Here is a 60,948-nt window from a genome sequence, read left to right on the forward strand (position 1 = left end):
AGGGATTCGAATGGTAATGTTTCGCGATATAAGGCTCGTCTAGTGGCTAAAGGTTATACTCAGAAAGAGGGGATTGACTATAAAGAAACCTTCTCTCCGGTATCTTCAAAGGATTCTTTTAGGACAATCATGGCTCTTGTTGCACATTATGATTTAGAGCTTCATCAGATGGATGTTAAGACAGCGTTTCTCAATGGAGACATTGAAGAGACGATTTATATGGTGCAACCAGAACATTTTACCTTAGGTGATGCAAAAGATATGGTTTGCAAATTAAAGAAATCCATCTATGGGCTAAAACAAGCTTCCCGTCAATGGTACCATAAATTTCATATGATTATCACCTCCTTTGGTTTTGAGGTGAATTTGGTTGATGATTGTGTGTATCAAAAGTTCAGTGGGAGTAAATATATTTTCCTGGTTTTGTATGTCGATGACATACTTCTGGCCACTAACGATATTAGCATGCTGGTTCAAACCAAGAGATTTCTTAAGAAAAATTTTGAGATGAAAGATCTTGGTGAGGCATCTTTTGTATTAGGGATCGAGATTCATCGAGATCGCCCTCGAGGAATTCTTGGATTGTCACAAAAGAGCTATATTGATAAAGTTCTTAAAAGATTTGGCATGCATGATTGCAAACCAGGAGATACCCCAATCGCTAAGGGAGACAAGTTTTGTCTCGAACAATGCCCTAAAGGAAAACTGGAAATTGAGGAGATGCAAAAGATCCCTTATGCATCAGCAGTAGGGAGTCTTATGTATGCTCAAGTTTGTACGCGTCCAGATATAGCGTACATAGTTGGAGTGTTGGGCAGATACTTAAGTAATCCGGGCATGGACCATTGGAAAGCAACCAAAAGGGTCATGAGGTACTTGCAGAGAACAAAAGACCGTATGCTCACGTACCAGAGATCGGATAATATGGAGATCATTGGGTATTCTGACTCTGATTTTGCGGGATGCCAAGACAGTAGAAAGTCTACATTAGGTTATGTTTTTCTGTTAGCCGGTGGAGCGATCTCTTGGCGTAGTGCTAAGCAATCACTCGTAACATCATCCACAATGGCAGCAGAATTAGTAGCAGTCTACGAGGCATCACTTCAGGGAATTTGGCTAAGGAATTTTGTCACATGTTTAAGGATTCTTGAAGGAATAGAAAGACCCCTCAAGTTGTATTGTGACAATAAGGCGGCCGTTATGTATTCCAACAACAATAGAAGTTCGGTAAAGTCTAAGTTTGTAGACATCAAGTACCGAATTGTTAAGGAATGGGTACAAAGTGGAAAGTTTACCATAGAACACTTAGGGACAAACTCTATGATTGCGGATCCTCTTACAAAAGGAATTGTACCTAAGGTCTTTCATGAGCATACTGCTCATATGGGTATTTTAGTGTTTGGGGATCATTCGGTTTAGTGGGAGTTTGTAATTTGTTTTTTTTTTGTTCCATGTTTTGGTTGTATTATACACACTTTCTGATCAGAAATAAAGTTTAAAGTCTTCGGCATATACACTTTGTACCATAAGGGTTAAGTTGATCTCACTAAAGTAGGACCAGTTGAAAATCGACATATACAGACCACACTTCATGTGATTTTCATGCCACATGTTTCATAATTGATCTATGTCATTTGGCTGTATTGATATTGTGACCATGGAAAGTTTAGTTACGAAAGTAATGTAACGAAAGCCACCATGATCCTATGTTGATATAATCAATGGACAAGATTGCTTATGCTCCCAGAATTAATGGCATAAAGAGCGCTCATAAAGTTTATCACATTCTAAAGCACATATATGACCCAGTGGGAGATTGTAAGATCATTTTGGTTGGGTCACATATGTTAAGGAATAAATGTGATATGACCATTAATAAGTTTGGGCATAAAATGTTATGAAATATTATATGTGGATGCCTTATGTGATTTCTAGTTTAGTGAAGGGTTGAACAAGAAATTACTTCTACATCATGGGTTATGGTCCCCAATGCAACCTAACTTGACAATAAGTAAAAAACTCCATATCCCATCAATGGAGAGCTAAGGTCAACAAGGGGTTTGTATTGGAAGATCCATTCTCTTGCCATAGATCATTGAGTCATGGATTCACAAGGTATGTTTTCCCCTTTGTCTATTCAAATAGAGAATTATATGGTTATGAGATTCAAATTGATGAATCATAAAGAGATTATATATGGCGTGGTCATGATCCTACTTCTGTTGCTGTTATGACTGAGGTATTAGTTTTCTAACTCTTGTATCAGTTTTTTGAACGCACTGCTAAATTGTTTTATGACCTTAATTGTTGTAAATGAACAGGACGGCGCTGCAGTGGCAGGTTTGGCAATAGCTGCGGCTTCTCTGGTTGCTGTTAAGATGACAGGAAATGCTATTTATGATCCTATAGGATCCATTGTAGTTGGAAATTTACTTGGAATGGTATATTCTTCCAGTTCTACTTAAATTTGTAATATTACATTTTTCTAAGACCAAAGAATATGGATTTTTACTAGGTTGCTATATTTCTCATACAACGGAACCGACATGCCTTGATTGGAAGAGCAATGGATGATCAAGACATGCGTAAAATTCTTCATTTTCTAAAGAACGACTCGGTACATTTTTTTTTTTTTTTTTTGAAACACGAACCACTCGGTACATATTTCTTCTTTTCTTTTTTTTTTGAAACACTTCGAATTGGTACATATTTCTTCTTTTCAGAACTCAGAAATATTATATTTAAAGCATTTAAATAAGAAATTTTGGGGTGTAGGTTGTAGATGCTCTATATGATTGCAAAAGTGAAGTGATTGGTCCTGGATCCTTCAGATTTAAAGCTGAAATAGGTTAGTCTCTTCAACTGTTCAGAGGATTGGATTGTTCCCTTGGTTGTGAAAATAAGAAGGAAAAAGGCATAGCCTTAGAGATTAAAGATAGTTTTCTGGAGTGATTCATTGGTCATTGTGTTTAACTGCTGTATGTGCAAACAGATTTCAATGGGCAGGTTGTTGTCCAAAACTATTTGAAGAGAACTAAGCATGAAGAGTGGGCAAAACTGGTAACTATATTTGCAGCCTTTTATCTCACTATGTGTGAACAATACCATTAGTTAAATATGTGGTTAGTTACTTTAAAAATATCTGAAAAAGTGTGGTGTTTTTGATAAGTTTCGCGAGGCTGCAAAGAAAGGAGATGATTCTGCAATGCTTAATATTATGTCAAACTACGGTATGCAACGCACCTAGTTCTTCTACTTGTGGATATAATTTTATGTTCCAAGCTTGAAACAAAATCTGAGTAAGGCATGATGTTGCAGGTGAGGAAGTAGTAACGGCTTTAGGAAGTGAAGTAATCCGGTTAGAGAAACAGATCCGAGAGCTTGTCCCTGGAATCCAGCACGTTGACATCGAAGCACACAATCCCATGGACCAATCTCTATGATCTGAAAAAAAAAAAGTTGCTCTTCTTCAAGGTCTGAGTAGTTATGGATAATTCTCTTTTGGCCTAAATAATGGAAACCAAAGCTATGGCTGTAGTAAGAAGCCTGGCGCTCTTGGAGAAATTGAAAGAGTTGATGGATTCTTCTATATCTTCGTTTCTGATACAAGTAGAAGACTTAAAAGTCTCATGAGTGACTTTGAAATTCTATGTGTACAAGAGCTGAGTTGTGATTCTGATCTATATTATTTTTTATGTACACAACTATGTTTTTGGTACTTTCTGACCGCAACAAGAACAGAATCACATTAAAATCACAGGTATGTGAGTGTTATGTCTCTATACTCGTGTAGGTTCGACTCTTTTTTGCTCTACGTTTACTCGAAAGACAAAGGATCTAGGTTTTGTTTTGTAATAGCGATGCAAAGTGATTTTTCTTGATCAGCAAGTAAACTTCATGCACAAACTAGAGAAAATTGAGCTGCTTGGTACTAGCGCATTAGGCAAGTGTGATTTTTCTTGATCAGCAAGTAAACTTCATGCACAAACTAGAAAAAATTGAGCTGCTTGGTACTAGCGCATTAGGCAAGTACGTAATAACATAAACCACTCTATTACTACAAAGACACGAAAAATTGATCTTTCAGAAACCCCACTCTCATCAAATTGTCTTTGGTTTTGCTTTTGCACCACCACAATCACACCTTATGTTTATACTTCTGGTTTTAATTACGGTACCAACGGTGGTTACACAATTATATAAGAAAAAGAAAAACCAATATTATACAACCGGTTGTGTTTTTTGGTTTAATCTGATACAGTTTTAATTTAGAGAAAATAACTAGGATATCACTAAAAAAGTTTTCGTCACAAATATAGCCTCTAAAAATAAAAATGACCAATAACACTTAATGTTTTATCAAAAGAGATAAATATACACTTATATTCCAATGGTAAATTAATTTAGACATTAGAGTTTAGAGTTAAGGAGTGGGGTTTAGGATTTAGGATTTAAGGTTTAGGGTTTAGAGTTTAGGGTGTAGGGTTTCGAGTTTAGGAGTGGGGTTTAGGGTTTAGGGTTTAGAGTTAAGGGGTGGGGTTTAGGATTTAGTATTTAGGGTTTAGGGTTTAGAGTTTAAGGTTTAGAGTTAGGGAGTGGGGTTTTGGGATAAGATTTCAAATTTTGAAAAATAAAAAAAAATTTAAATTTTCAAAAAATAAAATGTTATTTTAGTCATTTTAGCTTTTGAGTGCTATTTTGTAATATAAACTTAGAAAAATGCTATTTTGGAGATTTGCCCTTTAATTTAAGTCTAATTTATTACAAAAATCAAAGTCTCACATCGGACAAAACAAGTTTTTACGTCATGTATATATAAGTTTAGTGCACAAGTACTTAATGTCGAGTTTAGTAACGCAAGCTTGTGATCCGAGTGGAGACAACAAGGTGATGGGATATTGTCCAGATTTGCCCGGTACTGGTTAGGTGAGGTCGAGTTACTGGTCCCAAGTGGAGTTCGGCGCTCGGATCAGCTTAGGCTAGTAGTTCCGTTAGTCTCCTAGAGCGGAAAGAATATTGGACCAGTGACTTCTGAACCACCAACTAGACCGCTGGTAAGCCGGTTCCAATGGACCATCGCTTTTGGGAAGAGTGTGGGTTTTACTAAAATCCCTCACATTTCCCGGTGGGTCGACCTAAAAATTGCGAAAGGCGATGCTGTAGAGATTGTTGATCCCAACAGTGACCTTGCAGCTAGAAGAAAACCAAACATGAGCCAGCTTGTTATGGAACTCAACGAGTGTCTGGCTTTGGAGATGGCTCGTGCTCGCTGAAGAACTGGGGAGAGACAACACAAGAGACTCAGTGGTCGAGATGTCCATTAGAGATTCAGTAATCTCAACATTTCATCTCTCCTGGCTCATCTTAATTTACGTTCTTGCAAAATCTCATCTTCATATTGTGTGTCTAAATAGTAAATATCTTTATCTTTGATGCTTATATCTCAGATAGATCATACATTGCATTGTTCTAGTACAGTTGTTATGTCTGGTCGTATCCTCCGTAGTTACCAAAAGACTGGAATATAACTTACAGAAGTTTTTCTTCCCTAAACAAGACAACCCCAATGATAATAATACTTTTAACTAAAATTGGAACCGGTATAGAGCTAAACTTTGTCAATAAACAACCTGAAAAATCCCCTGGTAACTAGTTGGCTTACACTTTGATGAGCTATACCCTTTCGTGTACTTTCAAGATCACTCGTTGTTTCCCTTCATAGAGAAGTTCAGCAAAAGCATGAATACGCCAAGTGGTTCTTCTTTGAGATATAGGGAGAGATGCAATCAGTAGAAAGACCAGACGTTCCTGAGATATCCGCAGGAACAAGAACTTGAGGCTTCCCTAACGCTATCCTTTTTCCAACCGTATTTGCGTAAAACAGACCAGGAATGGCTGGCACAAACACATCACTCCTCGAACTTATGTAGAAGTCAATAACATTCTCATACTCTGAGTTTTCCAACTCAAGATACTTCGATTTCTTGCTTGCTGGCATTATCACCTCCTGCCACCCACAATCAACATCAGCAAAAAGGTAATCAAGAACTTCAGAGACTAAAAGAATGAAATGATCTGATCTCACACACACCTTAGTAAAAGTTTTGGGGAAAATGTCCTTAAGTATATTGAGTCTGCTCTCCCATCTAGGCTGAGTCAGGTATATAGTTGTATCACTCTCAAACCCAAGCTTCCTCAAGAACAACGCGATCTCTTGTGCGTTGTAACAGGTTTTGGACCCCACCGCACCTGTTTCACGGCAATTCTTCTTCTCAAGTACCTCAAGTCTCAAGTCTATGGCTACGAAACGGCCACCTGATTTCTTCAGCCGCTGAATCATCGACTCCACCAAGTCACTCACTCCTGGCTGCAACTCCAAGGAGCCAAACATTGCCAAACAAGAAACAGGATCTGTCTCGCCATCCAGCGAAGACTTCCTCAGATTCACGGAAGGGAAGTAGGTCGTGACTCTAATGTTCCCTTTTGATTTGAAGATGGGATCAATATGCTCCTTGATGTAGTCTTCTGCAACTCGAGTGGGGATCTTAACGATGGCGATGTCTCTTAGAGATACGTGGCTTGGCAGTTTCTTCACAACCTTGACAACGCTTTCCAGGCTTTTAACGAATTTATCTACATCATAGATGTCTTCAAAGTTCCTGGTCAAGCAATTAAAACTTGTTCATAAACCTCACGGAGAAACATCAAAAACTTTTGTGAAGACACAAAGAAAACACTAACATTTCATCACCAGGTTTGCTTCCTCTTATGTCAGGAAGCACAAGAGTTGCTCCAAGATGCTTCGCCACCATCACAGCATCAGTAATCTAAACAAGAAGATAAAAGTTAAAAACAACAAAAGATATTAGAGAGGAAAGAAGAGAACATCTCTTTATAGTCAAGATGAAGAGTACCTGAGAGATATGGTATTCAGGGCCATTAGTTAAGGAGAATGTAACATAACCCTTTGACGATACTGCTTCATCTACAACACCAGAAACATTGAAGCAAACCAATTTCAAAAATAGTAGAGAAGACTTAAAAAGCAGAACTGATCTGAGGAAGAAAACAAATACCAGATGAAGAGATTGACCAACAAGGTTTAAGCTCATGGCTATCCCGCATCCAAGGTCCTTTAATCCCTTCACTTACTCTAACAAGTCCATCTTCCACAACAGCTACTTTTGATCCATGGAACTCAATATCATGTGCATCTCCTTCAACTTTTTCCTGTTAAAACCACAAACACGCAAAGAAGAGAAGCATTTGGAGTTTTTAGCTATTGAAAAAGACAAAAAGCTTGAAGCTTTCACAATCATTCTCTACAAAGTCTGAGTCTTTATGATCCACATTCGATACAAAACGATATGAAATTGGGTTTTTAATAAACCCTAAACAAGATCTGTCATCCACAAATTACAGACAAAAAACAATTCGATCAGAACCCCACTTGAATTGTGCTCAGTCACTAACAGGGACATGGTGGGTTTTAAGTACCTGAACAGCATCAAAGTAGTCTCTGTGAAGCATTTGTCCGAGCATGACAAACATGGTGATGGTGAGGATTCCAGCCACAATTTGTCTCAAATCCACGCCCATTTTCTTCTTCTTCTCCTTCTTCTTACACTCTCTCTCTCTCTCTCTCTTTCGAAATGGGTTTTGAAGGGTTTCACGGAAATTGAGGAGAACTAGTGGAATGGTTAGGAAAATGCAAAAGAAGAAAGAAAAAGAGACAAGGACTTCACGAATCTGCGAGTTTCTTTTGATGATTTTGTCAAAAAGATACTTTGTTTTTATATAATTCTTTGGGTGTTAATTGTCAGTGTGACTGACGCTGTAGCACCAGCCACCGACACTCTCGCCGTGAATTCTGGTAGTTAACTCTCAACTAGTTGATTTTGATTAAACCGGATACGTACCGACTTTTGATTTTGATTGATCCGGGTTTGTTCCATTACATTCCCAAATTGCAAACAAAGCACCTATGTTTTTATGTCTAACTGTTACTTACCAAGTGTTGGTGTTGATAACAAAGAAAATCTGCAGAAGTCTTTTTCTGTTATATAGATCATTTAAAATATATAATTCAAAAATAGTAAATAAACTTTTAAATAATATATATATATATATATATAATGAATCATTGAATACTATTGTATATTTCTCAATTTACTAATAGAATCTTTCATTGTTGGTATGTACAAAATTGACAAGTGACTCACTGTATGTATTACTATTAAGCAATAATAATTTTAGTAGGTAGTCATCTGCGCCATGCGCGTAGCGAAATAATTGATTAGATTATTTATTTTACATTGTAATAAGAAATTTGTCATATAGCTTTTTAAGGTATGTGCATTCAGATATCTATTCGGATTCAGTTGATCTATTCGGATTTCGTATTTTGGAGTTAGAAATTTAAATATGATTCAAATATTTAAAAATTTTTGTTTGAGTTTGGCTCGAATCATTGCAGGTTCGGTTTGGGTTCGAGTTCGGATATCCATTTTAATTATGTTTTTAACAAAAATCCAAATATACTTAATCCTCAAAATCTAAAAATAAAAATAATATAAAACATAAAATTTTGAGTAATGTAAGACTAAATACTTAAATTTACATAAAAATAGTTCAGTTTAAATATTTAGATAGAGAAAAATATATATATTTCAGTGTTTGAACATGTTTTGTTATTTTAGATATTTTCATACGATTGAATATCTAATAGATATAAAATTTAAAATTATTGATATATTTAAGTATATAATTTTGTTTTAGATATTTTCGGTATCCAAAATATTTCAATTTGGATAAGATTCGGGTCTGGTTATTCGGATATTAAACTTTTAGACTCATTTGAGTACTTAGCCAGTTTTAGTTTGTGTTTAGTATTATTTTAAAATCAAGTTCCGTTTAGTTTTTTTGGATCCAAATATTTTACTCAAACTTACTTTCTTCTACTAATATAAAGAAACATAAATAAATGTAAAACAAATATGATGGGTTTATTTTACGTACAAAGTTATTGGGAAATACTTTAAGAATACCAATAAAAATGACTGGGCGTCGTGTCAATATTGTTGGCATGTTCTAAAATTGACGTAATCTATACCAATAACATGTACTTTCGTATAATAAATTCTTGGTAAATATAATAAAAACACGATACAATCGAGTGAAATGGGTTAGAGTTGCGTCGAAAATAATGTGATCTCTTCACACGGTACATGAATTATGTTTTCAATCGATTTCCTGAGTTTTTCTTTTCTTTTAAAACTTTTCTGATTTCTGATTTTTTTTTAAACAATTTGATTATGTTTCTAATTTTTGATATGAAAACTCTGTAAAGAAAAATAATACTTGAATAAACTAAAGATCAAACTTTGTGTGTGGCGTTTTTCACATCAATTTCCTTAATTCATAACCAATCACCATTATTTGTTGTTTTTGTATGCATAAACCTCAACCATGGCCAAGTTCGACAAAATACGAAACTTTTAATTTCTAAAAATAAAATTATTCCAGCATTTTAATTGATGTGAATCTTAATGATTTTGTAATTTATTTATTTCAACAATGGTATTATTCAGTACTTGCCCGGATAGAACTTTAATTCACTAATACAAATGTTAAAAATAAGAAAACTATAAATGATCTGACTAAACAAATTAATGTGTGAACACATTAAATTGTTTATGATATAGTTAAAAAAATTAGTATGTGAACACATTAATTGCTAAATGACTGTAAAGCTGACACATAAGTATTGTAAAATTGAAATGATTGTGAGGCTGATAAATGTCAATACGTGTATGAACACAATTATTACAAATGCTTTTATTTTAATATATAGGGATGCTGCGTAAATATTTATGTCATGCTATGGCATTTATTACATACCAATAATATATATGTAATGCATAAAGTCTGCAAAAATGTGAATTCTAAGTTGGATATATTTAATTTGTCTTTTGACATATAGTAAATTGGTTTTGTATTTTTTGATATAAATAAGATACGTTCGAACTAAAAAAAATCTACAAACGTGCGACGTAGGTCTCAGTGTTCGGTTTTCAAGTTCGGTTTTGGTTTGGATATGTTTTTTTGGTTTGATAGTTCTAGAGATTTATGAACTGTTCGGTTATTTGCAAAATTCAGTTTGGTTTTCGGCTATTTCAGTTTTGGTTCGGTCGGAGCAAAGTTAGAAATCGGCTAGATAACCAAATATTTCCAGATCTAATTTGGTTCTAGTTTTTGGGTAATTTAGATAATATGAATAAAAACGTTGGATAATTTGGTTTTTTCAAGTTAAATATTGGACAATTTGGGTTATTCATATAAAATTTTGAGTAATTCGTTTAATTATAAATATTTTCAGATCAAGAAAATATTTGGGTAATTAAGTTTATAGACAGTATTTTTAGAATATTTGGTTATTTAGAAACTAAATATAATTGATATTTTTAAGTATATAACCAACATCTTAAAAGTTTATGTACTATTTGGATTTCGGTTCGATTTCGATTTTTTATGTCAGAAATATAGGATTTGTCTAGATATTTATGAACAGTTTGATTTTAATTTCGGTTATTTTGGTTCGGTACGGTTTGGTTTCGGATAAATGTACCTACACCTAGTGCGACGTGTTCAAAGTCTTTACTATTTTCCTTTTCTAATCTGAAATGACTGTACCGTTTATTCCACCAAATTATCACATTAATCATGTCTCATGTGCCCTAAAGAATAAGCTTGAAATGGACGTCTTTTCTTAGAAAAATAATAGAAGAAATTAAACTTGTAAGGAAATTTTTTCTCAGAAAAATAAAAGCTAAAGATAAATTTGAAATGCGCATTTAAATTAGCCAAGTGTAGACCTTTTGTATGTCACATGCATATACAGTACACACCTATTCAAGTAAAGCTAATCTGTTTTCACCAAATACTCTTATGTAAGTATCATCATATAGCTTCAAATGTCAAGTGAGAATTCTGAGTAACTTCCAAATCCATCACTTTGTTCACAAAATGAGAACACTTGTATGTCTTCTCTGTCTCTTCTTTGCTCTGAAACATTGTCTTCAGCTTCATCTCCAAACCCTTTGGAGTATAACTCAAGTCGTTACCAGGTCTCATAGGATCTTCTTCAACAAGAAGCATTATGTAACTCTGCAGGTAACTCTTGTACCTCGGCACAACCGTCTTACCATGGCTTGACATATCTTCCATCTCAGTCTTTCATCCTCCACAACCCAATCTGATTGCTTTGTGTATATCTCATCAAAGCCATTAGCAAAGTCTTGTAACGTTCGTTTAATGGACTCACGGGCTCGCTTTCTTCTCGCAGGTTGAGATTTGATGGTGAGTAGAGACAATAGCTTTCCCCAGCTTTCTTTGACATATAACGCTGCGTAATAGTCTCTGTACTGCTCATGTGCGTTCAGCCAAGACTCTCCCATCATTTTCCCGAGATGAGTGTCCCTCAAGCCACAGAAGTGGCTGTGGTTGTTCATCATAAAGATGTAAGAAAGAGCTGTTTCTTTGTTGGAACTCGACCAAGCATCCAAGTTCAAAGCAATCTCTCTAAGTATGTTGTAGATGTGACCTATGAGAATCTCTTCTTGGTACTTTTCCTTCTTCCACCCCAAATCTATCTCAAGAATCTTGGACAAGACCGGCTTGTTCTTGTCTCCAAGCAGCTTGTTGCAGTACTCAGTCACAACACTCACAAGCTTAGGGACACCACCATCAAGAGGAGGGTTGTTCGGTCTTTGAAGCTCCACCTGACAAGGTAACTCCCAGAAGATCTCGCAGACACCATTAACGAGATTACTAATCAGCTCCCGTGTTTCTCTGCGTATGTCTGAGCATAGCTCCCCTTTAAACAGCCGGTTAAACTCGGTTCGAATGTTGTCCATTGTTGAGAAACAATCTAAGAGCTTTAGTAGCTTTGGTGGACTTTTCTTGCATTTGCTGATTCTTGAACCGAACCTGAGGAGCTGAAGGAGTCCTGAGTTTGAAGCTATTGCTCCAAAGCAACGCAATGGAACATCATGTTCTTCTCCAACGTCTTCAAACACTTCATAGCAGAGCTTACTCTCAAACTCGTAGATCTCTTTCAGAGCTTTCTCCATGTCAAGTCTCCATTGATCTATATCTCCTTCAGTGTCCTGCACATTGTCATCTTCTGTGATTGTTTTGTGTAGATACCCATTCTCAAACCGTTTCTGGATGACCCTTGTGCGGATCTTGATGTAAGAAGGTACACAGTGAGCATCTAATCTCTTGATGATTGTCTTCAACTTTCTCATGTTGGATTCAGACAAAACCTCCTCATCTTCGAGTATCCTCTCGAACTCTGTTTCAAGATTCTCCAATGCTATGTAGAGACTACCTCCTCTGAGATAAGCACGAGCCTCGGTCATTTGCAGCTCCTCTAGAAGCTTTATCGAAGTCTTGAACCGCAAACCACAAGGGTGATCTTCAGGCATTCCGTGTTCGGACAGGAACTGGATTGTGTCTTTAAGCCAGTCAAGAGCAAGAACACAGCTACTCGACAGAAGCTTTAACGCTTCTTCAAGACGTTTAACATCCGAAACATAACCAAGAACATCCTTACATGACAGAAGAGATCTCTCGAGTTCTTGAACCGTGACAAAAACTCTCAGAACAGCTGAGATAGGTGCAATGGTGTGACGGATATGATCAGAGAAAGGAGAAGATCTCCATCTCTCTACTTTAACATCAGCTTCTAAAGACAACAAATTGGTGTTGATCTCTTCAAGCTTGGTTCCTATCTTTTCAAGAACCAATGAGAATGTCTCTGATTTCTCCATCTCACTCTTCAATAAACTTCTCATTGCTTTAAGTCTCTCAAGGCTCATTGTTTGTTTGTTACTTAACTCACTAACATGATTCAACAACTTCACATGGATTTATAACAATCTTCTGGTAGATAAACCAAATGTCTTACCAAACCCCACCAAACCAAGCAATTACCAGTGTTATTCCGATAAGCCACAACATCAAAGATTTGGTCTTATTTTAAAAGACTTGTTGACATTTTTTTAATCATTAACTTAAAGCAAAATCTAAGTCTTGTTTTATTTGTTACAGTCAGCTCAACCATCTTTATCTATTGCTTCAACCGTTTATTCTTAGTTTCTACAGTTTGATCATCTGATCAACTTTGGCCTAAAAAGTCAAATGAAATTGTCTTCTCTTTGTCGCATTTATGTGCTTAAAGCCAAAAAAAACTACAAAATAACAACGGAGACTTATACACGAAATTCCTTACACTGGAAAATTATTAAATTTCAGTAATTTCGTGAGGAAGTAAATGAGCTGTTGTTTTCTTCAGTTTAGATTTCAATTAACCAATCAAGAAAAACAAGCCAGCAAAGCTTAGGTTTAGCTCAGTCTTAGCTTAATCTCTAAGAAACTATGGTAAAAGGTAGACGTGTACATTTGTAACTAAATGATAAAATGAACTCTAAGCAAAAAAACTAAAATTTGTATCCCATTTGTTATAATTAGAAGATTGAATACTGAATAGTTATGTGTTTTATTAATCATAACATGGGTTCCTTTATATAAGGATTACAAATCATAGAAAAAGAAAGTATCCAAAAACCTAAACCAACAAGGATTAGGAAAACTACTAATACATAATAATGGAAAGATAACAATTACAAGAAAAAAGAAATAGAGTTTCTTTTTCTCCAAATCATAAGCCGTCTTTCTCTCTCTCTCCTAAGGTCATGGCCGTCCGGTTATGGACCGGGCCGGTTATGGACATCCATCAATTGATTTATAACGCTCCCCCTTGGATGCCATAACCATCCCCCTTGGATGCCATAACCATTCAGGGATTGTAATACGCTTAATGTTGCCTCATTAAAACCTTATCAGGAAAACCCAGTGGGACAAAACCATGATGAAGTAAAAAAAGTACAACACGTACTGCTCCCCCTGATGTGAACCTCAGTGTAGGTTCTTTAGTCTACGCATCTGATGCGTGATCTTTCCTGGACGTGCAGGAAGGGAGTAATCAAATCGGCCAAGTTTATTATTGAACCGTAGTTGGACCATTTTGATCTTTCCGGTCTTTTCTCATGTCTTCTGACATCGTGTGTATATGGTCAAGAAGTGAACCTTTGCTGTCGACCACTCTATACTTTGGTCAGACATGTAGGACTATGGTCCTCGACCAAAACATCCTCACGGATACTCTCTTTGGCTATTAGCCGCCTATGACGATGTTAAAATGCTGATTGATAGGTAACAGACTGTATGAGTTTTCTCTATACTACCATCGACTATGCACTAATCTGATCGATCCATGTTGAGTCATAGACTTCTTTTATACATGTTCATAACTTGTCTCATGAGTGTCCAAGATCATGACTTGATCAATGATCATTGTTGTAATGAATTTTAAAATCTTATCTAACTATGGCACTGTGGCCAAATACACTCATGAATCTCACATGTGGTCATCGATCTCTATTGCCTTAAGCAATGCCATGTTCGTTTTTCATTGCAGTCCTATCCTTATATTGATGTCGTCTCATGACCTATGTTGCTGTAGATCATATCACACAATGAATATATATTATTAGGCCATGGACCTCGACTACACGAGCTTATGGACTAGAACACATTTGTATCCGATTGAGAAGAATAGATTAAACATCTCCTCTCAGCCTCATGACAGAGTCTTGTGGAAGTAGATGCCTTATACAGCAGCAGCAAACTGTTCTGCTATACCGGATCCTTACTTAAGGGATCTGATGTCGGATTGCAACCTGATGGCTGATCTTTCGTTTCTACTAGCATGTACTACAATCTAGTCGGTCCATGCTAGTGTTACAGATTTAATAGATAACATGTATCAGTCTACTAACCTCTTTTAGGTTTAGTATAGTTTAAACGCAAGGAAATTTCGAATTTCTTTTGTAAATGTGAACTGAATTGGATTGTCCTTATACAATTCCTTTATATAATATATATGCAGCTGCTTTGTTTCAGTCCATGAACAACTTAGGAACAATGTTGTTCTTTATCCAGTGATCCATATGCTGCTTACTACATCATTATATGTCAATCTAATTTCTTTCTTATGACCAGACCTTTGTCAATTTTGAAATTGTGTAGCAGCATCCACCACATAGGAGTTTATCTCCTTATAATCTGTTCCATGGTCTCTGTGAGTATCCTTGTGTAACAAGCTATGATCGAATGCTGTTAGTAGGAAACATGAACACCTTTAGACCTCGTGATCATGTACCATATCTCACGGTTTCTTTTCCTTCACAAGACCCATCTATTTCACTGGTTTATATCAGATGGCGTTTCTGTATATATGTATGTGGCCAATACGCCTATCTTTCTCTATAGATACTTTAAACCCCACATTTATCTTTTCAATCTAATCTTTATTCTTTATGAGTACTCTTTCGTGGGTTCTGATCCTCGTTTATATCTTTATGTTCAAGTGCTACTCTCTTATGTACAAATATATCTTTATGTATCGACACTTATATATGGTTCCATTGTGTTCTAGACATGATTTAATCGATTTGAGATTTCATTATCCAGGACCTTTGTTACCTAGTAACTTGGCGTCCCAAACTACATGGTTTGGTACCTTAGATGTTTAGCTGCGCAGCCTTTTCTCAATGTCTGGTCTGGTTTCCTTATGACCTCGGATTTGTATTCTATGCACCTTTCTCTTTTCCTTTCGAGGTTCCTTATCTTATGGAACACTTTGGTCTATCTTGTATAGACTCTGTAGCAACTTGACTGTGTCTCTTTCTAGGACATCAGATTTCGTTTGGTGCTAAGCTGGTTATGACTTAGTCATTCTTTTCTTTTCTTTTTTCGGGTCAGTGTCTGGCATCTCGATTAGCTTGCTATGTATAATCTTTTCTTTTTTTGGACGTCTATAATTCTAATCCGAGGATCTTTGCCAAGACAATGATGGTTGATACCATTCTGTTTCTTATCATTCTTTACTCTTTACCAGCTTATAGCTTTCTCCTTTTAATGTTGGATTGTCGAATTCATTGATCATACAATCCGTGTACCTGGCCACTTTCTGATCACCAATATTTGGCTCAAGGTCTCTTAGAAGTCGTGGGAGAAAGTCATAATCTTATCCAACATATATTCTCAATCCTCTTCTGAGGTTCCATCTTAGATGACACATATGTCTATGGTGGTTTATTTAAAGTCTCTTAAGATGGTGTATGTCTGGTTTATGACCCGTATTCAATCTGAGATGGGAATATCTATGCTCACTTATATGGCCTGATATATTTTTACTTTATATACATGTAAATCCATGATGTCCCTAAGCTTTAGGATGGATGTCCGATCCTTATAGGTAATGGACTGCACGGCCAAGCCGTTTATATCATGGTCATAGACCATGGTTCACGAATTTGTAGTATTGATCATGTATCACAGGTTTATCCTCTCTCCCCCTCATGAACATACTATAATTTCGTGATGCTTAGGACAATAAAGCCTAATGAGTTTCCCTTTGTGTACATGTTTCACAACGTGAGATCTTATGGTTTAACTCTTTGTGCCTTCTCAATATCAATCTTTGCATCAAGTTTAGACTAGGATGGCTAATCCGGTCTTGCCATAAAGTGTATAATTTTTGTGGGATATATCAGTATGATCACCACGGCTCTTGCCTCTTATCATACTGATCTGTAGCATAGTTTTGATCAGTAGATTACATAGGTATAGTCTTGACCACTTTCTTAAAGGGTCTTAGGCGTTTTCTTTCTTTCTTAAATCTGAAGGAACTTATTTCCTTTTGCCCATTGTTTCTATTTGGAAACCATATTAACTCAATGGGTCATATATTCTTGGGTGTATATAATGCCCTTTAGGCAATGCCTTAGCCATAGATTTCTTACTAGGCTACTATACCGTACCATCGATTTCTTTATCAATCATTCACATTATCAAGTAAGATCAGGCAAGATATAATAGTAATGAACTCAAATCAATTCTATTATTATATATAAAATCATGAATGACAATTAGGTTTAAAGCAAAACACAAATAAAAGACTTAAAACACAATTAGCATGTCGAGAACTTTCTTTAGTCAATAGACATGCCGGCCGCACCATCAGTTACATTGGACACGGCTGCCTTGGATTCATCCTGATCCATATCATTCTTATTTGCTTCAGGATATCTCATCTCACTATTTCTTTTTAGCAACTGATTACTCTGCTCAGTTAGGCATGAGAGCACATCATTATAGGTGGTGAAACCTTTTTCTCTATAGATATGTTGTAACAATAGATCTCTTGGATCGGCTGTGAGGAAGGTCTTTTCCAGTAAATCCTCCTCTGTTACCACTTCACCACATAGTCTCAGTTTGTAAACGATTTTGGACAAAGCAAAATGATATTCATCCACAGACTCAAAGTCCTGGAATCTGAGACTCATCCATTCATGTCTGACCTTTGGTAATAACACCATTGTGTATCTGATTTTGTTTTTGTCCAAAGGTCACGAGGATTCTCAATATTTAGGTACTGATTTCTTAGATCCTCAGTGAGATGATGGCGCATAATTGTTATGGCCCTATACTTTACACTTTCAGTTGCATAATTACCCTGAATGATACTCCTTCCGAGTCCTCTTGATTTCAGGACTGAAGTGTTCATTGCCCATTCTAGATAATTTTCTCCAGAGGGATTTAGAATGGCATAATCCAAAGGCTCAAATCTCAGCATCTGAAACGATATTATCAATCAATTCATGATTTAGGATGCAACCAATTCAAAATAATCAGTGCATATGATTTCATAAGTCTCTCGACCAAAACACTTTACTACTCGATCATGGTGCGAAACAAGTCGAGAATGCTAGGTCTATATGTGATGCTTAGGCCACACGGCCATGTAATGTGATACAACGATCCTAGAGATCGGTTCATGAGATATGCAAGCAAGGTCACACGACCATTCAGATATGGTGTCTCTCTAGGCCACTCGGCCAAGCTATGATGCATTAAGCCACACGGCTTTCAATCACATGATGCAAACAATGTGATCTATCAAGGGCACAAGGCCGCGAGTATGAACAATGCATCAGAATGGTTAGGCCACACGGCCGTTCGGTATGGTTCATAGCAAAATCACACGGCCACAACAGAATATAATGCAAATAAGGATAATCAATTTAGATGCATTCAATCTTATCATTCAGTTGCATATCAATTAGGGTTTTACCAATTTCAAGGCTGGTAATATGCGGCTAGGATTTAGAGTTTCAGAATCAAATAATTTAGCAACCTAACTCTCATGCAATATGTAATTAATCCTAAACCTCAAATCAATCACTCAAATTTTAAGCAATATGAGATTTAAGGTTTCAAGGCCTTTAGGAATTTAAAACGAGATTTAGGGTTTTAAACATTTAAGTGGCCAATTTTATCAACATGAGGTTAAGGGTTTCAAGGCCTTAAGATTTTAGTTTCGAGATTCAATCAATCTATTAATCTTAAAACTCAGATCATCAATCATTCAATCAAGCAAGAACAATTTAAAATCGATTTCAAGCTTTAGGGTTTTAGGGTTTTCGATTCCAAGATTTAGGGTTTTCATAATTCAGATCAGAACAATCAATCAACATGTTCTAATGGAATCGATTTCAATCTAGTGATTATAAAATGATCAGTTTTAGGTTATACCATTTTTTAGGGTTTATCAAGAACATTGGATTTCCATAATAATGGATTAGGGTTTTAGGGTTTGATCATTATGTTCTTAGATTAATCGGTATACCTTTGTTTGTAGGGTTGAAAACCGGACCACCAAAGAGAACGGATGAACCTCGAGCTGCACACGAACGGACGCGAGCTGGCTGTCGTCGGATGCGAGCTGAACGGGACGGGACGCGTTTGCTTCCTATCGGGTTCGCGAGCTGCTTCCTATCGGGTTTGCAAGCTGCTGGTCAGGATTGCGAGCTGGAGATGTCCGAGATGCAAGCTGAGGACGGATGGGATCATCTTAAGCTGAGATCGGTAATGCTTGCTGGAACGGACGGTATGCGATCGGGTTAGGGTTTAGGTGCGATCGTCGGCAAGGTTAGGTTTTAGGTGGTTGGCGATTTAGGCTCAGGGAGTTTAGAGAATGTTTGTGCTGATAACGTGTTATAATTAGAAGATTGAAGACTGAATAGTTCTGTGTTTTATTAATCATAACATGAGTTCCTTTATATAAGGATTACAAGTCATAGAAAAGAAAAGTATCCAAAAACCTAAACCAACAAGGATTAGGAAAACTACTAATACATAATAATGAAAAGATAACAATTACAAGGAAAAGGAAATAGAGTTTCCTTTTCTCCAAAGCATAAGCCGCCTCTCTCTCTCTCCTAAGGTCATGGACGTGTCTCTCTCTAAGTGTATGGACCGGTTATGGACCGGACCGGTTATGGACATCAATCAATTGATTTATAACACGATTCAAGTTATAAAGATCCATAGTGTTTGTTTTTTCCGAATGAATGTTAAATTTTATTTATAAAAAAAACTATTTACAACAAGTGCACCTTTGTGTAATGAGCAACTCCCTTACCTACTGATACTCCTAATAATTTTTGAAATATTTACAATCTTGTTCCAAACCAAAATTACATCACTCCTTTTATACTCATTCCATCCTTTGTTCTCATCAGACTAAGCTTGTTTCTGACTCTTTTTTCAATCATTTTTTTTCAATGCTAGCAAAGATAATGGCTTGTCATCATGCTTTATCTTATTTCTCTCTCTCTTCATAATGCATATACCACTGCCTGAAAAGCATAACGGATACATAAGAGCCTCTTCCTTTCCATTGACACATCAGTAAGCAAATGCTATACTTTTCCATTGACACATCAGTAAGCAAATGCATTATAGCATTCCAGCCATTTCTATAAGAACTCCGCAGGATACCTTTTACTAGATGTTCCCATATCTGAGAGGAAAAGGAGCACTCAAAGAAAGGTGGTTTTTCGTTTCGGGAGCACTCTTACATAGTACACAAACATAGAGTAGAGTGTTATTTCAAGTATCAAGTGTTATTCAAACATGACCGTATATATATACCGGATGTAGTAGTAGATCAGTTGGTTTAATCAAAGGTGTTGGTGTTGAGGTTCTAGTTCGAAAATCGGGTGGAAAAAATGCTTTACACCATGTTATTGGTATCATCAAAGGCTGGCTTCAGACCATGCGGGTGACTAACTCTTCCTAGTTAAAAAGAAAACATATTTTCAAAAAACTCAAAAAGAGAAAATATATTGCACTTGTTATAAACCATATGATGGATGTCCATAACCGGCCCGGTCCATAAGCCGGCCCAATACCTAGAGAGAGAGAGAGAGGGCGGCCGCAGCAAGAGGAGAGAGAGAGAGGCGGCTAGGAGAGACAGCAAACCCTAGTTTCCTTTTACTTGTATTTGTATACTTTCCATATTTGTATATTTCTATTTATCTCTTTGTAATTCTCATATATAAGGGCACCTTATGTTATGAATAATAATAAGAACTTACAGATTCTAAATCCTTAAGTTTACAACACGTTATCAGCACGAAACTCTAAACACCCTGAGCCAAAACCAAAATCGCAAAACCCTAAACCTAGCCGCGACCCGACGAACCCTAATCATCCGATCGCGTCTCTTGTTCCAGCTCACGTCCCCGATCAGCTCCAGCCCAAGGCGTTCCTGATCCTAGAAAAATTCAGCCTCAGCTACAATCCAGGAAAGCTCGCGTTGCCGGACAGCAAGCGTCCCATTCACACCAGACGATCAAGCCGTTCGCGATCCGACAGCAAACAGCTCGCGTCCCCGATCAGCCGCTCGCGACCTCAGCCTCAATCCATTCGCAGTCAGCTCGCGTCCAGTCCAGCTCGAGGTTCATTCTTTGGTGGTCCGGTTTCAACAATCAACTAAGCTAAAAGGTAATTCGAAATCTAAGAACATATGAATCGAATTTGGATTGTTTGATAAAGAATGAAACCATAAAACCTAATCTTTATGATAAAAGCCATAGGATAATAGATCAAACCCTAATGAGTAAATCGAAGCTCTAAAGTTCGATACCCTAAACCCTAAATCATGTTCCTACATGATTAAAACCCCAAATCGGATTTTCCAAGTTAAAATCCGATAAACCCTAACCCTATATCTATAAACCTTAAATAATATAAGTATCAGAATTAATTATACTATAATTATCAAATCACATATTAAAACCCTAATCGAATATTTTTGAAATCAAAACTGTTTTCGGTTTTGATCATTGAGGTTTTAAATCTGATTGAATCTGATGCTATGTTGCTAGAATTGTATGACAGTTAAGTTGCTAGATTTATTATTCTCATCCTGCTAGTTTAACAATTCTGATATGTTTAAGTCTTGATTAAATCTGACATGCTTGTTTTTATTAATGCTTTGATCACAGTCAGGATTGATAGATTTATTTTTTCATCATGTTTGGTTAATTGTTCATCTGATTTAAAATTGATTAAACCTACCAACCTGTTAAAGCATTGATTGAATCCGATAGGTTGCTATCTTGCTTTGCTTATATAATCCGATAGGTTGATATATTCATGATAAAATCTAATGTCTTGAGGTTTAAGATTGTATGCTAGGTTCGATTTTATTGATTCATCTGATTAGAAATCATGAAACCCTAATTCTAGTCCTAACCTTAATCCTCATATCTGAAACTTGAAACCCTAAATTCATTATGCTTATGAGTTCTATTAAATTGATTGATCTGATTATATGTTTTTGAGGTTTAATAAATTTGAATACTAGATAGATTATTTACACACGGTTTATGCTTAATACCAATCAGCCTTGAAACTGATTCATTGAAATTCATGCTTGAAATCTATATTCTAGTATTGCTAAAATCAGCCTTGAAACTGATTGAGTGATTAATTGAATCCGTTTTTCCTAGTCTTAATAAACCATAATATTATGAGCACATAGAAATAGTATTGCTCAGACTTGGTAGAAATTGATTGATTGATTAAATGCTTTTAAGATTGATAGTTTCATTGTCCTCACAAGATTGAAATCCGAATTGATTGTTTTTAAGAATAAGGCCGCATGAAAAATTATACCTAAATATTGAGTGATATATGATTTGAGATGTCGAAAATCAACCTGGATTTTGCGGCCCTAAATCTCTCAGAATCCAGGACTACAAGTCTGTGGATGAGTCTATTGCTAGCTAAGCCTCCAATACTGATGAGAAACAATGAATTGAGACTTCCTGGATCAACCCCATTACCTGAAGCCAATAAGACCGCAAAGGAAAAGAAAGAATCCAAAGAATCTAACCACGTCCAAGATGATAGACCACACGGCCATGGCTGTGGAGGGTAAAAAGGACGTGGCCATGGCCACTATTATACATTTGGCCGTGGGAACCACTATGGCAAAGGTCGTGGTTATCAACCTAATTTGATACCATGGTCGAGGCAGAGACCGTGGTATATCCTTTAAACCACAAAGCTCGACCAAATCAGTGTGCCATAGATGTGGATAGGGAACCATTGGAATAAGATATGTAGGACTCCCAAACATCTTTGTGACCTCTATCAAGAGGGTCTGAAAGGGAAGAATCCTGAAACCCACTTGGAATATAAAGATGGTAAAGATGATTTTGATCATAAAAGAGATGATCCTACGGAATATGAAATTTCTGATTGCCTAAAAGAATAATGTTGATTTCGACTTCTGTGTTTGTTTTGCTTTTATACTTGCTTTGTTTTATCACTTTGAATTTATTCTATTGCTTTGTTTGCTCCGAACTTAATAAAAGGAATGAATGATTTTTTCAAATATATAAGTTTATAAGAAATATAGTTGCGGGTATAGCCATTCTCATGATAAGCTACGACCAGACTAATTTAATGATTTATATTCACTCATAGAAGCCCATTGAGTTTAAAAGATATAAGAGTGGTTTCCATATTGAAACAATGCGCAAAGGAAATAAAAAGTTCCTTTTAGATATATAAAATTCTCCCAAGACCATAGAAAAATGGTCGAAACTATACATGCATTCTCTACTGGTCTTTACTATGCCAAGATCAGGATGATAGAGGCTAAATGCCTGCGAAAAATATTCACTTTATGGCATAACCGGATTGGCCATCCTGGTTCAAACATGATGCGAAATTGATATACAAATGGGCACACATTGAAAGAAAGAAAGAGTTATCCCAAAGAATCTCACGTGTGTAGCATGTACACAAGGAAAACTCATTGATAGGCCATCACCAGTCAAATAGACTAAGTAAATAATAAACTGGTGAATACATGTCTCAAGCGTTTAAATGATTATGGTATGTCTATGGGGGTAAGTGTGGACAGTTCCGTGATACATGTCCATACCAAGTACGGCTTGGCCGAAATCTTTTATTAAACGCATACAGCTGATTGCTAGACCATTACTTGTGAGGTCAAAACTCCCAGTCACAGCTTGGGCCACACAAAATTTACATGCATCTAAGTTAATACGCATCATGCCATTTAGTGAGCATAGATATTCCCCATCGATTAGATAACGGGTCAAGAGCCAGACATATCCCATCGTAAGACATTTGGATGTGCCGTCTATATACAAATTACTCCACCACAAAGAACTAAGATGGGACATCAAAGGAGGATGGGGATATATGTTGGATATGTTTTTCCCACGATTATTAAGTACCTTGAGCCAAATATGGGTGATCAATTTGAGGCCAGGTACACGGATTAGGGGGGAGAAAGTAATTAGCTAGTTAAAGAGTAAAAGAAATTACATGGAATCATACATCATTATATTGGCAAGATCCTCGGACTCAAGAATGAGATTTAGAAGTCCAAAAGATTATACAAAAGCTAGCTTAAACAATTGCCAGATTCCGTTACTGACCCAAATAGAATGACTAAGTCATATATACCAGCTGTAAATGCACCAAATTCGAATTGATGTTCAAGAAGGACACAATCAAGTTGCTACTGAGTCTAAGGCACGTTTGAAACGTGGTAGACCAATAAAGTTCCAAAGATAAGATCCCTCGGATACTAAAGAAAGGTGCTAATGAATCCGTGGACGAGGGAATCCTAGACATGGTCGATCCTAAGATGGACAAACTTTAAAGCCACGGCCGTGGATGAGGAAACCATAAACATTGTTGTACCTAAGGTGCCTAACAATGAGGCTTGGGACGCCAAGCTTCAGGGTACTGAAGGTCATAATGAAACCTCAATAAGTTATGTCATGTCCGGGACACAAATGGAACAAGAGAAAGAATGTCGACATTGATGATATATTTGCATGCAGTGTAGCACTTGAGATTATGAAATGAATGAGGATCATGAACCCACGTCCATACATGAGTGCACTCAACAAATTAGATTAGATCAAATGGAAACGGGACGTGGAGTTAAGTTCATTAAGAAAAGAGAGGTTTTGGTCCCATAGTTCAGACACCTCTAGATGTGAAACCAGTTGGACAAAAATGAGTCTTTGTGAAAGAAATGATACATGGCGAGATAGCAAGATATAAGGCACGGCCATATGCACAAGGATTCCACAAAGACCAGGAATCAATTATGAGGAGAAATACTCCCCTGTGGTGGATGCAACAAACATTTAGATTCCTAACAAGTCTGGCCATAAAAGAAGAAAAATAGACTTGCGTTTAAAGGATGTAGAAACCGCCTACTTGTATGGTCCACTGGATAATGAGATATATATAAAAGTCCCAGAGGATATTGAGTTGTCAAATGCAACAGGTTCTCGAGAACTAAAGTATACAAGTATATGTTAATGAACTAAAATATCCTAGGAACCTCTGGAGAGACTTTCAAACGATTATCTAAAGAAAGAGATTGAAATGAAAATTTGGGACAAACAAAGTTTTGTTTAGGATTACAAATTGAACATCTTAAAAGATGGAATCCTTGTGCATCAAAGAACTTATAGAAAGGTATTCAAACGGTTTTAACATGGGCCAAAGCTCGCCCATTGAGTTGTCCCATAAGGTCCCTTGGTCCGGACACAAACCCATTGTAAGTCCCAAGAAGGACATGGTCGTGAGTACCCCTGACTTGGACACGGATCCTTTGGTCCTAAGAAGGTCAATAAATATGTCCTTGGTCCGGTAAAGTCCCTTACCCAAGTGCCATTGGCGCCTTGATGTAATAGGCAAGCCATACTAGGCCGGACATGTGTTCTTGCCGTGAATCTCTTATATATGTTTAGCTCATGTTCGACCATGAGGCACTGGAAATAAAGACATACATGTCCCTTACCTTAAGTACTATTGGCGCCTTACCTTGATGTATTTGTCATGTCATACACATCCGGACATGAGTATTGATGTAAACCTATTGTCTAGGTTTAGGTCATGATCGAACATAAGGGACTGGGACAAGATAAAATACATCATATGTTACCTACAAGGAACTAAGAATTTGAGATTACATTATACTAACCAAAACCCAAAGAAGGGTTAATATGTTTTGATTGATACATGTTATCTCTCGGATCCACAATGATAGATCCTAGACAAGTTATGTCTTTGCAACGCGGTAGCACTACTTTACCTTGGTATTGAGACCATTAGTCATTGGCGTCCATGAAGCTCAACCATCAGGTTGGGATGCGCCAACTTGAAGGACATATACAGAGGTACACATCAGGAGTAATACGTGTTGTACTCTTTTTCCTTCATCATGGTTTTATCCCACTGGGTTTTCCTGATAAGGTTTTAATGAGGCAACATCCAAAGCGTATTACAAACTCTGAATGGTTATGACATCCAAGGGGGAGTGTTATAAACCATATGATGAATGTTCATAACCGGCCCGGTCCATAAGCAGGCCCAATACCTAGAGAGAGAGAGAGAGAGGCGGCCGCAGCAAGAGGAGAGAGAGAGAGGCGGCTAGGAGAAATATAGTTTCCTTTTACTTGTATTTGTATACTTTCCATATTTGTATCTTTCCATTTATCTCTTTGTAATTCTCATATATAAGAACACCTTATGTTATGAATAATAATAAGAACTTACAGATTCTAAATCCTTAAGTTTACAACAGCACTCGATTAATTAAGTACTCAAATATTCCAATTAATATCCAAACCGGAACGAGTATCCATAAACAAACCAAGTACTCAACTTATGTTTGAATCTAATTTTTAAAATATTTTAATCCAAAATATTATAAACAGAATATAAAATAAGTTCATATAAAATAAATTTTAGATATACGTCAGAGCTTGGTAACATAAGTTTGTAATCATAGGGGAGGCTCTAAAAATAATTAATTAGTATAATTGTTCTAGGTAGCACCATATATTTACAAAATTAAAAGTCGTTCACTTAACTGAAAGGAACTCTGACTATTATGTTAGAGGTTTCTTAGAATAACTGTTGTGAAAAAATTAATATTATATGTTGTAGTTCTGAATAACGACCTCCTAATATTAAAAAACAAAACAAATGAGTTTTAGGTAGAGTTGTAAAATATGTCTGAATCTAAAATGATCTATTCTATTAAATTAGGATCATCACCGGTTGATAAATGTTTGATCCAGCTATTTACAACTCGCATTTTTAAATAATTAACTGCCAATATATATATATATATATATATATATATAATGAGACTTGGTATTTTATAATCTCCAGATGAGAAAAAAAAAGTAACCTCCTTTTTACTTCCTATAATTTAGGTATGTACTACTTTGAGTGGAAAAATATTCGACTACAATCATTGACAGCAACCAATTCATCTATTAGATGTTTTGATTTCCCCATCCCTGATACCATCTATTATCAACAACAATTAATAGTGTCAATAACTATGTTTACAAATAAATAAATAATTATACCAATTTTAAATATGGGACTGTTGAATAAAAATATCAAATAATTCGGATAATTTTAAATTTATGGATAAAATATTCGGGTAATTTGGTTAATAATAGTATTTTTTTAGTATACTTAGTTATTTAAAATTAAATATAAATAATATTTGTGGATATATAATTTTATTTTAAAAATTTGGATACCTATTTGGTTTGCGCTTTGGTTCCAGTTCAATTTCATTTTTTTGGTTCCAAAAATATATGATTCACTTGGTTATTTATGAATTAGGTTCACATTTGGTTTTGGTTATTTGGTTCCGGATAAATGTGTCCAAACCTATACAATATCTTATATAGAAATTAGGGGTGGCCGTTCGAATACTCATTCGAATTCGGTTAGGGTCAATTCGGATTTTGAATATTCGAAGTTAAATATTTTAGCCCTATTCGGGTATTTTTAAATTTCAGTTCGGATTCTGATAATTCATTTAAATTATTTTAAAAATCTGAAAATTCATATACTAAATAATATTGATAACTAAGTCGTATATTGATATGTGTGTTGCTTCCTACGAGCAAAACACAGACCTATTTCATTTAACTGCTTTTTACATTTAACTAATTTTATGGATGAGGAAACGGGTGATATTCCTTTTTTTGTTCAACCAGGAGCGAAGTGATATTTATTTTAAGCTATTTACAAAAAAAAAATTATACCAAAACAAACAATATACCCGTGCTGTGTTAAAAAAAAAAAATGGGTCTGATTGGTAAGGACTGTAGTTTTAAAAATTTTGCTGTAGAAAAAAATCTGTAGACTTTTTGTTGTGGTTTTAGATTTTATTGCTGTAGAATTTTATGGAAAGCAGTAAAAAATTGTTTTGAATATTTGGCTCTGCAGAGCACTTGTACAGCTGTAGGTTATTTCAAGAGCTGTGGTTTCAAAAAAAAAATTAAAGCTTAATTGCTCTGAATTTGGTGCTTTAGAAATAAATAGGGCCGTTGACAGCACTTGCAGCAACTACCGAATCAATATACCCGGGCTTTATCAAATTGTAGCGCGAATCAAGATCTCCTATAAGTTAAATCGGAATTGAACATTGATTTTGATTCTGAAAAGTTTACCTTCAAGGACACATTTTGTGTTTCCAATTACCAATTTAGACACTTTGGGTTTGGAAGACACTTTCTCAAGTCACTTTGTCCAATTTGCCCTTGAACTAGATATCAACGTGTTTGAATAAATAATGAATTATAAAAACATTAATTTTTTATATATTTTGCATCGATAACTCAAAATCTCCAGATCCCCTTTCTCTTAACCTAATCCTAAAAACAATCTTTCATATTCATCTATCATCTTGGATAATTACAATTGAACCAAAGCACCGTCGTCTTCTCTGTCACTTTCTGAGACAGTCGTGTTCACCGCCGTGTTCTTTCATGATAAAAGATATCAACTTTGCCATGGATATGGATGATGGATCTCTGTGATGGAGATGGACACTGATGAAGCTCTGCACCACCTCTGTCATCGCTTCAGTGGCGCGTACGAGAAGCGAGATTCTGAGAAGAATCGAAAAAGGACACGACAAGGATTTACGTCGTTGACGCCGCAGTTTCAGTGGCGAGTGTCTTGGGAGAGGGAGGAAGAAGCTGGAGGAGAAGTAGGGAAGACGATGGTGAGCAGGTCCGACCTTCAATGTGGAGAGGACGACGACATCGAGCTCTCGTGATGCAGACAGAGGATGTGTGGATGTGGACGAAAGTTGTATGGATGTGGTCATTGTGGACATGAGACTTGGAATCAAGTGCGAAGTGGTCAGATAAGAGGTGGTCAGATGAGATATGGATAACAGTGAAGATTCCACATGTGTCTTCTATGCTCTGGTTATTTACGAGATTCATATGTCTTGGGAGAGGAAGGAAGAAGCTGGACGAGAGGTAGGGACAACGATGGTGAGTAGGTCCGAGCTCCATTGTGGAGAGGACGACGACATCGAGCTCTCGTGATGCAGACAGAGGATGTGTGGATGTGATCGGTGTGGACGGCAGCTGTATGGATGTGGTCATTGTGGACATGAGACTTGGAATCAAGTGCGAAGTGGCTAGATAAGAGGTGGTCAAATGAGATATGGATAACAGTGAAGATTCCACATGTATCTTCCATGCTCTGGTTATTTACAAGATTTATATGTTTTGGGAGAGGGAGGAAGAAGCTGGACGAGAGGTAGGGACAACGATGGTGAGCAGGTCCGAGTTTTGGTGTGGAGAGGACAACACTACATCGAGCTCTCGTAATGTGGACAAAGGATGTGTGGGTGTGATTGGTGTGGACGATAGTTATGTGGATGTGGTCGTTGTGGTCATGAGACTTGGGGTCAAGTGCGAAATGGTCAGATGAGACATGGATAACAGTAAAGATCCTATATGTGTTTTTTATGCTCTGGTAAATAACGAGATTCATATAAGATGATAGTTTCTGCATTTTGCAAACGTTGATGTAGTGTACAAATATATTTTCCTCATATACTTTTTGTTTAGAAACCAGAAGAAAGATCTATCAGATAAATGTTAAAACTCTTAAACTAAATAAACAAAACTTCAAACCCAGAACTTCACAACCACCATTAAATCTTGAAAAGTTTACCTTCAAGGACACATTTTGTGTTTCCAATTACCAATTTAGACACTTTGGGTTTGGAAGACACTTTCTCAAGTCACTTTGTCCAATTTGCCCTTGAACTAGATATCAACGTGTTTGAATAAATAATGAATTATAAAAACATTAATTTTTTATATATTTTGCATCGATAACTCAAAATCTCCAGATCCCCTTTCTCTTAACCTAATCCTAAAAACAATCTTTCATATTCATCTATCATCTTGGATAATTACAATTGAACCAAAGCACCGTCGTCTTCTCTGTCACTTTCTGAGACAGTCGTGTTCACCGCCGTGTTCTTTCATGATAAAAGATATCAACTTTGCCATGGATATGGATGATGGATCTCTGTGATGGAGATGGACACTGATGAAGCTCTGCACCACCTCTGTCATCGCTTCAGTGGCGCGTACGAGAAGCGAGATTCTGAGAAGAATCGAAAAAGGACACGACAAGGATTTACGTCGTTGACGCCGCAGTTTCAGTGGCGAGTGTCTTGGGAGAGGGAGGAAGAAGCTGGAGGAGAAGTAGGGAAGACGATGGTGAGCAGGTCCGACCTTCAATGTGGAGAGGACGACGACATCGAGCTCTCGTGATGCAGACAGAGGATGTGTGGATGTGGACGAAAGTTGTATGGATGTGGTCATTGTGGACATGAGACTTGGAATCAAGTGCGAAGTGGTCAGATAAGAGGTGGTCAGATGAGATATGGATAACAGTGAAGATTCCACATGTGTCTTCTATGCTCTGGTTATTTACGAGATTCATATGTCTTGGGAGAGGAAGGAAGAAGCTGGACGAGAGGTAGGGACAACGATGGTGAGTAGGTCCGAGCTCCATTGTGGAGAGGACGACGACATCGAGCTCTCGTGATGCAGACAGAGGATGTGTGGATGTGATCGGTGTGGACGGCAGCTGTATGGATGTGGTCATTGTGGACATGAGACTTGGAATCAAGTGCGAAGTGGCTAGATAAGAGGTGGTCAAATGAGATATGGATAACAGTGAAGATTCCACATGTATCTTCCATGCTCTGGTTATTTACAAGATTTATATGTTTTGGGAGAGGGAGGAAGAAGCTGGACGAGAGGTAGGGACAACGATGGTGAGCAGGTCCGAGTTTTGGTGTGGAGAGGACAACACTACATCGAGCTCTCGTAATGTGGACAAAGGATGTGTGGGTGTGATTGGTGTGGACGATAGTTATGTGGATGTGGTCGTTGTGGTCATGAGACTTGGGGTCAAGTGCGAAATGGTCAGATGAGACATGGATAACAGTAAAGATCCTATATGTGTTTTTTATGCTCTGGTAAATAACGAGATTCATATAAGATGATAGTTTCTGCATTTTGCAAACGTTGATGTAGTGTACAAATATATTTTCCTCATATACTTTTTGTTTAGAAACCAGAAGAAAGATCTATCAGATAAATGTTAAAACTCTTAAACTAAATAAACAAAACTTCAAACCCAGAACTTCACAACCACCATTAAATCTTTGTTTCGAAACGGAACCGATGGCCAAATTAACACAATTCACATAAATCTATATACCAACCTTTTTAATAATAAATGTTGCATTTATTGCAACCACACAAAATTTAGTTAGCTTTGCTGTTGGTTTCTTGAAAAGAACATTTTTCTACTTACACAAAACCAAGGGCATTTATGTCCTGAAAAAACACCTGTCCACACAAAGTGTGCCAAACAAACAATGTGTCTTTAAGAGAAAAGAAAAGTCATAATGTGTCTTTATATGTAAGTCTCTCTTTGATTCTTCCAACAATTCAAAAGATGGATTGCGAATGAATTCACACCATCGAGGGTTCAACATAAAACCCGAATGTAACAACCTATGAGGCTCGATTCCAGACCCGGAAATATTGATCCAAACCCAAATGGATATTTAAATTATTTATTGAAAAATGGATAGAAAGATTGGCACTTAATGGGCTGGTTTTATTATTGGGCCAAGGGAATGGGCTTGTGCGAGAGAAAGTATTATTATTAGGGCACAGAACAAGAGAGCCAGTCTGTGTCTTGTTGCGAATTTCCCAAGGATTGGAGCGAAGAAAAAAGAGAAAAGAAGATCGGAGATGGCATCGACAGCGGCGGTTCCGTTCTGGAGAGCGGCGGGGATGACTTACATCACCTACTCAAACATTTGTGCGAATCTCGTGAGGAACTGTCTCAAGGAGCCTTTAAAAGCCGAAGCCCTAAATCGCGAGAAGGTTCATTTCTCGCTCTCCAAATGGGCTGGCGGAAAGCCTGAGAAACCAAGTAAGCTTCTTTTCTTTTATCAAAATCATCTTCGTATCGTTCAGATCTGTTGTTGTTGTTCTCCTGGATGTTCAAATTGGTCATGTGTTTTCATATTTGTTCTTGTCATGGATCTGATCAAGTTCCATACTGTTCAATTGTTGAATCTCTTAATTAGTCAAGTAGTTTCAAACACACGAGAACATAAAAGAGACTATAATGTTTGATCTTTTCTTGTTCTTGTTCTTGTTGTTCTTGATCTGATCACATTCAATATGAAAACAGAGTATAATGTCTTACATTTTAGATCCTCTAGTGTCTCAAGAAAGCTTGAATGAAGATTATGATTTCGTTTCTTTCGGGAAATTTTATTATAGGGGACATTGATCTTTGTCATTTGTGTTTAGATTCAAGTCTATTTGATGATGTATCAGCTCAGGTTATCTATTAATGTATCTAACATGTTTTGTTTTTTTATTTTCTCGACAGTTCTGCGTTCTGACACGCCTGGAGTTTGAGATTTTTAACGTTTTGATATCAAGTTTGAGGTTAATAATGGTGAGGAATGCAAGATATTGTGTACTCTGCAACATTTCCCTTCTTTGACTTTAAGATTGTTAACAATGGAGTTTGAGTGAGACAGACCTCATTCCAATCTTGAAACTTGTGTGTTATTTTCTTGTTTTACCTCTAAACTCTTTTATATTTTTCTATGCAAATAAGCAAACAATTCTATACATGTGAGTAAAGAAGTATAAAACTCCAGCACATTTGAGTAAAGAATCAAAATCTGTCATAAGGATGATGATGAACCATGATCATTCCCTTGGTTATTACTTTGAAAAATCATGCTGACACTTCCAACATTCATTCACGTATACACTTTTGGTTAATTAGTATTTTTTAACAAGCTTACGGCGTATATACTTCGATTTCATAAAACAACAAATGAATTAAACAAGTCATTAATGAGAATTGAATAGTGTATACTGTAGACAGAGTTGGATAGAAGATTGGTGTAGTTAGATATTCTAGGCATGAATTTGCTAAAAAAATTCAGTTCGATTCGGTTTTACGGTTAGTTCGGTTAAATTTTTGGTTTAAATTAAATGATTTTTTTTAAAAAATGGTTAATTTTAGTTAGTTTGGTTCGGATTTTGGTTTGTTTAGTTTGGTTATTTTTGTTAGTTCGATTATTTCGATTCAAATTTTAGTTATTTTGGTTTGAATTTCGGTTAAGATTGGTATTGTTTAGTATATTTTTTTGGGTAGCCGAAAACCAAAAAAATGTGTTTTTGTTACCGAACTGAACTGAACTTTCGAACTGAATTAAGCGAAAGCTAAACTTTTCGGTCCGGTTCAGTTAAAAATTCCAGCACTAAGACCACCATTATCCTTGATCCTTAAGGGGGTTTTTAAGTTAAATAAGTGATTTAATTAAATGAAAACAAAAGAAAAGAGATATAACCGATCCTTAAATGGGTATTTTGGTGATCGATTATTAGAGGGGTTGTACACCCACGTGTCAGCAAACAAGCGAAATTTTTTTTTCTATTTTCTATTTTCTTTTCTTTCTCTCCTCTTCTCTCGTGTTCTCTCATCTTCTCTCCGTCGAGACGAAGATTGCTTTGACAATCATCCGATTTACCCTTCGCCGTCGGTACGGATTTGAGCGGTGAGCTGTTTAGCGAAGCGAACTGGGCTTCGGATGTGAGTGAGGCACGGAGATCGCGGCAAGGGCGACGGGATTCCGGCGGAGAGAAGGAGGCTTCCGGGGTTGGGGTAGACCCGATGGGGAACAAATCTGGGTACGGAAGTGAGCCTGGGTACAGAGGAGATGTTGAGTTTGGTTATGGTGATGAGTACGATGATGAAGAAGAAAACGTGAAGCTATTGTTTTGGGGAGGTAAAAGCTTGAAACTTTATAACACTAGTGTTTGATCTTGCCATGGGAGGAGTAAAAAGCTATAGATTCTTCTTACTTTCAGATTGTTTAGGGAGGCGGTTAGGTCCAAGTTTTCTTGGTAGAGTAGATGATTCAGAGGTGTGTGGTTTGCTTCCTTTAATCTGTTTTTCTTTTCAGTATCTTAAATAATAGTGTTTTTTTTCAATTCATGTTTCTCTTTGTTGCAGAGACTAGCTAGAGACTTTTATACAATTCTAAACGAAGTAAGCACTCAAGAAATTCCAGATGGTTTGAAGATCCCAGATTCTTTTAAACACCTTGTTTCAGATATGAAGAATAACCACTATGATGCAAAAACATTTGCTCTTGTGCTCCGAGCCATCTCTAAGACTGACAGATGAATATTCCTCCAACGCTCATGCTCGTAGACAATTTCCTTCACCAGAGCTTCAGCCTGTTTTTTCAGACAACGTTTTCCACCATTTTATCCTGGCCACTGACGATGATATAGTTTGTCCAGAGAGACTTGGCTCCACTATGGGATGTTGACCTTGGTTGTAGGGTCAATGGAGCGGTGGAAACTTGCAGGGGTGATGATGAATGGGTGATGTCAAAGCGTTTTAAAGAACTACTTCAATTTTTCTCACCCTCTCATTGCAAAGCATTTGGATCCTGAAGAATGCGCTTGGGCATATGGTATGAATGTCTTCGATCTACAAGCTTGGAGAAAGACAGATATCAAAGAAACACATCATTCTTGGCTTAAAGAGGTAAGCCTAAACACCCTTTCCATCTTTTTCTTTAGAAGAGTCTCAAGTTATTATATCTCACTTTCCTACTCTTTTGAGCAGAGCATCTATTATTGTTATTAGCATTATCAAATGACTATTGATTCCCTATGTGTGAGACTCAGTTTATGGTTAGTGAATATGTGTGTGTTGAATGCTTAAAGTAGTTTATGGTTGGTAATTTTTTTTTAAGAAATCCAAATTAAGAAACTATCATTGTAGCTTAAAAATTAGGTGAATCTTAACTAAAGTTCTTAGCTAAAATTTATTAGTTAAATAGCCTTTAAAAGTGTATTTAAGAAACCTTATGGGTTTCTAGGGATAATGATGCTCTAAGATATTCTTAGGGTCAGTACAATTGTATGAAGAGAGTCAGGGACTCAATAGTAGATGTTAAAAGGATAACACGGAGATGGGTCGATGGAAAGATGGAGAAACTAAGGCCCAAAAATTAAGGAACTTCGGTGAAAGAGCCTAAAATTCTGCACATGTGAGTAGAATCAATAGTGTGTTGTAGTAAGTAAACAAGTTATTTTTGTCCAACGAAATAACCATATGTTATAAATAAGAATATACTTTTTAACATCATAATATTTCTAATTGTTAGACAAAAAGAAAAACAAGTTTCCACTGCTAAAAAGCCAATTGATAACTAGCCAAATAGGACTAGGATTCTATTTTTTATCTTTAAATGAAATCTAATAAATTCAGAAACTAATCATTTCATGTAATCAAAGAGGTGTAAATAAGGTGATGGATTTTGTCATTAAGCCATGTAACCAAAGATTGTAAATAAGGTGAAACCACAAAAACTTATAAAATTTATAAATAATTGTTTGTAAATGGTAATAATATATTTATAATCTAAATGTATATTTATAAGGATTTATAAATCATATAAAATTAATAAAACTTTTATTATATATTAAAAGAGAATTTATTTAAGTAATTTTTGGTTACATGTACGATTGAAATCTTAAAAAAATTGTTACAATCTCAATAATTGATTTTGTTTATTTTCATCGGTGCTTAAATAAAAAATAATAGTAAAATCAATTATATTCAATTTTTAGATTTGAATACCTTATTTATATCTAAAATAAAACATAATTATTTTTAAATATATCCAAAACTTTGTGTTTGCCAATTTTTTTTGAAAGAAAAGAAAGCTTAAATTTTTTTGTTAAATTTAAAATAAATCAAAAACAATCAAGCAAAACCTCTGTTCTAAAAATCTTGCAAAACCTCTGTTCTAAAACATCTACGGAAGGGAACCGCTCCGATTTCAATGAAATCGGTGCAACTAATCGGATAACCAAATAATCGTTGAAAAACCCGATTAGTCAGCGATTAATCGCTTGAAACCGATTTGAACTGTAAAAAATTTAGACTTTTTTGACAAATATTTGGGTCTTGTAACGAGCTCATTTGACTGACATCAAAAGCTGAGACCTTATCATCTATATATAGTGCACTTCAAGACTTCTCCCACTCACATTTTACCGATGTGGGACAAATCATTTGTAGGTTTTAAATTTTTTTTCCTTTACGTGGCAGTAATAAAAAGAAAGGATACAAGCCTTGCAAGAAAATCGAACTCTGTACATACAGGCGCTGTAGAGACCTCAGAAACCAATGGACCATACTGTTTTTACATTTAGTTGTCGCAAAATTAATATATGTACGTAAATTTATAATTTTTATAATTAAATATTTTAAAAACTAATCCCCGATTAATCAGCTAGGCGCTAGGTCCGACCCGAATGCCCGACTAGCGCCTCACGAGTTCTTGAAGCTTGGGTTTTACTTATGTTTCTTTGTTTTGCTCCAGCTTCAATAACTCAGAAACATAAGTAAAAATGTAAAACAAATCAATAAAGTTGATGTCGGAGCCGTAGAAACCTCTGATCATTGTCTTGGAGCTACACAACATTTTTTTTCTCTCTTAAAGTTAGGATATTTCTGTTTTTCACGTATTCAAATAAAATAAAAGATAATTCTACAATCAATTATTTGAAATAATTATAAAATTTATTCTATGTAAGAGGAAAATTTATAGTAACTTAGATTTATGTTATTGGAGTACTTTAGATACTATAACTGTTCTAAAAATATATACTGAAATTTTCAGTTATCAAACTATTTGAAATTAATTTTTTTAATAGTTTTTAATTATTATTTAAAAATTATAACATTGTAAACATAATATATATATATATATATATTATTTTTTTTGTATAGTGTTACTTTGGCGGGCAAACACCTCGTTCCTAATGGTTAAACAAAAAGAAAAACAAATTTTCACTCCTAAAAAAGTCAATTGAGAACTAGCCAAGTGGGAGTAGGATTCTAAATTTTAGCTTTAAATGAAATCTAATAAATTCAGAAACAAATCATTTCATTACAAGAATAACATAATCAGTGATATGTTAGGATTAGAAAACTATAGTTAAATTTGCCATATAATCTTTTTTTTTACAACAAATTCGGCATATAATCTTAAAAACATTAGAAGGATTTTACCAAAAAAAAAAAGAAAAATCATCTGAGAAGGACAAGATCGTAGTTAGGCATGGGCATTCGGGGTCCCAATCGGGTTTCGGTTTTATTCATTCGGGTTTTGGTTTTTCGGGTTTATCAAAATCAACCCCATTCGGGTTATATAAAAGTTCGGTTCGGGACCGGTTCGGGTTCTATTGGGTTCGGGTCGGGGTTAGTAAATCGTCAAAGAACCGGTATAACCCATTGTACTTTTGGGTTCGGGTCCCAATCAGTTCTTCGATTTAAAAATACCTGATTTGTACCTATTTTGTAACTAAAACATAAATGAAATCGGTTTTTCCGATTTAAGATACATGATTTGTACATATTTTAATAGCCAAAACATAAGTAAAATCGATTCAAAAATAAGAAAAACATCAAACATGATCATTCAAAATCAAGCGAAAGATAAACATAGTTAGTGATAGAAAGAAAACCAGATAAATGAAATCATAAAACAAAAACTAAGTTCTCATGAAATAAGAAACATTATTTAATGAAAACAAAACCAAAATCTAAAAACTTGAGGCTTGAACCGCCACATTCCACCATCAACCTTCATGTAATAGATAATTATTTTAGAAGTTCAATAATATCTTAAAGTATTTTGGATACATATTAAGAATTAAGATCATATTTGGTAGAAGTTATTTTTGTGATTTTAAATGTTTCGAATTCTATCGGATATCCATTTAGGTCCGGGTTCGGTCCGGATAATATCTATAACCAAAAATACCAAAAAAAGGGTCCATTCGGTATTTATGTCGGGTTCGGATCAGTTCAGATTCATTTTTATCGGATCAGATTCGGTTCGAATTTTCGGATTCGGTTTATTTGCCCAGCCCTAATTGTAGTTATAGTGTAAACAAAACATGTGGTTTCAGTGCTTGTAAGTATTTCCCACGCGTTTACACATCGCGTATAATTTTGCTTTTTTAAGAAAATTCTCGAAAATTTGTAATTTTGAACGTTCATTTTCAGTGTCCTATCAATTTATTTGGACGCACCTTCATCCTCTTTTTGATCGCTTCTCCTGCTAGGAAGAACGTTTCAAACCCTGCCAAACCCTACAAGACGACAACGACCAAAACGAAGAAGACTTGTTCCTATCTATCTAACATAACAACAACTTCAAACAAAGCTTTGAAGTTAATTTCCAGATCGTTAAACCATAATCCAAACCAAGCTTGCAAAAACTTTTGATCCTAAACCGAGATGAAACCAATCCAACCGCCACCAGGAGTAATCGGTCCGGTTAAGAACCGCCCTCGCCGCCGTCCAGACCTCTCCTTACCACTTCCTCACCGCGACGTTTCCCTCGCCGTACCTCTCCCCCTCCCACCAACTTCCGGCGGCGGTTCCACCACCTCAGAGCCTAAAAGCTACTCAGACTTAGTACGTGGCAACCGGATCGGAAGCGGAGCCGGTGGAACGGTTTACAGAGTAGTCCACCGTCCAACCTCCCGCGTATACGCACTCAAGATAATCAACGGTAACCACGATGACACTGTTCGTGGCCAGATCTGCAGAGAGATCAAGATTCTCCGAGACGTGAATCACCCCAACGTGGTGAAATGCCACGAGATGTTCGATCAAAACGGAGAGATCCAGGTCTTGCTCGAGCTCATGGACCAAGGATCTTTAGAAGGTGCTCATATCTCGAACGAGCAACAGTTATCTGACCTATCTCGTCAGATACTAAACGGTTTGGCTTATCTTCACGGCCGTCATATAGTCCATAGAGACATAAAGCCATCGAATCTACTTATAAACTCGGACAATAACGTCAAGATTGCTGATTTTGGAGTGAGCAGGGTCTTGGCTCAGACCCTGTCTCCGTGTAAGTCCTCTGTTGGGACTATTGCTTACATGAGTCCTGAGAGGATCAACACGGATTTGAATCAGGGGATGTATGATGGTTGCGCTGGGGATATTTGGAGCTTCGGTGTTAGTGTTCTTGAGTTTTTCTTGGGGAGGTTTCCTTTTAATGTGAATAGGCTAGGTGATTGGGCTAGTCTTATGTGTGCTATTTGTATGTCTAAGCCGCCTGAAGCTCCTGCCACGGCGTCTCCGGAGTTTAGACACTTTGTTTCGTGTTGTTTGCAGAGAGAACCGGGGAGGAGGCAAACTGCTGTTCAGCTTTTGCAACATCCTTTTGTGCGTAGAGGGGCGATTCAGAGTCAGAATAGGTCTCCTCAGAATCTACATCAACTCTTGCCTCCTCCACACTAAAGGTTTAGTTTTGTCTGATAATGTTTCTACACTAAAGGTTGATCATGTCTTGCTGTTTAGACAAACTATATCATTGTCTTGTACTTAGCTGAAAGCAAAGCGTATATAGTTTGAATCACTTTGCACCTCATGATGGTTAATTTCACTAAGTAATTCAGTAGTAGAGTCATTAAATGTTCTAAGATATAAAACATGTTTCTTGCAAAAGGACCATGAGATGCATGGAATGTTAAGAAAAATTGCAATATCCGAGTAATTGTTATAAATCATTATTGTGGATGTCCATAACCGACCCGGTCCATAACCGGCTCATACTAGAGAGAGAGAGAGCCGGTGCCCTAGAGAGAGAGAGAGCCAACGGCTGAGGAGAGAGAGAAACCCTAATTTACTTTTCTTTATGTGTTTATGATTTGTACTATTTCCTTTTCTATGTCTTTCTTTTTCTCTCATGTAATTCTCATATATAAGGAGGACACCTTATGTTATGACTAATAATATAAGAACTTACAGATTCTAATCCTTAAGTTTACAACACGTTATCAGCACGATATAATCTAAATTCCTAAGCTAAACAAATCGAACCTAAAACCCTAAAACCCTAGCCGGCGAACATCCTTACCGATGAACCCTAATCCCGATTGCGTCCTTTGTTCCGCGTGTTCCAGCTCGTGTTCCCGATCCAAGCTTGTTCGTGTCCCAATCAGTTCCAACTCACAGTGATCTCAGCTTGGACAGCTCGCATCCGACGATCTCAGCAAGCAGCAAACCGTTCGTGATCCGTCTCAGCTCGCAACAGACGTCTCAGTCCGTTCCAGCTCGTTCGCGGCTCCTCTTTCATTGGTGGTCCATTCAACACATCTGATTTTAAGGTAACTCCAAAACCCTAATGAGAACCCATAATTGAAACTACAATGAACTAGATCAAAACTATAAAACCTTAATCGTATTGTATAAGTTTCGAAATCTTAATGTTGAAATCGAAAACCATAAACCCTAATTCGAAACCTTAATGGTTTTAAATCAAAACCCCAATGAGTAAATCGAAGCTCATAATCATAAGTTCGATTCCCTAAACCCCAATGATCTAAAGATCAAAATCGAAACCCTAATACTAATAACCATGATCGATTTCAACTAAAACACTAATCATTGAAACCAAAACTATTTGATTGCTTGATTCGATTATTGAAAAGGAATTTGATTGAATGCTTGTTTTGAAATTGAATCACATATAAATTGAATGCTAGGTTTTCTAAAATCAAATTGATAAAACTGATTGAAATTGAAACCGTATATTAGATTAGAAATCAAACCCTAAATCGATTGATTGCTTGATTGCTTAAATGGTATTGATCGATCCTTTGACATAGAAATCCATATGCTAGGATTGCTAAATTCAAATTTGATATTGATTGATTGAATGAATTAAAATCAAAATCGTATTGAATGTTAAGTTTGAAATCCAAAACCCTAATGTCTTGAAATTAAAATCGTATTGATAGATTGATCACTTGATTAAAATCGAATTTGATTGATTATGATGCATTGCTTAATTGTTTGATTGCAATTATATAACTTAGAAATCGTATGAACATATAGAAACCGTATGATAGGCTTGCATTATAACCATATGTACATATAGAATTCGAATTGCTTGGACATATCTGGTGGCCGTGCGGCTTACCTTGAATCATATCAGTATGAACTGAATGCATCATGCATACATGAACACTTAGAATCTCGTATGCTAGGATGATAGAAACTATCTTGGCCGTGAGGCTTGATTCTTGGCCAGAAGGCTTGTTTGAACTTAAAACCTAATTGTTTGAACATATTGATTGCATTCACATGAACACTTTTAAACTAAATTATAAAACCTATGATTACAGATGTCGAAAATCAACAACTTGGATTTTGCTGCCCTAAATCTCTCTGGAGATAATTATTTACAATGGGCGCTTGATGCTAAGATCATCCTGAAATCCAAGGGACTCAGTGAGTGTATCACCGAGGACAATAATGCTAGTGAGAAAGATCGATACAAAGCCATCTCGATCATTCGCCATCATCTAACTGAGAGTCTCAAAGATCAGTATCTGACCATTGAGAATCCATTAGACCTTTGGACAGAATTGAAAGCAAGATATGATCACCAGAGAACGGTGATCTTACCAAAGGCTCTGTATGATTGGAGGAATCTCAGAATCCACGACTACAAGTCTGTGGACGAGTATAACTCGACACTGTTTACGATTGTTTCAAAATTGAAACTGTGTGGTGAGAATGTACGGATAAGGATATGCTTGAGAAAACCTTTTCCACCTTCCACACAAGCAATGTGTTGTTACAACAACAATACCGTGAGAAGGACTTCACGACTTATGCTAATCTTATTTTTTGTCTATTGCTCGCTGAGCAAAACAATGAATTGTTGTTGAGAAACAGTGAAATGAGACCTCCTGGATCAACTCCACTACCTGAAGCACATGCAGCCTCTGAAGCCAAGAAAGAGGCTAATCACGTCCAAAGCAATGGCCAACACGGCCGTGGTCGTGGAAAATGGCATGGACGTGGCCGTGGTCGAAGTTCATTTGGCCGTGGAAGAGGAAATCAGTATGGTCGAGACCATAGTCGAGATCGTGGCCAAGGCAACTCGTTTGGCCGAGGTCATGGTCGAGGCCGTGGAACTTCTTTCAAACCTCAACACTCGACCAAATCAGTGTACCGTAGGTGTGGGATGAGTAACCATTGGGCTAAGAAATGTAGGACTCCCAAGCATCTTGTTGACCTCTATCAAGAGAGTTTGAAAGGGAAGAATCCTGAAGCTCACATGACATATCAAGATGGTGAAAATGATTTTGATCATGACCAAGACGATCTTATGGAATATGAAACTTCAGATGCTCTAAAAGACTGAAGATTGATTTTGATATTTGTGATCTAAATTTATGTGTTCTTTGCTTTGGTATTTTTCATTTCTATGTTGTCATTTCTTTGAATTTATTTATTAAAACTTAATAATAAATGAATGATTTTTATATATGAAGTCTTTAAGAAGTATCCTATGAATCTTGTTTTAGAAATGAACGAGAACAAGGATGTATTCGTAGTGGACAGTGGGTCAAGCCACACGATCTTAAGAGACAAAAGATACTTCATAAACTTAACAATGAAAAATGCCAATATCAACACTATTGCGGGTATAGCCAATCTCATAGAGGGCTACGGCCAGGCCAACATTTTGTTGCCTATGGGTACGCATCTTGAAATATCAGATGCCTTGTATTCACCCAGCTCTAAGAGAAGTCTATTAAGATTTAAAGACATTCGAATGAATGACTTTCATATTGAAACTAAGGGCGAAGGTAACAAAGAGTTCCTTCAAATCATTGAAATCGCCCAAGGTCATAAGAAAGTTTTAGAATCTATACCTGCACTATCTACTGGTCTTTACCATGCTAAAGTCAGTAAGATCGAGGCCAATGCCACTTTTAACAAAGAATCCATCGAAAAGTTCACTCTATGGCACAACCGGCTTGGCCATCCCGGTTCGTACATGATGCGTAAATTGATCTCGAACACCAATGGCCATACACTTAAAGAAAAACGATTTTTCCCTAAACAATTAACGTGTGTGGCATGTTCACAAGGGAAACTCATCGTTAGGCCATCACCAGTTAAAGTCACTAAGGAAACGATAAACTTTCTGGAAAGAATACAAGGAGACATTTGTGGACCAATACACCCACCTTGTGGGACGTTTAGGTATTACATGGTCTTGATTGATGCGTCCACGAGATGGTCGTACGTCTGTCTCCTGTCAACCCGCAACTTGGCGTTTGCGAGGTTGATTGCTCAGATAATTCGATTACGAGCTCATTTTCCAGATTTTCCTTTAAAGACTATACGTCTTGATAATGCTGGTGAGTTCACGTCCCAAGCGTTTAATGATTACTGTATGTCCATGGGGGTAACTGTGGAACACTCCGTGGCACATGTACATACACAGAACGGCTTAGCCGAATCATTTATAAAACGCATACAGCTCATTGCTCGACCATTACTCATGAGGTCGAGACTTCCGGTCTCAGCATGGGGACACGCCGTCCTTCACGCGACCGAGCTCATACGCATCAGGCCATCTAGTGAACACAAATATTCCTCATTACAATTGCTTACGGGTTATGAGCCAGACATATCTCATCTTAAGACATTTGGCTGTGCCGTTTATGTTCCAATTGCTCCACCACAGAGAAAAAAGATGGGACCTCAAAGGAGGATGGAGATATATGTTGGATATGATTCTCCCACAATTATAAAATACCTTGAGCTAACTACGGGTGATTTGTTTAAGGCCAGGTATGGAGATTGTCATTTTAATGAATCCGAACGTCCAACATTAGGGGGAGAAAGCAGTAAGCTGGTAAAATAAATAACATGAAATCAAACATCCTTATCTTGGCAAGATCCTTGAACTCAAGAATGTGATTTAGAAGTTCAAAAGATAATCCATTTGCAAAAGCTAGCTAATCAATTGCCAGATTCCTTTGCTGACCCGAAACGAGTGACTAAGTCATATATACCAGCTGCTAATGCACCAATAAGAATTGATGTTCAAGAGGGACACAATCAAGTTGCTACAGAGTCTAGACAACGTTTGAAACGTGGTAGACCAATAGGTTCCAAAGATAAGAACCCTCGGAAAAGGAAAGGTGTTGAATCCGAGGTTGGAACCCCAGACATGGCCGCGGCCGATCCTACCCGAGATGTGGCCGCGTCCGACCATAAATCCTTAGACATGGATGGCGGTCCTGATGTGCCAGACAATGGGGCTTGGGAATAAACTATGTCTTGTCTGGGATACAATGGAACAGAAAGAATGTCGACATTGATGATATATTTGCATACAATGTAGCACTTGAACTTATGGATCTAAACGAGGATCAAGAACCCACGTCCATTTATGAGTGCACTCAACGATCAGATTGGATCAAATGGAAAGAATCTATAAACGTGGAGTTAAATTCTTTAAAGAAGAGAGGTGTTTTCGGTCCTATAATCCGAACACTATATGATGTAAAACCAGTGGGATACAAATGGGTCTTTGTGAGGAAAAGAAATGAACATGGTGAGGTCGTGAGATATAAAGCACGGCTTGTTGCACAAGGATTCTCACAGAGACCAGGAATCGATTATGAGGAGACGTACTCCCCTGTGGTGGATGCTACTACTTTTAGATTCCTGATAAGTCTGGCCATAAGAGAAAAAATAGACTTGCGGTTAATGGATGTAGTAACTGCATACTTATATGGTCCACTGGATAATGAAATTTATATGAAAGCCCTAGAGGGTGTTGAATTGAAAAACAAAGAGAGTTCTCGAGAACAACATTGTATAAAGTTGAGTAAATCTCTTTATGGATTGAAACAATCAGGTCGAATGTGGTACAATAGACTAAGTGAGTACCTAGTGAAAGAGGGATATAGAAATGAAACGATCAGTCCCTGCATTCATAAAGATATTCGACAATAAGGGCTTTGTGATCATAGCAGTGTATGTTGATGATCTGAATATCCTAAGAACCTCTGGAGAGATCTCCCAAACAGTTGAATATCTTAAGAAAGAATTCGAAATGAAAGATCTAGGAAAAACGAAATTATGTTTGGGATTACAACTTGATTATATTAAAGATGGAATCCTTGTGCATCAAATGGCATATACAGAAAAGGTACTCAAGAGATTTAACATGGCCGACTCACACCCTTTATCCAGCCCCATGGTCGTGAGGTCCCTCGGCCTGGACACTGACCCGTTCGGTCCCAAGATGGACGATGAAGATGTCCTTGGTCCCGAAGTGTCATATCTCAGTGCCATAGGAGATTTAATGTTTTTGGCAAGTCACACACGGCCTGATATATGTTTTGCCGTGAATCTATTGTCTAGATTTAGCTCTTGTCCGACCCAAAGGCACTGGAACAGGATTAAACATGTTCTTCGTTACCTGCAAGGAATGAAAGACTTGGGTCTATTTTATACTAACCAAAACAAAGAAGGTTTAGTTGGTTTTCCTGATGCAGGTTATCTATCAGATCCACACAATGCTCGATCACAGACAGGTTATGTCTTTACACATGGAGGTACGGCCATATCATGGCGTTCCATGAAGCAGACGATCGCGGCCACTTCATCAAACCATTCAGAGATCTTGGCCATTCATGAGGCCAGCCGCGAGGTCATATGGTTGAGGTCGATGACCCAGCATATCCAAGCTGATTGTGGGATGACCGAGAGCAAGGACCAACCGACCGTGATATATGAGGACAATGCAGCTTGCATTGCTCAGCTCAAGGATGGCTACATCAAAGGAGACAGGACGAAGCACATCTTGCCTAAGTTCTTCTTCACACACGATCTACAGAAAGCTGGCGAAGTCCAAGTGGTCCAAGTACGTTCCAGCGACAACTTAACCGACCTGTTCACCAAATCACTTCCTACCTGCACATTCAGAAAGCTCACACATCAGATTGGGATGCGTAGACTGAAAGACCTTCAGTGATGTTCAGAACAGAGGGAGTAATACATGTTGTACTCTTTTTCCTTCACTATGGTTTTGTTCCACTGAGTTTTCCTGGTAAGGTTTTAATGAGGCAACATCCAAAGCGTATTACAATCCATGTATGGTTATTGCATCCAAGGGGGAGTGTTATAAATCATTATTGTGGATGTCCATAACCGGTCCGGTCCATAACCGGTCCATACTAGAGAGAGAGAGAGCCGGCGCCCTAGAGAGAGAGAGAGAGCCGGCGGCTGAGGAGAGAGAAAAACCCTAGTTTACTTTTTCTTATGTGTTTATGATTTGTACTATTATGTAATTCCCATATATAAGGGCACCTTATGTTATGACTAATAATATAAGAACTTACGGATTCTAATACTTAAGTTTACAACAGTAATTTATTTTATGAAAAAGTCTGCTGGTCTTCTCCAGCACAAGTTACATGAAACCCAAAAAAAAAGAAACCACCTTTTATTACAAAAGGTTCATTACATGAACCAAAGACAACAACAACACAAAGACAAAAAGAAACAGGCATTGATTGATTCGTATGAGTTTCTCTAGTCCTTCATTGGGATCGTCAAACAGTTGTATGTATATACAATGGAACATCTTTTGCGTTTCGTTTCTTTAGTTTACCAACCCATTTGCTAGTTTTGCCCTCAGGTCTTTCCTCAATATCTTCCCTGACGGAGCTTTAGGAATGGACTCAACGAAGAACACTTTGTTGATTCTCTTGTAAAACACAACCTGTGTTATTCACAGATAAACACAAATATTTTGCATCAACCAAGTGATTGAATATTTTCTCATGCGATTATCAAAATCAAGAATAGAAAATTCATGGAATGATCAAAATCAAAAACCGAAAATTCATTTTACCTGTTTCGCCACGAATTGTTTCACATCATCTTCTGATAACTCTGAATCCTTGGATTTCACAACAAACGCAACGGGAACTTCACCAGCAGCCTCTTCTTTCATGCTGTGCAATTTACACAGAACAAAACAAAAGAAAGCAAGTGTTAGAAGGTGACAAAAAAGGACATTGTTAGTTTACAAAAAAAAAAAAAAAGAGGACATTGTCGTTAACCCTAGGCGCAACAAACCAAAACCATGTTCGTTTCATATAATTGAATGAACGCTTTACTGCCACGTTTTTGACTAAGGACAAAAGCTTCAACGTTTTTAAATCTTGGGGTTAGCGTTTTGTTTTGTAGTTAAAGTGTGTCATCACTTTAACCAACCACTAAGAATCAAAACATGATCAATGCTAAACGTGTCGCTCACGCGACAACTACGAAACCAACAGATCCATATAAGAAGATAGGGTTAAGTTTTTGTTGTACGTACGCGACAACGGCCACGTCGGTGATATCCTGATGACCGATGAGGAGAGCCTCTAGCTCAGCCGGAGCCACTTGAAAACCTTTGTACTTGATAAGTTCTTTCAATCTATCGACAATGAAAAGCTCGTCGTCGTCATCGATCAATCCGATATCTCCCGTGTGAAGCCAGCCGTCTTTGTCTATGGTCTCTGATGTAGCCGCCGGGTTGTTGAGGTAACCTTTCATGATCTGGTGACCACGGATGCAAATCTCTCCAGGTTTGTTTTTGGAAAGTGAGTCTCCGGTGTCTGGATCGATGATTTTCATTTCGGCGTTTCTAACCACCGTACCACAAGCTCCCGACTTCACTGGAAACGGCTCTTTCGCGAACCCTAACGACATTGCTAGCACCGGACCTGCTTCCGTCATTCCGTATCCCTAATCGCATAAACATTTTAAAAAATACATAAATAATCGAGATTATTGATCATTTAATTTTACATCTAGCATCTTTGCAAAACTAATGACCAAAATAAATATAAAATCTGCATTTATGTAGTTTTCAGTTACATCAAGTTTTAATTGTTACAAGTTGTCACTCTTTTCATACATTTTTCTTGATTACGTCAATAGCAAGGATCCTCTAATAAGTAAGCAAATATATTCATACTAAATAACCATGAATTACTAAGCAAATATATATACGTTTTTTTGTTGCTAAAATACTTCATTATTGTTTATTTACTTAAATATAGTAAAAATTAATCATATTTTTAGCTAATTAAACTATATATTATTTCATAATGTTTTTTTTGCTTAATTGATAATGTGATTCCATTCCATATAGTAATTATGATTTTCTAATATCTTACGATTCTGTATTTCCGAATAAAGAAACAAATCGCGACACAAACACAAACACACACCTGACCGAGTTTGGCGTTAGGAAACTTGGCACTGACGGCATCTTCAAGCTCCTTACCAAGCGGAGCAGCACCAGATTTCACAACCCTAATCGAGCTCAAGTCATACTTCTCCGTCTCCGGCGACTTCGCCATCGCCAAAACAATCGGCGGAACCATCGGAGCAACCGTCACTTTACACCTCTGTATCAGCTCCAAGAGCAGATTAATCTCGAACTTTGGCATGATCAAGATCGAGGCACCAACTCTAAGCCCACACAGCATGATCGAGTTCAAAGCGTAGATATGGAACATGGGCAAGACACAGAGTATGACGTCATCGCTGTGGAAGTAAAGATTCGGATTATCGCCGTCGACTTGCTGAGCGACGCTCGTGACTAGTCCCTTGTGAGTCAGCATCACTCCTTTGGGTAGACCCGTCGTGCCGGAGGAGTAAGGAAGCGCCACCACGTCGTCGGAAGAAATCTCCACCGTTTCAATTTCGGTTGACTGAGTCAACTCGGTGAATCGGAGGCAGCCTTCCGGGATCGGAGAAGGTTCCTCGTCGGTGCAGACGATTATAACGCCGTCGTTTTGGAGGTCTTTGATTTTATCGACGTAGCGAGACTCGGTGACGATGAGCTTCGAGTTCGAGGCTTTGGCCTGTTTGGCGATCTCCGCCGGAGTGAAAAACGGGTTAGCGGCGGTGGCCGTTGCGCCGCGGAAGGAGGCGGCGAGGAAAGAGAGGACGAACTCGGGGCAATTCGAGAGGAGGATCATCACGACGTCGTTTTGGTTAACGCCGAGTTTTTGAAAACCGGCGGCGATGCGACGGGAAGCGACATGGACCTCGGAGTAAGTGTACACGTGGCCGGTGGGACCGTTGATCAGGCAAGGCTTGGAGGCGAACTCGGAGATGTTTTGGAAGATGTAGTCGTGGAGAGGGAGGTGGTTCGGGATGTAAATATCCGGAAGCTTTGATCGGAATATGACGTCACTCTTGTTGCTGCTCTGTTTCTGCATGGCGTCTTCTTGTGGAGCCATTCTAAGTTTTTAGACAATTTAACACTTTGGTTTTTCTTTTCAAAGCTTTGGAGAAGTTTTGGTTTTGCGATTGTGTGTTTTAGGCTTTGGCCTGAAGGAGACAGGAGCTGTCTCGGAGGAGCTCATATAGGAACTTCACCGAAGAAGAACTGTGGGGTTGGTGAAAAGGGTAATATTGTAATTTTACGATTTAGGGGTATTATTTTCATTACGTAAAGAGTTCGGGTTCGGTTCTCACTTCTGATTTTTCCGCGTCGCGTTTGGTAAGCTGCATTTTTATTGCTGAAAATCACATGTTTATGAAAAGGTCATTAATATTACTGTGTTTTAACATGGTTTTATTTTATGCGTGTTAAACATATCCATTGAGTAAACCCTTTGGGTAAATTAACGAAGCAGGAAATATAAATCATTATTTTCAAGAAAAGATATTGCAAAACGTTAGTTTTTTGCCACGTTTTGGATATGTGTAATGGATTTATATACTACTTTGATATAAATCTTTGAATGTATTTTGACTTTTTTAATATTCTCTTTAACTGCAGATTTTATCTACTTTGTTCTATAAAAGAAACATACACATTACCAAGAAACATATCTGAACTCTGGACCTTCTTCATATATGAAATCAAAACCATTAATTCGAATCTGGAAGTCAATCAATTCAACTTTAAAAAGGAACTTATGGGTTGGAAACAGGAAGCATACGAAATACAGGTGTGTGACTGGAAATAAAGGAAATGGGTTTGGTGAAAGAAGAGTGGGTTGGTGAAGAAAGCGAAATAGATATTGATTGGGCTTTGGTGGGAGAGTGGGCCCATGTTGTTGACGATAAAACCAAACCTACCGTCAAGTAAAATGAAAAATAAAATATGTCGATAATTTTCACCAACCCCACCTATCTTAATATTTATGTTATATAAATATCTCAAAGATAAGAAAATTATTATGTTATCTCTCAAAATAAATGGACGTTAGTTCTCTTCGCCAAACAGTCAAACACTCAAACACATCCTTTTAGTGATATTTTCTTCAATATCTCCTTTTTTGTATATGAGGTTTTGGGTTAGGAATGGGTTAGTGGATTGGATTTATAGCGTTGATATTCAAATCTATAACATATTAAAAATTCATTAATTTTATTTTATTCAGTCATAACAACTTCAAGAGTCTAATAGGCATATATTATGTTTATAAAGTCAAATGCAAGTTTATATGTTGAATAGATTTATAACATGATTTAACTATTATGTTGACAATTTTGCAAAGTTATGACTTGTACACATGACAAATTTTGTAGGAAATAATAGCATGATACCAATTGAATAGATATAGAGAGAATGTCAATTGACCACACAAATGCGAATTTTCCGTTCCTCTTTGCATTTAATACCAACACTACGAGAAGACCTGCGGTGAATTTATATGAAAATTATTTAAGAAATATCGTATAAATAAAATTTATATTCCTGATCGAATTAATATTTTTGGCCTATCAATAAGTTTTTTAAATTTTTTTTGTTAATTACATAATTTGTTTACTGATGAATTGGTCTCATGTTTAAAAATATTTTAAGTCAAAAAATTACTTATCGCATAAGAACCTAACTTTAGGCTGAAGAATCTCATGCATACTATTTGGTTACAATGAAACAATGTCAGCTCGGTTTTATATCATGATTTAGCAATTTAAAAATTAATTATGGTTATGAGAAGTTTACGTTCACGTGTCAATCCTATGTATCTTTAATATTTTTCTCATTTTTGTGTTGTTTTTTCATTTTGGTTATTACTCGATATAAATATTGATTTTTGAGTTTATTCTCATTTCCTTATTTTGTTTTGGCCTGAGATTTAGAAAATGTTTAAGATTTAAAATTATTAAAGAGATACATACTTAGGTTAAGATCCGCACCTTGTGCAGAATAAATATTTTATATTTATTACTTATTTTATGTTTTTCTACATATTATGAAATAATAAAATAATAATTATATATTAAATAACTAAGAAATCAATTACTATTATGTAATAAATTGGCGTGCACATATAAATCAAACGACCGCTCTTGTTTATTCGCAATCATTTTAGGGTAAATAAATCAAAACAATCAATCTTATCTATCGTACATGATATATAATTAAATTTAAATGATATTAACATAGATATATAGTATACTTTCAATATGAATATTTATTAAATGAGGTTTCTATTCATATGATTTTATTATTATTTGCATATTTGTGTAACAAAATTATACACCAATGGTTTTTTTTAATATGGAATGTTTAGTGGTTTCATTAATTTATAATCATTTAAAAAAACAATGAAGATTTCAAAACTAAAATATTAGCTTTTCAATATATGTTCAACGCAAATATCAAAATATAAGTATGTATTTTCATATGATGTATAGTTTAATTTAAACGATATGAAATATATATATATATATATATATTAACATAAACACATATTAAAATAAAATTATTTATTCATATGATTTTATAATCATTGTATCTTATTATAGAAAAAAATTTAAACCTTGATCACAAAAGTTTATGTGCGACTTTTAAAAGTTTTAGTAATTTATACTCGTTTTGAAAAATTCAAAATACAACATATATAAAAATATCTAAAATTTTATTATATGATTAATGTAATTGTGTAATTTATTTTAATAATAGATAATTAAACAAAAATGATATAAAGTATAAAAATTGTTAGAAAATCTTTATTATTTAAAATAATTAATTGTCATATATATCTTAATCACGTTAGGTAATTCCGTAGGTTTTATTTAAGGAAATAATATATAATAATTTCAATTTGATAAATGAATGATCCATAATAGATATACTATATAATATAACATTCCCTATCAATTTAATTTTGGACTAACGAAAATCTCAATTGATTCTCAAGCCGACACCTAAGCAAAATTAGCATTCGAATTACCTGACAACTCAGCAGGACACTTTTTTAATTAGTACAAATTACAAGTTATAACTTTTTAAACGTTTCTCAATTAATATATAGAAGATTTTTTTTTTGTTTTCGTATATTCATGATATACAAAAAAATTAAACCTTATAAATTTAAACCTTAAACTTTTTGTATATTCAGGGCCACGAAAAACATAATATAGCAGTACAAATTAAATAGTTTACCTAAACACTAAAATACGATTTCCTAAAATGTAGACATGTTGATAGTTTACATATTCTAAAGTTATTACTAATTGATTTAAATTTATTAACCATATTGTTTGGAAAGAAGTCACACTATAGTTCTTTAATACACTAGGGATTAACCCAGGCTACAACCGAGATTTTTATTTTTTTTCTAATTTAAGTTGTTAAATTATTTATATTTAGCTTATGATATATATTTATATAAATGTTACGATGCATGTCATAATTAAAATTTATTTTTAAATTTTAACACGTTAAATTAACATATTTTTTACTATTTAAATATTTTTTGTAATTTTGTTAGCTATCTAGTTATCATATTTAGCAAAACTATCTGTTGAGTGTTGGAATAAATGTTTTAGATATTTAATTAAACTGCAGAGTATTTTCGGATCGACCGCATGCTCAACAATCGATCGATCCGTAAAAAGATGGTTGATCTCCTTGGCCAGGTAAGTACAATTTTAGAAAAAGTATCTTTGATTTTCAAATATTAAGTATATAACTATTCTTTTGAATATTATCTTTTTGAATTGTATTTTTTGACTAAATTATTGTATTATAATGTTTATGTAAATATTTTTTGTGATGTTTGAATTTGTGCTGTTAGTATACTTAACCTAGATGATATTGATGTTTAACAATTTATTTTTTCTGGAAATAGAAAATAATGATATATCAAAACGTATCTAATATTTGTTAAATGATAGTATAATGTAAATTACATCCATTATTTGAAAATAACCATTTGTTGTTTTTATTTTTTTTAAATCAGAAATTATTTTTATTTAAAAAAATTATTCATATATAATATAATAGTTTAAGTTTGGATGATTAATCTATATATATAAATTATGTATATTTTTTAAAAAATAATTTAAGATATTATATATTGAGTAACTATATAAAAGCTGAATTTCTTATCTTGAAAATGAAATATTTATATTTTTGTGTTCATGTTATACTCACCAATCCAACATTGATATTTATAACTCAGTATGTTTTTAAAAAAACTTAGTTTTAAGTAATAAACGAATTTAATAAATTAAATTCATCACCTATAATGTTCTGTAAACTATATTTGAAAACTCTCTAAAATTATATTTTAAGCATAATATTACTATTATTTAATTTAAGTTATTTTAAGCATAATATATGCTAAACCAACTTAAATTATATTTATAATAGGACCATCCTAAACCATTAATAAACCAAAAACAAAATACTAAACCAGCATGAACCAATACCTGATTCGGCGAGGAAAGAAGTGTTTCGGGATAAACGCTTGAATGGTTATTAAATGTAATGGTTTGATCATGAAAGAGTTAGTATGAATATTAACAATAAAATTATGGATTATATTAATTTAAATTTGTAAGAATACCTTTGAGTCTATGAAAAGCAATTCAATTCCCATGAATAAGTTTGGCTTTTGGAAGTTGCGGGTTTCCCAACAATGAATCCACCTAACAAAAAGTTCGTTGTTATAAAAAATCTCCTTCAAGGTCATTAAAGGTTTTTGGGACAGCAAGAGTTGATGGTGGAACCATTTTTTTTGCTCGAGTGCTTTGAAGTTTTCTCTGATAGTGTGAGGTTGATGTTGATGGAATAATGAATTTTAAAGGGACTTTCTTGATGTAAAACTATACATTTTTTTTTGTTTAATGTGGTATTTCCATTTTTATATAATTTACTACCATTTTAAGATAGATGTACATTTTAAGATAGATGTTTAAATCTTAAAGTACTTTTTCCATTTTTTAAAATGTTTATTTCCATTTCTTATATTTTTTATTTACGTAATATCTATATTTTATATTTTAAAATAGATATTTAAATTTTAATGTACTTTTTCCATTTTTTTAAATTGTGTATTTACTTATATTATATATTTTACATTTTAAGATAGATGTTTAATGCTTGATGAACTTTTTCCATTTTTTTAAAAAAATTGTGTATTTACTTATTATTATATATAAATTCATATATTATATATTTACATTATTTACTTATTATTTATTTTCCTGTATATGTATTTCTATTTCTTGTACTTTTTAGGGGTTTTTGCCAAAACTAACCCACAACTTGATTTTAATCCAAAACCTATACCCAAACTTGAATCAAATGCAAAACTAACCTAAAAGCCTAGTGAAATTACAGCTCAACCCCTTGTGACCAAACAAAAAAACAGAAGCCATTTTTACGAATATAGCCCCAGTAAATCGTCTGAGTCGTCTGAGATGTTGGAAGTCGTCTGGACGACTGAAGTGTAAGTCGTCTGGTACCAGTTTATTTTAAAAATAATTTATAAATCTTGTAAAAAAATATTTTGATGCGTGAAAAATAAAAATCAAGTAATTATAAACAGTTTTAAGTGATATAAATTAAGATATGATAAAATTGATTTGTTTTGAATATAGATGAGTGGAAGTAGTGAATCATGAAATACTTTGGTTTAGGAGTTTGGCAAACATATGTTGTAGTATTGTATGTATTGTTAGGGTTAGATTTTGGAAAACTAAAATGTTTTTTTCAAAAATTAGTTTTCACCTATATGTGTTTATTTCTGTGTATAGTAAACACTTTTCAGGTTTGATTTGGTTTTATGAAGTGTTTAATTAGATAATTAAGTTTAGGGGTTATGTTTAGGGTGTGGACGACTTATATTTCAGTCGTCTGTTGAATAATTTACCCGGACGACGTATATTTCAGTCGTCCACATCGTACCGAACCTTTAATTTTACCAATGTACGTTTTAACCTAACCGGATCATTTTACTCGGACGACTTACATTTCAGTCGTCTGGTGAAGAAATTAAAACAGACGACTTACATGTAAGTCGTCCAAATATTCTCGCGTAAATTTTTTTTTTAAATTATTTTTTCGCTTAAATAATTTAAACCAGACGACTTACTTGTAAGTCGTCTGGAAAGTCTTCTATTTTAGTTTCCCGCTAAAAATATTTAATTTCCCACTAAAAATATTAAACTCTTCTGGACGACTTACATGTAAGTCGTCTGTTTTAATTTCTTCAACAGACGACTGAAATGTAAGTCATCTAGGAAGTTGTCTGAGTCAAAAATATTTAACCTAATTGGATTTTTTGTCTCCCTATATAAAGAAAAATTTACATATTATCTCTCCTCCTCTCAAATGGCTGCAACAAAAATGTAATGTTCATCATTCTAAAACTCTCCAACCTCTCTCTAATCTCTTTGACTTGAAAACACCAAACTTTATATGAATTTTTCAGTTTTGTCTCATGTATTTCTTACTAATCTATCTCTTTTGCAGGTTTTTAATCAAATGGTACTCATCTTCCACTAATTTAAAGGTAGATCTATTAATTTTAGATATGTATTTTTGTGTGTTCTATAAATGTAGATTTATCTAATCTTCCACTCATTTTCTCTATTTTTAAGTCATTTGAACGTTTTTGGATATGAAGGTTTTTCAGATCTGGATTTGATATGCAGGTTTTTCAGATCTGGAAGACTTCTGAGACGACTTACTTGTTAGTCGTCTGGAAGTCGTCTGGACTTCTTGGAAGTCTTCTGACAAAGTCGTCTGGACTTCCAGGAAGTCGTCTGGATTTTTCTGAGCGTTTTGGTAAGTTCTTATGTCAGATTTTTCTTCATTTGGTAATTTCTTGTTGTATAAAGTTCTTACTTTTTTCCCAAACTAAAACTCTCCAAACCCACTCTAATCTCTTTGACTTGAAAGCACCAAACTTTATATGAATTTTTCAGTTTTGTCTCATGTCTTTCTTACTAATCTATCTTTTTTGCAGGTTTTTAATTAGATGGTACTCATCTTCCACTAATTTAAAGGTAGATCTATTATTTTTAGATATGTATTTTTGTGTGTTCTGTAAAGGTAGATTTATCTAATCTTCCACTCATTTTTTCTGTTTTTAAGCCATTTGAACGTTTTTGAATATGCAAGTTTTTCAGATCTGGATTTAATATGCAGGTTTTTCAGATCTGGAAGTCTTCTGGGACGACTTACTTGTTAGTCGTCTGGAAGTCGTCTTGAAGTCATCTGAAAGTCGTCTGGACTTCCTGTAAAGTCGTCTGAACTTCCTAAAAGTCTTCTGACAAAGTCGTCTGAACTTCCTGGAAGTCATCTGGACTTCTTAGAAGTCGTTTGGACTTCTTAAAAGTCGTCTGGTCTTGTCTACTCAAGTGGAATCCAAGCTTGTCTTTGTAGAGGAATGATCTATAATAGTTTTGTTTGTGGTCTGTTTTGTGAATTGCATGTCTACTCTTTTAGTTGTGATTTTTTTGTAAAATCAGTAATAATGTTTTCCAAGATGTATTAAATGTGCTAACAATGTGTTTACACATTTACAAATCAATGAAATAATAGACTTCAGTAGCCTTTTTCTTATCTTTGGATCTCTCATATGCAATAATAAACTCCAATGGCCTTTTCTCATCTTAATAAACAAGAATGTTGGTAGCTTCATATTGATACAACATTTTAAGAAGCATTTAACCCTTCTTCCAACTCATAACAATAGTCATCATTATTGTCTATAACAATAATACTTAAGAGATGGAAACAAACAATAGTAACTAGTCAAAGCATATCATATTTTTTATAAGTTTGCGTTGAAAAACTTAGTCAAATTTAGTAAAACTAAGGGAGAGAACATATTTTGTAAATATGAGTTTTACATATCTTGAAGTTACTTATCACTCTTAAAAATACAAGTTATTCAAAAACTAACGTAGAAGACTTAAAAACTAGCGGAGAAGACGCGGACGACTTCAATCTAAGTTGTCCAGACGACTAAACTATACGTCGTCTGGTCAACGCAGAGGTTATTTTTGCAATTGACTTTGAAATCTGTTATTTCGGACGACTGAAAAATAAGTCGTCTACTATTGTTTGACTAAAAAAAAACTCCAAAAAAGCTAGACGACTTACATTTCAGTCGTCATAGGTTAGTTTTGCATTTGACTGGATTATTTCAGAAGTTTAACTTTTCTGGACGACTTACATTTCAGTCGTCTAGTAAAAATTAAAATAATAATATTTTTTTAAAAGTAGACGACTTACAGTTAAGTCGTCATAGGTTAGTTTTGCAATTGAAAAAAAAAACTTCAAGATTTAATTATATACAGACGACTTATAATTTAGTCATCCACGAGATGACTGAAATGTAAGTCGTCCAGGATTTACGAGGTTTAGAAGCCTTTGCAACCAAACCAACCAAACCTTTCCCATGGTAATAAGTTACAACATTATTCAGCAAGTGGTGAATGCAAATTCCATGATGAGATTGAGGGTGCACGTTTGCAATAGCTTTACCAAGTGAGGTATTCCTATCAGAGAAAAAAGCTAAACTCTGCTCATCAGCAATAACCACTTTAAGTTGTCTCATAAACCAGTTCCACGAGAGGTCATTCTCTGAGTCAACAACTCCAAATGCAAGTAGATATAAATTTGATTTTCCATCCAAAGCAGTAGCAACTAGTAAAACACCTTTGAATTTGCTCTTCAAAAACGTCCCATCGAGAACAATAACTTTTCGAATGGCTCTGTAAAAACCTCGGACACACTGCCTAAATGAGATGAAAAGGAATCGGAATCTCCCATCCTTGTCAGTTTCGTAAGATGTATGTGACCCAGGATTAGCTTCCTTCATCATGTACAAGTATTTGGGAATCTTCGCATAACCTGTTTCTGGAATGCCTCTCATTGTGTTGATAGCATACTCACGCGCATCCCACGCTAAAGACTTGGACACCTCGATCCCATGCTCATCACGCATAAGCTCAATGATATCATTACATTTTGGCCCCGCCTTCACACCATCGTACTTATGCATAATCAGATTACCAATTGTTTTTGCTGAAGCTGTCCTTACAGATTTGTTTCTTGCTGATGGAGCACATGAATGTTCAGCAACATATTTTCTGATAATGAAATATGAAGAACCTTTTAACCCTTCTGCACGAACTCGCCAGCTGCAATCTTCATCTGCACACCGAATATACCAAATTTTGGTATCCGATCTGACGACTTTATAGTCAAAATTATGTTTCATTGCACAGATTTCGAATGTCGCCTTTAGTAACATTTTACTGCTAAAATGTTGACCCTTCTTCACAATATCCAACAAAGCAAATCGTACATTATGTCCCTTGCTTCCCTTTATGTCACACATCTTTTCATCATCACTTTCATCCCGCTCAATGTCTTGTTCGTCGAAATTGGTTTCACCAGAATTCACATCTGAATTTTCATTCGTATGTCCCTCCATTATGGCCGCACCAGATGCTTGGTTATTCAAATTTACACGTGCCTCCCTATTGAGATTCTCATCCTTTGACTGAAGACACACACACAAGCGCGTGGAAGGTTTGGTCCTCACATAGGTTAGAAATTTTTTAACTTGCCGGTCGTTGCTGATGATAACCGGAGGAGACTCAAGAGTATTAATCAACTCAGAAGGTAAGTAGCTTAACTCGAGATTGACCAGGGTTAGATCGATTCCAAAGTCATCATAAACCATCAACTTTAGCTTCTCAATGGTTGAACTTCCATCCAAATTCAGTAACCTACCTCCTTTTGCTTTGTCAGCAAGAAAACTCCATCCCTTTCTAACTGATGAGTTCCACAAACCATAAGAGGAATAGATATGCATCTTAGTAAACTAGATTGACAAAACACAAAGGAGAAGAAACATAGAAGAGATCGTTGAGGAAGAAGACTTCCTAAAACGATTTGCAGTCAATATTTGGTAAAAAAAAATTAAAAAAGTAAAGACAATACTTTCAAGATCCTTCAAATATCTACTAACCGTTTTTGGCCTTAATTTTCAGAATTTTGAAACAAATTTGGCAGAAACGAGATTCTACCAGTGGAAAGATATAGAAGACAACGTAGAGCAAACATTCTACCGACAATAGTTAAAAGCAAAATTAGCAGAATGTAGAAACTACATGTAGTAGAAGAAAGACTAAGAAGAAGACCGCCGGATCTGCTATTTTTTAGAAAGTAGTAGGAATAGCAGATTGTTTTTTCTACCATGGTAGATGGATGAAAATTTGGCAAGTTACGTTTTCTAACTCCAGTAGATTGTATTTTTCTTAGCAGATTCTACCATCTATTTCACCGTAGATGGAAGATCAGATCTTCTACCAGTTTTAGGGAGTTATTGAAATTCCTCTATCAAACATAATTTTTTCACCAATATATTTTTCATAAGTACTCATGTATGTTAAGATCATGTTCTGTATTTTTATTTATTTTTTTTTGCTTCTCAGTTAATTTATATGAATTTTTACAAAATGTAAGGGTAGTCATAGTAAAAAACTGCCAAAAGTTGATTTTGTTCTGAGGGGACAACAGCTAAGATAAGTTGTTCCAAATTAGCAAATTTTACTATAAATTATGAGATTGCAGAATACAAATATAGACTTTTGCAAATCTAATAAAGTTTTTTTCTAATTATCCATTTTAGACATAGATAGAAAAGAACTATGGTCTAAAAGATAAAATCTACATTATTTACATATGTGTTTACTTCATACATCAGTGTCATTTGGGCATTTGCTTTAAAATTCTCAATGTAAATTTATAATTCAGATAAGTGCGTGGAATTTAATATATATACAATTTAATATTTAGATTAAAAATTATACACTTATCGGAAAGATTTGATCAAATATCTTACCGATTAATTGATCAACATTTGTGAACGTCATGAAATAACTTATTTTGAAAAATGGTGGATTTTTTTTTTAAAAAAGTTGTCTCGTTGTAATAATATTATAACTACATTTAAAATTTTGTAATTAATTAATTGATAAATCATAATTTAAATTTGTTTAATTGATTGTAAGTTATACTAAAATACAATTCATATTCGTTTAAAAAGGAAAATAATTTCATAGGTATATTATTTATTTTTATAATGTAAAAACTAAAAGTATCGTCGATTACTTTATTTTAGTGAATGATTTCTCCTACAAAAGTAACTATGTATTTATAAAATATCAATAAATTAATTATTTTGACTATGAATAAACTATTGAACAAAAAAATATTATATAATAACTTATAAAACATTTTGTATTTTATTTGTATAAATATCAATTTTATGTAATGTGTGCAACTAACTTTAATAATTTGGTATTATCAGAAACATGCAATTGTAATAACCATATGATTTAGTACTTTGAAAAGGAAATGGTATATGATTCTCAAAATGATTGGAGACAGAAATGCTACAATTTTTATAGAAAGTTGCATGAAACATTAATATAATTATTAAATTTATGATTATATTTCTATAATATATATTCTTTCATGTACACATAGCATATACTATGTACACATAGCATATACTATGTACACATAGCATATACTATATTTATGTAATTATTATGAATACTTCATTAACTGATTATACATGTAAAACAATAAATAGTTATATGTGTATACGTATATGTATATAATCATTTTATGATAGTGTAGCATGTATGATTATTGTATTGCTCGAAACCACATATATCTTTTTCATTGTCATTTCATCGTCATTAATTTTTTTATAAACCCAGTCATTAACTTTTTCAAACATCCAACAAAGTCAACTTGAATTAAACACAAAACAGAAAAATTAG

General features: G+C 35.5%; 6 protein-coding genes and 1 pseudogene across 6 annotated transcripts in view; 3 read left to right on the top strand and 4 right to left on the bottom strand.

Moving 5' to 3' along the window:
- LOC106430584 (metal tolerance protein C4) overlaps window positions 1-3,803 on the top strand; it is an 11,977-nt gene extending 8,174 nt beyond the window's left edge. Inside the window, exons 10-16 of the mRNA XM_048761782.1 lie at window positions 2,188-2,239; window positions 2,322-2,441; window positions 2,516-2,617; window positions 2,776-2,848; window positions 2,993-3,060; window positions 3,170-3,230; window positions 3,319-3,803. Of these exons, the coding sequence (XP_048617739.1) occupies window positions 2,188-2,239; window positions 2,322-2,441; window positions 2,516-2,617; window positions 2,776-2,848; window positions 2,993-3,060; window positions 3,170-3,230; window positions 3,319-3,443 (601 nt within the window). The 3' untranslated portion in view covers window positions 3,444-3,803. The remainder of the gene's footprint in view (window positions 1-2,187; window positions 2,240-2,321; window positions 2,442-2,515; window positions 2,618-2,775; window positions 2,849-2,992; window positions 3,061-3,169; window positions 3,231-3,318) is intronic.
- Window positions 3,804-5,407: 1,604 nt separating this feature from the next.
- BNAC06G08880D (protein MANNAN SYNTHESIS-RELATED 2) lies at window positions 5,408-7,846 on the bottom strand. Its single transcript, XM_013871392.3, has 6 exons — window positions 7,498-7,846; window positions 7,077-7,230; window positions 6,915-6,985; window positions 6,742-6,827; window positions 6,092-6,659; window positions 5,408-6,007 (listed from the first exon to the last, which is right to left on the bottom strand). The coding sequence occupies exons 1-6, from the start codon at window positions 7,597-7,599 to the stop codon at window positions 5,729-5,731; spliced, it is 1,260 nt and encodes a 419-aa protein (XP_013726846.1). The 5' UTR covers window positions 7,600-7,846; the 3' UTR covers window positions 5,408-5,728.
- Window positions 7,847-10,835: 2,989 nt separating this feature from the next.
- On the bottom strand, window positions 10,836-14,643 carry LOC106430597 (annotated as a pseudogene).
- A 16,929-nt stretch (window positions 14,644-31,572) lies between these two features.
- Window positions 31,573-32,561, top strand: LOC106430579 (ATP synthase subunit epsilon, mitochondrial-like). Its single transcript, XM_048760361.1, has 2 exons — window positions 31,573-31,845; window positions 32,314-32,561. The coding sequence occupies exons 1-2, from the start codon at window positions 31,662-31,664 to the stop codon at window positions 32,340-32,342; spliced, it is 213 nt and encodes a 70-aa protein (XP_048616318.1). The 5' UTR covers window positions 31,573-31,661; the 3' UTR covers window positions 32,343-32,561.
- Window positions 32,562-38,021: 5,460 nt separating this feature from the next.
- LOC106430580 (mitogen-activated protein kinase kinase 4) lies at window positions 38,022-39,419 on the top strand. Its single transcript, XM_013871372.3, has one exon. It carries the CDS (start codon window positions 38,275-38,277, stop codon window positions 39,289-39,291), a length of 1,017 nt encoding a protein of 338 aa, XP_013726826.1. The 5' UTR covers window positions 38,022-38,274; the 3' UTR covers window positions 39,292-39,419.
- A 6,807-nt stretch (window positions 39,420-46,226) lies between these two features.
- On the bottom strand, window positions 46,227-49,356 carry LOC106430601 (4-coumarate--CoA ligase 1-like). Its single transcript, XM_048759994.1, has 4 exons — window positions 48,102-49,356; window positions 47,201-47,613; window positions 46,730-46,832; window positions 46,227-46,597 (listed from the first exon to the last, which is right to left on the bottom strand). Exons 1-4 carry the CDS (start codon window positions 49,119-49,121, stop codon window positions 46,478-46,480), a joined length of 1,656 nt encoding a protein of 551 aa, XP_048615951.1. The 5' UTR covers window positions 49,122-49,356; the 3' UTR covers window positions 46,227-46,477.
- On the bottom strand, window positions 49,330-58,967 carry LOC125588358. Its single transcript, XM_048759669.1, has 2 exons — window positions 57,500-58,967; window positions 49,330-49,403 (listed from the first exon to the last, which is right to left on the bottom strand). The coding sequence occupies exons 1-2, from the start codon at window positions 58,965-58,967 to the stop codon at window positions 49,330-49,332; spliced, it is 1,542 nt and encodes a 513-aa protein (XP_048615626.1).
- Between the last annotated feature and the right edge of the window lie 1,981 nt (window positions 58,968-60,948).

The sequence above is a fragment of the Brassica napus genome, chromosome C6 (genome assembly GCF_020379485.1).
Source record: "Brassica napus cultivar Da-Ae chromosome C6, Da-Ae, whole genome shotgun sequence".
NCBI lineage: Eukaryota > Viridiplantae > Streptophyta > Magnoliopsida > Brassicales > Brassicaceae > Brassica > Brassica napus.

Excerpts from the sequence above, each read along its gene's own strand:
- BNAC06G08880D (XM_013871392.3), bottom strand. The coding sequence starts at position 7,599 with ATGGGCGTGGATTTGAGACAAATTGTGGCTGGAATCCTCACCATCACC. Across the intron at positions 7,231-7,497 it reads ACTACTTTGATGCTGTTCAG|GAAAAAGTTGAAGGAGATGC; the intron begins GTACTTAAAACC and ends TGGTTTTAACAG. Across the intron at positions 6,828-6,914 it reads CTGAATACCATATCTCTCAG|ATTACTGATGCTGTGATGGT; the intron begins GTACTCTTCATC and ends CTTCTTGTTTAG.
- LOC106430579 (XM_048760361.1), top strand. The coding sequence starts at position 31,662 with ATGGCATCGACAGCGGCGGTTCCGTTCTGGAGAGCGGCGGGGATGACT. Across the intron at positions 31,846-32,313 it reads CGGAAAGCCTGAGAAACCAA|TTCTGCGTTCTGACACGCCT; the intron begins GTAAGCTTCTTT and ends TTTTCTCGACAG.
- LOC106430580 (XM_013871372.3), top strand. The coding sequence starts at position 38,275 with ATGAAACCAATCCAACCGCCACCAGGAGTAATCGGTCCGGTTAAGAAC.
- LOC106430601 (XM_048759994.1), bottom strand. The coding sequence starts at position 49,121 with ATGGCTCCACAAGAAGACGCCATGCAGAAACAGAGCAGCAACAAGAGT. Across the intron at positions 46,833-47,200 it reads ACCGACGTGGCCGTTGTCGC|CATGAAAGAAGAGGCTGCTG; the intron begins GTACGTACAACA and ends TAAATTGCACAG. Across the intron at positions 46,598-46,729 it reads AACAATTCGTGGCGAAACAG|GTTGTGTTTTACAAGAGAAT; the intron begins GTAAAATGAATT and ends TGAATAACACAG.
- LOC125588358 (XM_048759669.1), bottom strand. The coding sequence starts at position 58,967 with ATGCATATCTATTCCTCTTATGGTTTGTGGAACTCATCAGTTAGAAAG. Across the intron at positions 49,404-57,499 it reads TGCAAAGGCTTCTAAACCTC|CAATAAAAATGCAGCTTACC; the intron begins GTAAATCCTGGA and ends TGTGATTTTCAG.